At 37.4% G+C, this 72,089-nt stretch overlaps 1 protein-coding gene and 1 pseudogene across 3 annotated transcripts; one reads left to right on the top strand and one right to left on the bottom strand.

Moving 5' to 3' along the window:
- Nucleotides 1-18,347: 18,347 nt before the first annotated feature.
- Nucleotides 18,348-39,464, top strand: LOC127131091 (isoamylase 2, chloroplastic-like; annotated as a pseudogene).
- Nucleotides 38,123-71,075, bottom strand: LOC127127429 (mediator of RNA polymerase II transcription subunit 33A). Of its 3 annotated transcripts, XR_007805344.1 has the most exons (14): nt 70,690-71,075; nt 70,411-70,521; nt 69,038-69,385; nt 68,623-68,921; nt 58,174-58,265; nt 57,603-57,963; nt 56,963-57,173; nt 48,350-48,464; nt 45,458-45,619; nt 43,803-44,475; nt 41,869-42,075; nt 40,457-41,618; nt 40,003-40,114; nt 38,123-39,557 (listed from the first exon to the last, which is right to left on the bottom strand). XR_007805344.1 is itself a non-coding variant. In XM_051056612.1 (13 exons), exons 1-13 carry the CDS (start codon nt 70,983-70,985, stop codon nt 40,931-40,933), a joined length of 3,486 nt encoding a protein of 1,161 aa, XP_050912569.1. In that variant the 5' UTR covers nt 70,986-71,075; the 3' UTR covers nt 40,497-40,930. The 3 variants fall into 3 exon arrangements, 2 of the variants coding, with proteins under 2 accessions (XP_050912568.1, XP_050912569.1); XM_051056612.1 differs by lacking the exons at nt 38,123-39,557; nt 40,003-40,114 and having other exon boundaries at nt 40,497-41,053; nt 41,131-41,618; XM_051056611.1 differs by lacking the exons at nt 38,123-39,557; nt 40,003-40,114 and having other exon boundaries at nt 40,312-41,618.
- Nucleotides 71,076-72,089: the final 1,014 nt, after the last annotated feature.

Here is a 72,089-nt window from a genome sequence, read left to right as displayed (position 1 = left end):
AGGGTTGATTCCATGAAAGTGCAAGGACTTTGAGTTATGAGGCCATGAAGTTGGTGTCTCAAGTTGAAACACTTAGAAAATTTTCAAGTCAGCTTTGATCCCTAAAAAGTAATAAACTTTGGGCCAGTTTTCATTATGATCCACTTTGATTCAGCAAAAACACAATACATGAAAGTTATAGAGCATGTATGGCTTTCCAAAAAGTACAAGTACGTTTTTCCCATGCATGAGCTATGAGTTTAGAAAATGGGAAGTTAGGGTTCCAAACTTGAATTTCAAGTCACGTTCATGATGAATTCTTGGAGGAAAACCATTTCAAATGTGCAAATCCCTTGATTACAGGTCCTTTGTGTATAAATCTCTCCATAGTCAGATAAGTACACAAGTTTTTGGTATATTACACAAACAATTGAGCCTTTAATGCCATTTTTGGAACATCTTGCATAAAGTTTGATATCCATTTGCATAAAGCAAGCTTTTGCCAATCACTCTTGCATTGGGCCTATAAATTGTTTCCTCTGATCACACTTAACCTCTAAAGCCAAAAGCAACCTTCTAGACTTCAGAAAAGCATGGCCAAGATCCTTGATTCACTCCACCTTCTTCTCATGAAGCCTACTTGCATTTTTGTGCAAAATGAAACAAAACATTCAAACCAGCATTCAAATTGAACTAAGATCAATTTCTGAAAGTTACTTGATCCCTTTAGACCCTCTATAAATAGAGGTTCAAGCCTTAGAACTCAAAACACCAAGAATTGCATCCAAGACTCCATTGTTGCAACTTCCAAACCTCAAACTTCCAAATTCCATTTCTATTGAAAATCCTTCAAACCAACCATCCAAACACCTTCTAAACACCAAATAGAAGTTGTTCAAACCATTAAAACACAATTGTAACACCTTCATCATCATTTTCCAACTCTCACTTTGCACACTTGCAAGTTGAGTCGGTCAGAAGAATCCAGGGATTCTCTGTTGGTGTAAGCCCTAGAGGCCAATACTTTTAGTACTTGTATCGAATTATTTATTAATAATAAAAAGGTTTTTTCTTTATTATGTTTGTTTAATAAAGTCCCTAGAATAGCTAGTCCGTTTAATGTATCAAGTGTGACTTGATCATGAGATCACATTAAACATAAGGACACTATTCTTAAAGTATTCGTAGTCGAGCTTTATTGTGAAGTGGGATAACATTACAGAATTAAGACTATTATGTATATAGACTGATGATCACATCTCATGCATCATGGATAAGGAGTTATCAAGTCTTAAACATAGGTATGAATGTTAAGAGTAATATTTATACTGGATTGACCCGCTATGAGAATACTATATAGAATGTTATGCAAAGTGTCATAAGTTATTCTCATGGTGATAATGGTGTATACCACCCTTCGACCTGAAACAACTATGGACCCTAGATGTAGAGTCGAGTGCTTTATTGCTGATCAAACGTTATCCATAATTGGATGATCATAAAGACAGTTGATAGGTACTCCACGAAGCATGCTAAGGGACATGAGTGACCTAAATGGAATTTGCCCATCTTGCGTAACAGGATAAATGTCTATGCGCCCAATATTGAACTGGACAAGGATGACACGGTATATGCCTTGTGTTCAATATAGACATAAGGGCAAAAGGGTAATTATACACATAAGTATTATCACAGAAGGATTTGTCAGATCACATGACATTTTCGTGTCTTGGGTAGCAGTGATGTGTTGCTAGATACCGGTCACTGTTTATTATGTTAAATATGTGATTTAATATAATTGCCAATGTCGCGAAAACCTACAGGGTCACACACAAAGGACGGATTGATGAGAGATAGAGTAACTAAGGAACACCGTAAGGTATGGTGCACTTAAGTGAATTGTAGAACATCGTAAGGTACGGTGTACTTAAGTAGAATACGAAATATGGTAAGGTACCACGCGCTTAAGTGAATTTGGCATATTATAAGATATGGGCCACATACACTTAAGTGGGTTTTTTAGCTTGAAGCCCACACAAGTGGTTCTATAAATAGAACCCTTGTGCAGAAGCATTTAGAGCAGTTGCAATTTCATTTCTTTCTTTCTCTCACTCAAAGCCTTCATTCGTAGCAGCAAGCACTGAGATTGAAGGAATCCGTTCATGTGGACTGAGTAGAGGCGTTGTCGTTGTTCAACGTTCGTGATCGCTCCGTAGATCTGCATCAAAGGTTTCAATCGTCACAAGAGGTAATTATTCTATCACTGATCATGCCCATTCGTAAGGATCACTAAAGGAGAAAATTTTAATTTCCGCTGCGTTTTGGATCGCCAATCTCCTTCAGTGGTATCAGAGCCACTTACGAAACCATGCATCGGATAGCTGTTTATTTCCTGTATTAATATGATTAAAAGATAGAATGAATCAAAGAATAAACGAGTAATTAAATTTGGCATCATGTGTGTACGATTTGGATGATTGATGTTGACTATGCTTCGGAACCGACATTAGTATGGTGAAGCAGCGATACATCGATCGTCCATAGGTTACGCAATTGAGATCGATCAAGTTATATATATGATATAAATAATCCTAATGCAAAGTACGATATATATGATATACTATTTCTGTTTCGTTCATTCAAACACTTAATGGTTGTTTTCCTTTGAGCGATCAATGGTCATTTGCTTCGGAATCCGACATTAGTATGGTGAAGTATTAGAAAAAATTGGTAAAAGCTGTTATATTTTATTCATCAGCCTTAGCTGGTTTATATAGTGAAGATACAATAATTACAATTTATTTTATCCTTAATTAAGAATAAAGAAAAATAAAGGTAGTATTAAAGACAATAATAAAATCGGAAATAATATATTTTCCAACACCCCCCCTCAAGTTGGTGCATAGATATCTATCATGCCCAACTTGTCTATCAAATACTCAAAAGTAGGCCTTGCCAAACTTTTGGTCAGGATATCCGCAGTTTGTTGACTTGAAGTCACGAAGGGTAGACATATGATTCCCGCATCTAACTTCTCCTTTATGAAGTGTCGATCAATCTCGATATGCTTGGTTCTGTCATGTTGAACTGGATTATGAGCTATGCTAATAGCAGCTTTACTGTTAGAGTACAATTTCAATGGAAGCTCAATTTTCATCTTAAGTTCTTCTAGGACTCTAAGGATCCATAATCCTTCACAAATACCTTGAGACATAGCTCTAAACTCGGCCTCTGCACTACTCCTTGCTACAACTCCTTGTTTCTTGCTCCTCCATGTCACAAGATTACCACAAACATAGGTACAATATCCAGATGTTGATCTTCTATCTATGACTGAACCTGCCCAATCGGCATCGGTGAAGATAGACACATTTTTTTCACTAGTCTTCTTAAAAAATAATCCTTTTCCAGGATTTCCCTTCAAATATCTCAGTATCCTATATACTGCCTCAAGATGTTCCTCGAAAGGAGAATGCATAAACTGACTCACTACACTAACTGAGAAAGCAATATCAGGTCGGGTGTGTGACAAATAAATCAATTTCCCAACCAATCTCTGATATCTCCCAGTATCAACAGAAACATTACCCTGTCCCCAAAGTTTAGCATTAGGATCCATAGGGGTATCTGCAGGACGACATCCACTCATTCCTGTTTCTTTCAACAAGTCTATAATGTATTTCTGCTGTGAAACCACAATACCATTTTTTGATCGAGCAACCTCCATACCTAGAAAATATCTCATGAATCCCAGATCCTTGATTTCAAAGTCTACTGCCAATTTCTCTTTTACTCTTACCATTTCCACTGTATCGTCTCCAGTAAGGACAATATCATCAACATAAACAATCAGGACAACAACTTTCCCATCGTGGGAGAATTTTGTGAACAAGGTGTGGTCAGCCTGTCCTTGGATGTACCCTTGTTTCTTCATGGACTGAGTGAATTTTTCAAACCAAGCTCTAGGGGACTGCTTTAATCCATACAAAGACTTATTTAGTTTGCACACATTTGATCCAAATTTGTTTTCAAAGCCAGGAGGAATGTCCATATATATTTCTTCTTCTAGATCGCCATTAAGAAAGGCATTCTTAACATCTAACTGGTACAAAGGCCAATCCAGGTTAGCAGCAAGAGACAAAAGAATTCTGACAGTGTTCAATTTTGCAACAAGAGCAAATGTCTCTGAGTAATCTATACCATAGGTCTGAGTAAAGCCTTTAGCCACCAAGCGAGCCTTGTACCTTTCAATTGACCCATCTGAATTATACTTCACAGTAAACACCCATTTGCATCCAACTGTCTTCTTGCCATCTGGTAGTGGCGTAACACTCCAAGTTTTGTTCTTTTCTAGAGCTTTCATCTCCTCAAGTACAGCTTCCCTCCACTTTGGAATTTCTAGAGCAACCTGTACACTTTTTGGAATTTCTACACTAGACAATTTTGAAGTGAAGGCAGACATAGATGAAGACAAATTTGAATATGATATAAAATTGGACATGGGATGTTTAGTGCAAGATCTGACAGGTTTTCTAATGGCAACAGGATCATCTATATCAGGATACAAAATATGACTCTCAGAAACAGAGATAGACTTACCTTTTCTTTTGTTAGGAAATTGATCATTCCCCGATTCAGATTCCTGGCAGTGTTGAGATGTGGACTTGTCCTTTCCTTTATGGTGCTTTTTCACAAAAACCTTTCCTTTCCAAGTCCCGTTTCCTAATTCAAATTTGTTTTGTTGAAGTGACTCATTATTTTGTGGCATTTCAATTAGATCATCATTATCATCGTTTTCAGGATTCTCATTATTTTCTACAAGAGAAAATGTAGGCTCAGATTCACAAGGTTCCTTACTCATGACAGGAGTAGGATCAGATAAAGAATCGCGGCCATTTTCTGTTGGTGCAGGTGTAAAAAACTTAGAATTTTGTGATATTGGTAAAGATAAGTTATTTAAAAACCTCATGTCCTCAATTTGAAACGAGTCTTCGTTTATCTCCCCCCCTTGAAGATGAGTGTCATCAAAAAAAGGTTTATTTTCAAAGAATGTAATATCCATAGTGACAAACATTTTCTTATTTTTTGGATCAAAACATTTATATCCTTTTTGGGTTAGGGAGTATCCAACAAAGACACATTTTATAGCACGTGGCTCAAGTTTTCCAACATTTTTATGTTCATGAACAAAGGTTGTGCAACCAAAGATTTTTAAAGTCAAATCAGTTAAAACACGAGTACTAGGAAAACATTCTTTGAAGACGTTAATAGGAGTTTGAAAATTGAGAATTTTGGAGGGCATTCTGTTAATTAAATACGCAGCTGTTAAAACAGCTTCGCCCCACAAATAATTTGGTACTTTATTTGAAAAAAGTAGAGCTCTAGCAACCTCTAGTAAATGTCTATTTTTCCTTTCGGCCACTCCATTTTGTTGAGGAGTATTAGGACATGAACTTTGATGAACAATCCCATTTTTTAGAAAAAAATCACCCAGGATAGTGTTAAAATATTCTTTGCCATTATCACTTCTAAAGATTTGGATATTTGTTTGAAATTGGTTCTGCACCATTAAAACAAAATTCTTTACAGCCTGACAAACATCTGATTTTCCCTTTAACAAGTACACCCAACATACTCTTGTATGGTCGTCTATAAATGTGATAAACCATTTTTTGAGAGAGAGTGTACTTGTACGGTTAGGGCCCCAAACATCACTGTGTATAATAGAAAAAGGCTTTGATGGTTTATAAGGTTGTATTGAAAACTGGGAACGATGATGCTTTGCAAATTCACATGCTTCACATTTAAACGAAGAAAAGTTTTTATTGTGAAATATCTTAGGAAACAAGTGTTTTAAGTAACGAAAACTAGGATGACCTAATCTTAAATGCCATACCATAATGTTGTCATATTTATTATTCAAAACGGAAAAAGACTCAAAGCAGGAACTTATTGTTTTTGAAGGTAGTTGTGATGCAGATCCAATTTCAAGGTAGTAGAGTCCTCCACTCTCCTTAGCACTACCAATCATCTTCCCCGAGTTCAAATCCTGAAAGACACAGTGAGATCGGAAAAAATTAGTTTGACAAATTATATCTTGGGCTAATTTACTCACGAATATTAAATTACAAGATAAATTTGGAACATGAAGGACATTTTTAAGTGTTAACATTTGAGACAACACAACTGACCCTTTACCTACAATGGCTGAAAAAGAGCCATCTGCAATTTTTATTTTTTGATTACCTGCACATGGACTATATGAAGAGAACAAAGTAGATTCACCTGTCATGTGATCGGAGGCTCCTGAATCTACTATCCAAGTATGACTGGGACTGACACTAAGAAATGCAGAATTACCTTTTGTTGCTATAGAGCAAGAAGGGGTTGGAGACTCAAGGAGTTTGTACAGTCTGCCTAGTTGCTCCGTAGTGAATGGGAACTGAGACAGAAGAGATTGCTGCCCTTGATCAGAATTACTAGCCTGAAATGCACGACCACTTTTCTTCTTCCAGTTAGGAGGTTTGCCTTTGAGCTTCCAACAAGTTTCACGTGTATGCCATTCGCGCTTGCAGTGATCACACCAAGGAACTTTGTCTGACCTTCTTCCCTCGTCAAGGTTCCTAGTAGCCAGAGCTGAGCCTTCAGATTCAGAATTTTGTTGTGTCTTACCCATCATAATTCCTTGTCGTGCCTCTTCCCTTCTTATTTCTGCAAAAATTTCACGAAGAGTTGGCAATGGTACTTTTCCTAAAACTCTACCTCTTACCTCATCAAGGTCTTTATTGAGCCCAGCGAGAAACATGAATACACGATCATTTTCTTGCCTCTTGAGAAACAAAACACTGTCTTCTGTACACCTCCACTTGTCAACATAACAGAGATCTAACTCTTGCCACAGTGTTAACAGTTCATTGTAATAAGCAGCTAAACTCCTGTCACCTTGTTTCGTATGCCATAACTTTGATTTTAAACCAAAAATTTGAGAGGAGTTTTGAATATCAGAGTATGTTTCCTTAACAGCTTCCCAAACATCCTTTGCAGAAGGTAAAAACATGTAAGGCTTACCTATTCCAGTTTCCATAGAGCTTACCAGCCACGCAATAATCAAGGAGTTTTCCGACTTCCATTGTTTGTAACGAGGGTCTCCTGTTGCCGGTTCAGCTACTGCTCCGGTTAAGAAATCAATTTTCCCTTTGCTATCCAATACCAATCGAACGGCTTGAGCCCATTCATTGTAGTTATTCCCATTCATTTTAGGGATATTGACCTTGAGGGAGTATGAGGAACCCTCTCGATCATTACCGCCTATGTTGGAATAACCGTCACCAAAAACAATGTTGTTCCTGTTTCCATTGTTGCCGTCATTACTGCCACTGTTTATGACCACCGACGGTTCCTCATGTACACCGTTTCCACGGCCACCGCCGTTTCCATGGCTGAAGCCCGAATCAGATTGTTGTTGGTCGCCATTACTACTATTGTTTATGACCACCGACGGTTCCTCATGTACATCGTTTCCGCGGCCACCGACGTTTCCATGGCCACCGCCCGAATCAGATTGTGGTTGGTCGCCATGGTTGGATCCAGTGTAGGCTTGTGATAGGGGAGGCCACATGTTCTTGTCATTCGCCATAGGAGGTTAATAGAGTATGTGAATTGGGTCAAAAAATACGTACAGGGAAATTTTATGGTAACCCCTAACCCAACAAAAATAGGTTGAGGAAAGCTTTTACGGTAACCCCTAACCCAGTGCTCTTGATACCATATTAGAAAAAATTGGTAAAAGCTGTTATATTTTATTCATCATCCTTAGCTGGTTTATATAGTGAAGATACAATAATTACAATTTATTTTATCCTTAATTGAGAATAAAGAAAAATAAAGGTAGTATTAAAGACAATAATAAAATTGGAAATAATATATTTTCCAACATGAAGTAATGACCTGTTGATCAATCATACTGAATTAACAATCGAGGTGTTTTTGACGGTCTGAAATTGGTGCATTAGGATTAGTGAAGGCACAAGGGTTATGCCGTCAAGGAGTTGTGAATTGAGGGCTTGTTGGATCACGTATGTTGACTGATTCAAAAGCGCTGATTTTGGCCGCGTGACGTTCGTCATGGGCCTGTGACGATCGTAACAAGCTGGTTGTGACGGTCGTAACATGCTTTGTGACGGTCGTCACATTCACAGATCCAAAATTCTAGGTGTTTCTGTTATTTTGGCCGCGTGACGCTCGTCATGGGTCTGTGACGATCGTAACAAGCTGGACGTGACGGTCGTAACATGCTTTGTGACGGTCGTCACATTCACAGAGTTAGAATTCTTGGGGTTTCTATTTTGTGACTGCGCAAGAGTTGTGTTTATGCAAAACGATGTCGACTTCAAGTGAATTGTTCATTAAAAATTTCGGACAGGGGCGCTGCCCCCTTGACCCCTGTCCGTTGATCGGGCAGCGGAAACCCCGTTCCCGCTGACCGGGTAGCGGACCCCCGGCTAACTCTGCGTAGTGTGATCGATCGCCGAAATTTAATATATTTTTAATTAATTAAAAGAATTTAAATTAATAATAATGATGTGTTTATTATTATTATCTTGTGGTGATCAGTTATGGCTTTAGTTTTCCTTTATTTTGTTTTGGGTTTTAAAATACGACATGCGTATCATGCCTCTCCTTTTAATCTCTTAATGTAACTTCTTTTCTCATCTCAATACCTCGTATGTAAAAGAGTTTCTTTTATGTAATATAATGTTATGAAGAAAGAGAAGAATTCAATATCAAAGGAGGACAACCTTGAAGATCAAAGGAGGACAACCTTGAAGATCTTGCTTGGAGAAGCTTAGATCGTTATTAGGTTAGCTTAGGTTCTCTCATTGGCTTGGGAGAACAATTGCACTAGGGGCCATAACTGTTTCATAATGTATGTTGATGCATGTGAATGTATGTTGATGCATGTGAATGTATGTTGATGCATGTGAGAGACGATTTATATGATAAATAAGCCGGTGAGATCAGAATAATTGCAATTCCCTCAAATTAAATATTAAGTTTATGCTTTCCAAGTTTTAGCACTCATCAAGACTAGTATCGGATAATGTAGGTTTCGCCTACGCGAAGTGCATGTTCTATATTAGTAAGGTGCGATGGGATAATTGTAATACCCAATTGCTAAAACAAAGGGTCAAACTTAACTAAACAAATTATAATAAGATTATATATGTTTAGAAGCAAGAGTTGGAAATGATCCATGTGATGGATTGGAATAAGGAGTTATTCACCCAACTAAAATATTCGAGAGTTGTATTAGATACAATTGGAAGGAGTTCCTACCTAAATAACCTAGTTTTGTGTAATCCGCCTACGCGGACTTAGAACAAAGTGAAATATGGATCTCGACCCACTAGAAAATCTTCCAATGGGATTTTCCGAATCAAATGATGAGGGTCATTTGTTTTGAGTAAAATAGTGGGAGCATATTTAATTAAAGGCCTAATTAAATATGTTATTAATACTTATATTTTCATTAATTCTTATGTAGATTAACATGACAACAAACACCTCTAACAACATTTTACGATCAATCCTTGACAAGGAAAAATTGTTTGGGACAAATTTTCTGGATTGGCACCGAAATCTGAGGATTGTCCTCAAACATGATAGAAAGCTGTATGTCTTGGAGAAACCTGTTCCTGAAGAGGAACCTCCTAGTTCTGCACCTAAGGCAGAAAGAGATGCTTATAAAAAGCATGTAGATGATGCCAATGAAACTGCTTGTCTCATGCTGGCTACCATGAACTCAGAGTTGCAAAAGCAACATGAGAACATGGCAGAGTTCGATATGATCGAACACCTGAAGATGCTCTATCAAGAGCAAGCAAGGCATGAAAGGTTTGAAGTTTCAAAAGCCCTTTTCCAAGGCAAGTTAGCTGAGGGAGTCCCTGTAGGTCCCCATGTGCTCAAGATGATTGGGTATGTGGAAAACCTTGAAAGGTTGGGTTTTCCCCTCGGAAAGGAACTTGCGACTAATTGATCTTGCAATCGTTGCCAGATGGATTCAGTCAATTTGTCCTAAATTTCAATATGAATGATATGGACAAATCTCTTCCTGAACTGCTAGCCATGTTAAGAACTGCTGAGCAGAATCTGAAGACAAAAGGGAAGTCCATTCTGATGATCGGAAATGGAAAGAGACAAAAGAAAAGGCCCACCAAGCAGGGTGATAAAGGGAAAGGCAAGGAAGTTGCCAAACCCAGACCCACTATTGCTGCTTTGAAGCCTAGTGGAGGCATAGAAAAGGCAGGCACCTGCTTCCATTGCGGTAAGACCGGACACTATAAGAGAAACTGCCCAAAGTACCTGGAAGATACGAAGAATGGAGTAGAAACTTCAACTTCATGTATTTTTGTTATTGAAATAAATTTATCTACTTCTGCATCATGGGTATTAGATACTGGATGCGGTTCTCACATTTGTACAAATGTGCAGGGGCTAAAAGGAAGTAGAGATTTGGCAAAAGGTGAAGTTGACCTACGAGTTGGCAATGGAGCAAAGGTTGCTGCTTTAGCCGTAGGAACTTATGTATTGACTTTACCTAGTGGTTTAATAATTCAGTTAGAGAACTGTTATTATGTACCTGCAATTAGCAGGAATATTATTTCCATTTCTTGTTTGGACAAGTTTGGTTTTTCATTTATAATAAAGAACAATTGTTGCTCAATTTATTTGAATGATATATTCTATGCTACTGCACAAATGAGCAATGGACTATATGTCTTTGATCTTGAAATGCCTATTTATAACATTAATACTAAAAGGACGAAACCTAACTAGTTAAATCCAACTTACTTTTGGCATTGTCGATTAGGCCACATAAATGAGAAATGCATTTCCAAACTCCATAAAGATGGACTCTTGGACTCTTTTGATTATGAATCATATGAGACATGCAGATCTTGTATCTGAGAGAAGAAATTGAACCCTGTTAGACATGGTTCGATCCATGATGAGTCACGCCGATCTTCCAAACTCCTTTTGGGGACATGCACTATTGACAGTAGCTTACACGCTTAACCGTGTTCCATCCAAAAAGGTTGAGAAGACACCATATGAGATATGGAGTGGTAAGAAACCACATATGTTTTACATGAAGATTTGGGGTTGCGAAGTTTATATGAAACGACAAATTTCAACTAAGCTTGAGCCCAAATCTGACAAATGCTTATTTGTGGGGTATCCTAAAGAAACAAGAGGGTATTACTTCTACAATCCTTCTGAGGGCAAAATATTTGTCGCTCGAACTGGAGTTTTCCTAGAAAGGGATTTTATTTCCAAAGGAATCAGTGGGAGGAAAGTAGAGCTTGAAGAAATTCAAGAATCACAAAGCATTGATACACCTATGGAGGAATTAGAGCAGGAAACACAAGTAGTTGTGGAAGAGCAACCTGCTCAAGTAGAACAAGACCAGCGTAGGTCAGGCAGGATACGTCACCTACTTGAGAGATATGGATATCTCATAACTGATCAAGGTGATGTATTACTCATGGATCAAGATGAGCCTGTGACCTACCAAGAGGCCATAACTGATCCCGAGTCTGAGAAGTGGCTAGAAGCCATGAAATCTGAAATGGATTCCATGTACACAAACCAGGTTTGGACCTTGGTAGAGCCTCCTGTAGGAGTTAACCCTATAGGATGCAAGTGGGTCTTCAAAAAGAAGACTGACATGGATGGTAAGGTACATACCTATAAGGCAAGACTGGTTGCAAAAGGATATAAACAAATTCATGGGGTTGACTATGATGAAACCTTTTCACCAGTTGCAATGCTTAAATCTGTTCAAAATTTACTTGTTATCGCTGCATATCATGATTATGAAATATGGCAGATGGATGTCAAAACTGCTTTCCTTAATGGGAATCTTCTTGAGGATGTGTACATGACACAGCCTGAAGGATTTGACATACCTGAAGAAGCCCAAAAGATATGTAAGTTACAAAGATCAATCTATGGATTGAAGCAAGCTTCCAGAAGCTAGAATCTTTGTTTTGATGAAACAGTAAAACAATATGGATTCATCAAGAACGAAGATGAGCCTTGTGTCTACAAGAAGGTTAGTGGGAGCATGATCGTTTTCCTGGTATTATATGTAGATGACATATTACTCATTGGAAACGATATCATACCCTACAACAAGTAAAGTCTTGAATGGGGAAATGCTTTTCTATGAAGGACTTAGGTGAAGCATCCTATATATTAGGAATCAAAATCTATAGAGATAGATCACAAAAACTGCTTGGCCTAAGTCAGAGTACATACATAGACAAAGTGTTGAGACGCTTTAATATGCATGATTCCAAGAAAGGATTCATACCTATGCAACATGGCATGTGTCTATCAAAAACACAATCCCCTTCAACTAAGGAAGAAAGAGATCGCATGAATAAGATTCCATATGCATCTGCAATAGGATCTATCATGTATGCCATGTTATGTACTCTACCAGATGTCTCGTATGCTTTAAGTGCAACGAGTAGGTACCAATCTGATCCTGGTGATGCTCATTGGGTAGCTGTCAAGAATATCCTTAAGTATTTGAGAAGGACTAAGGACTCATTCTTGATATATGGAGGTCAGGAAGAGCTGGCTGTAATTGGATACACCGATGCTAGCTTCCAGATAGATAAGTATGACTTTAGATCGCAATCTGGTTATGTGTTTTGCTTAAACGGTGGCGCTGTGAGCTGGAAACGTTCAAAGCAAGATATAGTTGCTGATTCTACAACCGAGCCGAGTATATTGTTGCCTCAAGTGCAGCAAAGGAAGTTGTTTGGATCAAAAAGTTCATTAGTGAACTTGGCATAGTTCCTAGCATTGTGGATCCCATTGGTCTCTATTGTGATAACAATGGTGCTATCGCACAAGCTAAGGAGTCTAGATCTCACCAACGATCCAAACAAATACTTAGGCGTTATCACCTCATTCGAGAGATAATAGATAGAGGAGATTTGAAAATATGCATAGTACCTACACTTGATAATATTGCTGACCCACTGACAAAGCCTCTTGCGCAGCAGAAGCATGATGGCCATACTAGATCTATGGGCATTAGGGGTATGCCTGATTAGCTCTAGTGCTAGTGGGAGATTGTTGGTGTAAGCCCTAGAGGCCAATACTTTTGGTACTTGTATCGAATTATTTATTAATAATAAAAAGGCTTTTTCTTTATTATGTTTGTTTAATAAAATCCCTAGAATAGCTAGTCTGTTTAATGTATCAAGTGTGACTTGATCATGAGATCACATTAAACATAAGGACATTATTCTTAAAGTATTTGTAGTCGAGCTTTATTGTGAAGTGGGATAACATTAAAGCATTAGGACTATTATGTATATAGACTGATGATCACATCTCATGGATCATGGATAAGGAGTTATCAAGTCTAAAACATAGGTATGAATGTTAAGAGTAATATTTATACTGGATTGACCCGCTATGAGAATACTATATAGAATGTTATGCAAAGTGTCATAAGTTATTCTCATGGTGATAATGGTGTATACCACCCTTCGACCTGAAACCACTATGGACCCTAGATGTAGAGTCGAGTGCTTTATTGCTGATCAAACATTATCCATAACTGGATGACCATAAAGACAGTTGATAGGTACTCCACGAAGCATGCTAAGGGACATGAGTGACCTAGATGGAATTTTCCCATCCTGCATAACAGGATAAATGTCTATGGGCCCAATATTGAACTGGACAAGGATGACACGGTCTATGCCTTATGTTTAATATAGACATAAAGGCAAAAGGGTAATTATACACATAATATTATCACAGAAGAATTTGTCAGATCACATGACATTTTCGTGTCTTGGGTAGCAGTGATGTGTTGCTAGATACCGGTCACTGTTTATTATGTTAAATACGTGATTTAATATAATTGTCAATGTCGCGAAAACCTACAGGGTCACACACAAAGGACGGATTGATGAGAGATAGAGTAACTAAGGAACACCGTAAGGTACGGTGCACTTAAGTGAATTTTAGAACATCGTAAGGTACGGTGTACTTAAGTAGAATACGAAATATGGTAAGGTACCACGCGCTTAAGTGAATTTGGCATATTATAAGATATGGGCCACATGCACTTAAGTGGGCTTTTTAGCTTGAAGCCCACATAAGTGGTTCTATAAATAGAACCCTTGTGCAGAAGCATTTAGAGCAATTACAATTTTGTTTCTTTCTTTCTCTCACTAAAAGCCTTCATTCGTAACAGCTAGCACTGAGATTGAAGGAATCCGTTCGTGTGGACTGAGTAAAGGCGTTTTCGTCGTTCAGCGTTCATGATCGCTCCGTAGATTTGCATCAAAGGTTTCAATCGTCACAAGAGGTAACTATTCTATCACTGATCATGCCCATTCATAAGGATCACTAAATGAGAAAATTTTAATTTGCGTTGCGTTTTGGATCGCCAATCTCCTTCATTCTCAAGCACAAGTGAGCATTCAAATAGCTTCCCTAAGGTCCAAGCAAGTTCACCAGATCATCAGCTCTCATCTGTAACCAGTAGATGGGGCATTGGACTTTCTCCAATAGGTAAGTATTTTCTTGTTTTGGAAGTCTGTCATACACGCATCATTAATGTTTGGTTTATGAAGAAAAAATGTAGCATTTGACCTAGTTTTGGTTTTGACCTAATTTTGACTTACTTTAATATATGTTTACATATTTATGTGCTTTGAACTTTGTTACTATTCCATGAAACTTTGTGTGTTAGTTTGCCATTGATCCATAATTCACATGTCATTCTTTCATGTCTTATTGAACCTTTGTGTGCATGTGTGCCCTTGTGTTTGTATTTGTTTATGTGCTTGCAAATGCTTTAAACTTGTGATAACATGTCTTTGTATGACTTGTATGCTTACATGTTCAAACCTTTTGTATGATGTTGAACCTTTGATTGTGATCATATTGAACCTTAGAATGCATGTCTTGAATACCTTAACTTGTTTTCATGATTAAGTTGATGTTATGTCTAAACCATGTCTTACTTCATGCATATACATGTTCATTCATACTTATTATTACATTCATATACATGTTCATGCATTTTTATGTCATTTATCTTTGTTTCTTCATGATGATATATCCATGTCATTCATATTCATGTCAACTTTATGCATCTTTGATTGATGTTGTTGTATCTTTGTTTACATGTTGTACATGTGTGTTTAGATACCATGCCTGATATTGTTATGATCATGCTTCCATATCTTGTTATTGATGTCATGTATGAACATCTTCTTCACTTTCTTATCTTTGTAGATGTCATGCTTGGACATCTTCTTTATCATGTGTTTACCTTTGTGGATGTCATGCTTGAACATCTTCTTCATCCTTGTTTATCCTTGTTGATGTCATGCTTGAATATCTTCTTGACCATTTATTTATCTTTGTTGATGTCATGCTTGAACCTATTCTTCTTCATTTACTTATCTTTGTGGATGTCATGCTTGAACATATTTCTTTACCATTTGTTTACCTTTGATGTCATGCTTGAACATCTTTCTTTACCATTTGTTTACCTTTGATTTAATACTTACCTTTCTTCTTCATTTTCTTATCTTTGTGGATGTCATGCTTGAACATCTTTCTATACCATTTATTTACCTTTGATGTCATGCTTGAACATCTTTCTTTACCATTTGTCTACCTTTGATGTCATGCTTGAATATCTTTCTTTATCATTTGCTTATCTTTGTGGATGTCATGCTTGAACGTATTGCTTATCTTTTGTTTATCTTTTTGTCCAAATCCAAGGGAAAGAACTCTTTATTGACTCAATGTCATAGGTAGTTTAGCAATCCCTAGTTCCCCTTTGACCTTGTTAGAGTCATTTTCACTTTCAACTTAGACTTAAGTAAGAGTTTGTAACTCTTGTAAGTGTGTTTATTATGAACACTTACTTCCCCCTCTGGAACCTTGATCACTATCAAGTGTTCTTTCACCCTTAGTTAGATGAACTACGGTTGCTATGATTTCATCCTTATAAGGATACGTAGGCACGTGACCGAGAAGTTTTGGCGAGTAAACTTAATAAAATCTTTAGGTCCTTCCCAATAAAACATTTCCAAACAATAGCAAACAAACAAAAACATAACACAAATACTTTCAAAAGGTTCCTATAGGATAGTATAGATACTTAGGATGTTAATACCTTCCCTTAGTATAACCAACCCTCAAACCTTAGATCTCTCCTCATTGTTTTTAAATTGCATAATTAGGGTTTTATTCGATCTTTTCCCTTTTCCTTGGATAAATTAAAGTTCGGTGGTGAACATTAAATGTTTTGTGATTCAAGTTAATACAATAGCCTGATATCTTATTCTCACCGCGACACCGTGTGGCCCCATTTCTCACAATTAAAACATTGAAATGTCTTCTTATCAACCTTTGTTTTATTATGAGAAATACCTTCTTTTTTATAAGATTCAGTTTTATCATCATTTGATTGTTTTTGTTTGTGAGACCATGGACCCTTCTTGGTATTACTTTTTGTCAAAATGCCCTTTGAATTTCCACTTCCACCATGACTTTTTCAGGTCTGAGCTTGCAGAGTCTGAATGGCTTCTTGCACTCATTTTCTTTCTATAATTATCATCACACGTGCTTCTAAGGAACCTACGAGATCCCCCAACTTCATGATGGACAAATCACTAGTCTCTTGAATCGCCACAATAACATGATCAAAATGAGAAGTCAGAGTTCTCACCACCTTATCAATGATCGTTCTATCTATCATGGTTTCACCGCACCCTTTCATCAAGTGCACAAGATTTTGTACCTTGGACACACATGTTGCAACTTTCTTCGTCTCTTCCATATGCATTAATTCATATTATCTGCACACCAATTGTAGTTTCACACTTTTAACCTTCTCACCTCGTGTGTAATACTTGGCAAGAACATCTCATGCTTCTTTTGCAGATTCAGCATGAGCGATACGGTCAAAATTTGCACCATCAACTGCAGATTGAATGCAATAAAATGTCTTACAATCTTTCTTCTTGGCATCTTTGTAAGAAGTCCATTGAGCTTCAGTTACATTCACTGCAAGCTCCAACACGCCATTAGTGACTACCTCAAGGATTTCTTGAAAGCCAAATAAAAACTTCATTTGTTTACTCCAACGATCCAAGTTCTTGCCATCAAGAACATTAAGGGAGTGTGAAATGCCATTGCTTCCATCCTTCGTTGATAAACCAGCAGAAAAATCATTGCCCTAGAGATGCAAAATATCCTTCGAAATCAAGAGCTCAGGATACCAATTTGTTAGTGCAACTGCACTTAATGAAAGGAGTGAGAATATGCCAGATGTGAGAAAACATGTCTAGGACATGTGTGAGAAGAGTTTGTATTATTATTGGAGAAGATAGTTCAAAATGAAACTCAACACATCATTTAAATACAAATGTTTTGTGACTTGTAATTCAAGTAACCGATCCAAATAGCTACTAACTAACTAACCACCTTCTAACTACCTTAAATGCATTAACTAAGAACAATAATAAAGTTGCAAACTCTTTTTATCATGAACCTTGATATATAATCTGGTTGCTTCATAATTTATGTTACATAATAAAGTTGTCAACTCTTTTTATCATGAACCTTCGATATATAATCTGGTTGCTTCATACTTTATGTTATAGAATTTCATGTCATGTTGTTTAGGTTTTGGACACATATTGGTATGTCATATGTCTTCTTAGCTTAACATGTTATAGTCTTTACGAAGAATATAGGATAGTTGGAGTTAGGGCTGTTAAAAAAAAATAAAAATTGAATCGAATTGTCGAATTGAATCGAACTGAAGTTAAAATAACTGAACTGTTTAGTTAGTGAACTAAAGCATATTACTCAATCAGTTCTAGAACCGAACCGAAATTGAAACCAAACTAAACCGAAACAGAAACCGAATCGAACTAAAACTGAAAATAAAAAATCCTAAAAACAAGTTTATATAATCTTTTTTTAAAATTAAAAATAATTTAATGGTTAGTTTTTTTTAATAAATGATTTGGTTGGAAAAAAAAAAACTTTTAACGGTTTAGTACGGTTTCTGCTATACCAAACCAATAATTTTGATTCGGTATGGTTTTGAGTAAATTAAAACACTTCGGTTCAGTTGAGTGCATTTTATTATAGTTCGGTTCGGTTCGATCCGGTTTGACATCTAATCGTTGTCCCAATCAGTTTTTGCTACGAATCTCGAACTAGCACTATTTTTTGTGATTTCTTGTGGTCTAACATGTGATTAATTTCTTCTGAATTACTGATAGGTTGTTTATAATGCAAACATGTTTGCATCAATAGTTGAAAACAAGAAGAAATTGCAAAACTGGTATGTTTACTATCATAACAAATATGAAAGTTATTGCAGGCCTATTCAAGGGTTTCTTCCAGAGTTAGCATTAAAGTTATTTCTCATAATGCTTCCAAAATTTCTCATGACAATGTCCAAACTAGAAGGCTTCTCATCGTTTGCCGGTTTGGAACGGAGATCAGCTTCCAAATATTATTTGTTTATTCTCGTGAACATGTTCCTTGGGAGCATTATAACAGGAACGGCATTTAGCAACTTCGGCATCTTATTGATGAGCCTTCTTTAGAGTAGGTTCAGAGTTTGATGAGTTTAGACAGCTTTCATTTGGGCACTGAGATTGACAACAATTGACATGATATTTCTGTTAATGATATCTGCAGGTTCACAAATGGTACCTTGTATTTTTGAGAAAGGAACCTGCTTATAATTGGGGTGATGATTATCATCTGGATTTGGACATGGAGAAACTAGTGGTGTATAAGTTGAATTTTCCGGTGATTTAGCTGGGATATTTTTTGGTTGGGCTAAAAAGTTGCAGCAATTTAATGATCTGGGTGTGAATGTTGTTCTGTTGGAGCCAGTTTTCATGTTTGATGAGGAAAAGGGGCCTTATTTTCCTTGTCCCTTTTTCTCTCGAATGAACCTTCATGGACCTTCTGGTGACCAAACTCTGAAAGAGATGGTGAAAACTATGCATGCCAATGGGATAGAAGTTACAATGGAAGTTGTTTTGTCCAATACTGCCGAGTTGAGGTTGGTGTCTACAAGGTATTGGTGACTTATCTTACTATTATCCAAATGGTGTTTGTGGTTTAAAGGTACATAGTGCTTTGAATTGTAACTATTGTATAGTGCAAAATTTGATTTTGGATAGCCTAGGCATTGGTTAACTGAGTTTCACATTCATGGTTTCTCATTTTCACATTTGTTGAGGGATATTATGGAAGTTGAATTGATGTCGTCAAGAATAAATCAAATTATGAGAAAAAGATTGAGTTTTTCGGACAAATGCAAGAAACCCTATTAGGTTTTACCAAGGGAGAGAAGAGGGAAGAAGAAGAAGAAGAATTGGTTAAAATTATTTTACTATTCACTTTCTTAACAAGAGTTCAAAGATTACAAGTGAATAACAACAATTAACCTCTCTCAACAACATGAGAGAACTAGTCTATTTATAGACTACTAAACTAACTTAGGCTACAAGCTAACTTAACAAATGAGCTTTACAAGCATGCTCCAATTCGACATGTTTTTAAACAAAACATATTTCGACAACACGCTTGAACAGACTTAGACTACAGCATGCACAACTCTTGTCAAACCATGAAGTTATCCTTGTCGACACCAGAGTTCGATACAAAATACCACAAATCTCCATCTTTGAACAAACTCTAAACTAACAAGGGAACAAACTAGCTTTCATCATGGAGCTTTATCAACTGCATCCATTGGAAAAAATTGCTACGTGGCAATGTCTTGGTGATCATATCAGCAACATTGTCATAGGTCGAAACCTTCAGCATTTGGACTTCTCCACGCTCAATTATCTCTCTGACAAAGTGGAGCCTCACATCAATGTGTTTGGTTCGCTCATGATAGACTGAATTCTTCGACAAGTGTATTGCATTTTGATTATTACATTTAACAGTGGTAACTCAACCTTGAAGTTTCAGCTCCTTAGCAAAACATTCAAGCCACAGTGCTTATTTCACAGCTTCAGTGAGGGATATATACTCTGCTTCAGTTGTTGATAAGGAAATAACCTTTTGAAGTGTTGCTTTCTGTTGATATTTGTAAATATAGTATTAAGAATATTTGTATATAGAATAGTCTCACATCGACTATATCATGTAATTAGTTATAATCTCTCTATATATAATAAAGTCTCCGTAGTACTTTTCAAAACACACGGTTTATTCAAATGACTCTTAGTCTCTTGTATTTCAACATGGTATCAGAGCCTTTAGTTTCAGAAAGGGACCGACTTACTTGTATCGAAAGTCAACGGCGCTAGAGTGGTGAATAAGAAACATTTCGTTGAGGAGTGTCAATGGTACCAGTGTGGTGAATAAGAAACGTTTCGTGCGGTATAAAAGTTTGTGGAAGTAAGAAGAGCTTTCACTTGAGAGGGAGCATTATGGACTCACACTTGAGGGAGAGTGTTGAGAATGTATTAAGTGTGACTAGTGTGGATAATACTCCCATATTGGTTGGAAATATGGAGACTTGAGCACTTATAAGTGAGAGAGCCCACTCACCTATCACCTTAAGTTTTTGGATGAATATGTGGTGTGTCTCTCACAAATATGTTGCTCCAAAAGAAGAAGTCCCATAATCTTGACTGCTTTCTATCTCTTCGGATGTCAATCCCAAGAATTCTAGAGGAAGCTCCCAAATCCTTCATGTCAAACTCCTTATAGAGTTCAACTTTCACCTTCATAACATCCTCGACATTATTGCTATGAGGATGTCATCCACATAAAGCAACAAAATAACAAGTGAATTTCCATGTCGAAATCTAAAGTAAACACAGTGGTCGAACTGGCTCCTAGTGAAACCAATGTGTGTCATGAACCTGTCGATTCTCTTATTCAATTGTCGAGGAGATTGTTTCAGGCCACACAAAGACATATTCAATTTGCACATATAATCTTCTTTTCCCTTTTCTGCATACCCTTCAGATTGCCTCATCAGGATTGTTTCATCTAGATCACCATACAAGAAGGTCGTCTTCACATCCATCTTTTCAAGTTCTAGGTCAAACTTCTCCACCATGGTTAACAACATTCTAATGGATATATGCTTTACAATAGGTGAGAACACATCATTGAAGTCGACACCTTCTTTCTGAGTGAACCCCTTAGCAACCAACCTTGCATTAAATCGCTTTGACATCACTCCTCTGATTCCTTCCCTAACCTTGAAAATCCACTTATAACTGACTAACCTGCCTCTAACAAGTTTCTCGATCAACTCCCAAGTGTTATTATCATGAAGAGATTATATCTCATCATCCATGGTTTTCAACCATCCAGTCTTGTCTCGACTCCTCATAACTTCCCTATAGTCTCTAGGTTCTTCATCCATAACCTCATTTGTAGAGATTAAGGCATAAGCTATGAGATCTGCACAACCAAGTCTCTGAGGTGGATTGATGACTCTTCTTGACCTGTCTCTTATCATCAGGTAGTCATTATCAGTCTCCTCATCTTCAACACTAACTTCTACTTCTTCTTCGACTTTTGAGTTGTGCAATTCAGCATCATTATGCTCCACCTCAACAGGAATCTCTCCCTAGTCCATCTCTTCTTCAGAGATCTTGGTACTTCGACCAACGTCATCAATTTTCTTGAACACCATTTTTGCTTCATTGAAAACTACATCTCGACTTGTGATACACCTCCTGTGATTTGACTCTAGGCACCACAACCTATAAGATTTGACTCCTTCATGGTATCCAAGGAACATACATTTCAGAGCTCTAGGTTCAACCTTGTCTTGTCTAATGTGAGCATAGGCTAAGTAACCAAATACTTTAAGTCTGTCGAGATTAGGTGGAGGTTTCGACCAGACTTCTTCAGGTGTTTTCATCCCTAAAGTTGTCAAGGGACACCTATTTATCAGGTAAGTTGCAGTCATGATTGCCTCAACCCAAAACACCTTCTTCAATCCTACACTAACTAACATGCACCTCACTCGTTCCAAAATATTAAACCTTTCAGTCAAACCATTTTATTGGGGAGTACCTGAATTAGTTTTATGCCTTGCAATACCAGACGCAACACAATAGTTGTCGAAAGCCTCATTGCAAAATTCAAGACCATTATTGATCCCCAATGTAGCGGGAAATTCATGATCATCAAGCTATTGACAAGCTAGAGATCAATTAACAAGAGTCGCCATCGCGCTTTTATTATTTCCAAGGGAAAAGGGAAAAACTACGAACAAAACCCAAATAGTAAGAAGTTTTCAAATAAAAACTAATAAAAGTCAGAGATCACAGGTAAGGGGGTTGGTTACACAGAGGGAAGGTGATAGCACCCAAAGTGTCTTAGGTACTCCTAGGGAGCCCTTTTTGTGTGCATATGTATTTTGTACAAAGTGATGTTTACAAACAAATAGAATGAGAGGATGAGAAAAGAATTCATTAATTATATTTTTGTGTTTGACAAGACCTTCGGTCTTGTGCCTACGTACCAACATATAAATGAGGGATCAAAACCTCGTAGTTCGTGCTATAAATTTCAAAATGAGTGTGTTGGTTTTGTTAAACAAAATTTAAGTTTGAAAGGCACAAGGGCCTAAAAATGGTTTGAATGAGTTAGTTCTTTTTTGGCTTTTTGAAAGTTTAAGTCAAGTATAGTTAAGTTCATTTACAAATTTGATTTAAGAAAAGAAGTTTGAAAATGCAATGGCATAAAGCCAAAGTTTCTATCTTTTTTGCAAAAGTGGTCAAAGTTTAGAACAAAAGTAGTTCACACAAAGAAGGCTTTTGAAAATAGAGGGAGAGATTTTGAAATTAAATAAATGGAGAGAAGATGAAGAGACTACCCTATGCACAAAAATTTAAAAGTTTAAAGTTGAAAAGATCTGAGATGGGAGCAATCCAAAAGACAAGTATGTCAATAGAAACCCAGAATTCCCTTGGACTTTTTAGAATCAAGCAACACACAAATGCACAATTATATCAATCTTGAAGAGCAAAGGCATCAAATAAAGATGGCCTCATCCAAGCTTATCCACTTCATGATCTTCTTCAAAATAGCCCATGTAGCAGATGAATTCCACAAGTCACAGGTTCAACATAACAGCTTAACAATGATCAATGTTGCAGATGAACTGGAGAGATCTTGAATGTAAGAACAAAAATTGTTCTACAACAGATTCCATGATTTTGATGATAACAAAGGATGAAACCAAAAATGGCACCCTAACGAAAAGTTTCTAAGTGTGCAGGGTTCTAAAGAAAGAAGAAATAAATCTGATGATGTCATCAGATGCAAAACAAGATCAGATGCAAAATCTCAAGTATCAGAAGCATCTAAAGAGGAATCTCATTCAAGAAGCTCTGAATCTGGACAAAACTACAAAGTATCAGAAGCATCTGAACATGAAGTAAAGTCTAGAAGCTCTGACTCTGAACAAATGCCTTCTGTAAAGTCTGAAGTTATCAGCGTCATCTGAACTTTCAAGAGATAACATCAGAAGCTAGTTTCTCCAGATACACGAAGACTCTAATCAGAATTGTTAATCATGATGAAGTAACGTTTAAGCCAAGTTAAAGTTCTGCAAATGGATTTCCTCAATTAGAAAGAGACGTTAATCTCCACTTCCAAGAGAGAAGATACTAATTGTGGTAAGTAGTCACTTCTAAGAGAAAAAGTCTACTGCAGAAGCTATTAATGGAATGGCGTAACTACATCTCAATATCCAACAGATTCAACGCTACTTCAACTCTACTTCAACTCCTATAAATAGAGAAGAAATCTCATTCAGTAAATATAAGAAATCACTAGCCAAAACTATACTGAAATTATATTACGCTCAAGAAAAACATCTTTGTTCTTCAAAGAATTTCACTAAGCTTTTGCTTATCAAGTGAAAAATTTGTTCTTAAGTTTGTAATATTTGCTTTCTTAGAAGCACTCTAGATTACACATCTTGTATCTAATTTTTATTTGATTTCCTCAAGTGACTCTTTGTAGTCTGTAGACTTGAGAGGACTAAGAGATTTTCTTCTCTCTTAGGGGTTGTTTGTAATCTTTCAAGATTAGTGGATTAAGTCCTTGTTGAAGGCGAAATCACCTTGGCCGGGTGGACTGGAGTAGCTTTGTGTTATAAGCGAACCAGTATAAAATCATTGTGTGATTTCATTTTGCAAAAGCGCTTATTTTTCAAACAATTCAAACCCCCCTTTCTTGTTTTTCTCACCTTCAATTGGTATCAGAGCTCCGGCTCTGTTATTGATTTTCAAATCAAACACTTAACCGTGTAGAGAGATCCAGTGCGAGAAAAACAAATGGCCCACTCAAATGAGAAAGATTCTTACAATGCCAAGCCTCCTGTTTTTGATGGAGAAAAGTTTGATTACTGGAAAGACAGAATCGAAAGTTTCTTTCTGGGTTATGATGCTGACCTCTGGGACATTGTCACAGATGGATACAAACCTCCAGTCTCAAATGGAGCTGAAGTTCCCAGAAGCAAAATGTCAGAAGATCAGAAACGTGAGTTCAAAAATCATCACAAGGCCAGAACAATACTTCTAAATGCTATATCATACAACGAATACGAAAAGATCACCAACAGAGAAACGGCTAAAGATATACTTGACTCTCTGAAGATGACCCATGAAGGAAACTCCCAAGTCAAGGAGACGAAGGCTCTGGCGCTGATCCAGAAATATGAAGCCTTCAAGATGGAAGATGACGAAGCTATAGAAGCTATGTTTTCCAGATTCCAAACTCTTATTGCAGGTCTTAAAGTGCTAGACAAGGGATACACGACTGCAGATCATGTTAAGAAGATTGTCAGAAGTCTGCCAAAGAAATGGAGACCAATGGTTACTGCTCTGAAGTTATCAAAGGATCTGAACAACATCAGCCTTGAAGAACTTGTTAGTTCTCTCAGAAGCCATGAGATAGAACTGGAGGAGGATGAGCCTCAGAAAAGGAACAAGTCAGTGGCGCTGAAGTCCAGACCTGAAAGACGGAAGTCAGACAGAACCAAAGCTCTCCAGGCAGAAACTGCAGACACTGATGACTCTGAACCTGAAGACTCTGATGACGAAGAAGAGCTGTCCCTACTAACCAGAAGAGTTAAGCAACTCTGGAGAAAGAGGAACAACAACAACTTCAGAAGATCAAGACCCAGAGGGGATCGATCAGAGTCAACTTCAAAAGGTAAACCTAACAAAGATATTACCTGTTTTGAATGTAAAGAAACAGGTCATTACAGAAATGAATGCCCCAAGCTGAAGAAAGACAACTCTAAGAAAGAAAGCTTCAAGAAGAATACCTTCAGAACAAAGAAAGGATTAATGGCCACCTGGGACGATAGTGAATCAGGATCATCAGAATCTGACTCTGATGAACAAGCCAACGTAGCATTTATGGCTACCACATCCAGCAGCTCAGATGAAGAATCTGAAGAGGTATTTTCTGAACTTTCTAGATCTGACTTAGAATCATGTTTATCAGAAACTCTTACCTCTCTTCAGAAATTAAAACAAAAAATTAAAGACATTAAAGGTCTTCTTAAAGCAAAATCTGAAGTATGTAGTAGACTTGAGACAACAATTCTAGCAAGAGATGATACTATCAGATCTCTAGTGATAGAAAGAGATGGAGCTAAAACAAAAAGCTTAGAATTGGAAGAAACGTTGTCTCAAGCACCACAAACTTCAAATGAAATTATTTATAAATATGAAGAAGCCTTTCAAAAATTTCTGAAGAACGGGATAGATAGGAGTATTATGGCATCCATGATTTATGGAGTAAGTCAGAATAATAAAAGGGGAATTGGTTATGATTCTGAGAAAGATAAACCCTCTACAAGTGATCAAATTAAATCTCCTTTTTCATACCACTACACACACACACAAGAACACAAATTTAAAAATGCTAGAAGACCCAAAGTTGTGAGAAACTCTGGGAAAACTAATCTAAAAGGACCCAAGAGATTCTGGGTACCGAAAGATAAGATTATCTATGTTGCAGATATCCTATGCAGCAAAGTTCAGACACCAGTCATGGTACCTGGACTCTGGATGCTCGCGACATATGACGGGAAGAAAGTCTATGTTCCAAAGCCTGGAACTTAAAGACGCTGGATTTGTAGGCTTCGGAGGAGATCAGAAAGGAAGGATCAGAGGCTCCGGAACTATTGGTAACGGTACTCTTCCCTCTATATCTGATGTTCTTTATGTAGAAGGATTAATGCATAACTTGTTATCCATAAGTCAATTAAGTGATAACGGTTATGATGTAATCTTTAATCAAAAAACGTGTAAAGCCATTAGTCAGAACGATGGCTCTGTCCTTTTCACAGGCAAGAGGAAAAACAACATTTATAAAATAAATCCTTCTGATTTAAAAGATCAAAATGTTAAATGTTTAATGTCAGTTCACGAAGAGCAATGGGTATGGCATAGACGCTTAGGCCACATTAGCATGAGGAAACTTTCTCAGCTAACTAAACTTGAGTTAGTCAGAGGCCTACCTAAACTGAAGTTTTCTTCAGATGCTCTGTGTGAAGCTTGTCAGAAAGGAAAGTTTTCAAAAACATCTTTTAAAAAGAAAAATGTTGTTTCTACCTCCAAGCCTCTGGAGCTTCTTCACATTGACTTATTTGGTCCTGTGAAAACAGCATCAGTCAATGGAAAGAAGTATGGACTAGTAATCGTTGATGATTACAGCCGCTGGACATGGGTAAAATTCCTAAGGCACAAGAGTGAGTCTCACTCTGTATTCACCAGTTTCTGTTCTAAAGTGCAAAAAGAATTTGACTCTAAAATTGTTAGAGTCAGAAGTGATCATGGTGGAGAATTTGAAAATAAAGATTTTGAAGAATTATTTGATTCTAATGGAATATCCCATGATTTCTCCTGCCCTAGAACTCCACAACAAAATGGAGTTGTAGAGAGGAAGAATAGGACACTCCAAGAAATGGCCAGAACCATGATCAATGAAACAAATGTAGCAAAGCACTTTTGGGCAGAAGCTGTAAATACAGCGTGTTACATTCAGAATAGAATCTCTATTAGACCTATTCTGGATAAGACTCCCTATGAACTGTGTAAGGGAAGAAAACCCAACATTTCATATTTTCATCCTTTTGGATGCATTTGCTTTATATTAAATACTAAAGAACATCTGAACAAGTTTGATTCCAAAGCACAGAAAGGTATTATGTTAGGATACTCAGAACGCTCTAAAGGCTACAGAGTATACAACACAGAAACCAAAATTGTGGAGGAATCAATTCATGTTAGATTTGATGATAAGCTTGACCCTGAAAAGTCAAAGCTAGTTGAAAAGTTTGCAGATTTAGAGATCACTCTGGTAGAATCTGAGAAAACTCCAGAAGCAACTGTCACTCCAGACTCTGAAGAAATTAAATCTCCAGAAATTCCAAGGAAAGTCAAGAGTCGTAGCAACGTATCTGAAGACTTGATTTTGGGAAACAAAGATGAACCTGTTAGAACCAGATCTACCTTCAGAACTTCTGAAGATATTCCTCTGGGACTAGTGTCTCTGATTGAGCCTACGTCCTGTGATGAAGCTCTTCAAGATAATGATTGGGTGGCAGCTATGCAAGAAGAGTTAGATCAATTCTCCAAGAATGATGTCTGGGATCTCGTTCCTAAACCCAGAGGCACTCATGTCATTGGAACCAGATGGGTTTTCAGAAACAAACTGAACGAGAAAGGAGAAGTTGTCAGAAACAAAGCACGACTGGTAGCTCAAGGTTATAGTCAACAAGAAGGTATTGATTATAATGAAACTTTTGCTCCAGTCGCGAGGTTAGAATCTATTCGTCTTCTTGTATCTTTTGCTATTAATCATTCTATCAAATTATACCAAATGGATGTCAAGAGTGCATTTCTTAATGGTTATATCTCAGAAGAAGTGTATGTCAATCAACCTCCTGGCTTTGAAAACTCAAACTTTCCAGAACATGTTTTCAAACTTAAGAAGTCTTTATATGGACTTAAACAAGCTCCCAGAGCTTGGTATGAACGTCTGAGCAATTTTCTTCTAGAACAAAATTTTATCAGAGGGAAAGTTGATTCTACACTCTTCTGTAAAAATCATGAAAATGATCTCATGATATGCCAAATTTATGTTGATGACATTATTTTTGGTTCTGCTAATATCTCTGTTTGCCAAGAATTTTCTAAGTTAATGCAGGCAGAATTTGAAATGAGTCTAATGCAAGAACTAAAGTTCTTTCTGGGAATTCAAATCAATCAAACTCCAGAAGTCACGTACATTCATCAAAGCAAGTACATTAAAGATGTTCTGAAGAAGTTTGATATGTCTGAATGCAAATCTGCAAAAACTCCTATGCATCCAACTTGCATTCTGGAGAAGGAAGAGGTAAGCAACAAGGTTTGTCAGAAGCTCTATCGAGGTATGATAGGCTCTCTTCTCTATCTGACTGCTACTCGTCCTGATATTCTCTTTAGCGTCTGTCTTTGTGCCAGATTCCAATCAGATCCTAGAGAATCTCATTTAACAGCTGTTAAGAGAATTCTTAAGTATCTGAAAGGAACTCCTAACCTGGGCCTGATGTATGAGAAAACATCAGAGTATAGGCTTTCTGGTTATTGTGATGCAGATTATGCAGGAGATAAAATAGAACGAAAAAGTACATCTGGAAATTGCCAGCTTCTGGGAAACAATCTAATCTCCTGGGCTAGCAAAAGACAGTCAACTATCGCTCTATCAACTGCAGAAGCAGAATATATCTCAGCGTCACTATGCACAACTCAGATGCTCTGGATGAAGCATCAGCTAGAAGATCTTCAGATATTTGAGAGTAACATTCCTATCTTTTGTGATAATACTGCTGCTATTTGTTTAAGTAAGAATCCCATTCTACATTCCAGAGCCAAACACATAGAAATTAAACATCATTTTATTAGAGACTATGTTCAGAAAGGAATAGTAACGCTGAAGTTCATTGATACAGAACATCAATGGGCAGATATCTTTACTAAGCCTCTGGCTGAAGATAGATTTCTTTTCATCTTAGAAAATCTGAACATTAAAAACTGCCCTGAGTAAAATTTGGCTCTGAACATGTAAAGTGAGACTCTGATAAAAACAAATACACTTCTGCCTCTGACTCTGATACTTCTACCAAGTTAAGAAGATATCTGAGTTAGAAATCTTCAGAAATCCTTTGGTATTCCTGAAGATCAGATACATCAACACGTGGGGAACATGCGTCTAACCCTAGAACTTCTAGACAGCTGTCAAAAGAAATCAAAGGTCAGAACGCTTGAAATCTCCTCGAGCAGTGTGCTTACTGTTGGGATTAGACATTCATTTATTAGCTATAATCATTTTTCCCCCCTAGCGTGCAAATCTTGTGTTCTGTTCCAACGCAATTAAATGTGTCGTTTTGCATGTGTTTTTACCCTTAGGTATATAAACACTTTTCTCACATTTCACACACTTATCACTCTTCACTCACTCTTAAACCCTAAACCCTCTCTCGAAGTTTTCTCTGCAACCTTCTCAGTTCTTCATCTTCTTCATCAATCTTAGTCATGAATCCTCAAGAGCAAGAAGTTTTTAACTTCTCCCAACAAATGGAAGCCGCTTCTAATCCCCAAACCTCAAACACTCAAACACCCATGGTTGTAGACGTTACCACAACCCCAGTCTACAAAGAACCTCACATTCTTGAAAGAGAACAACACATAAACCTTTCAACTCCCTTTGAAGATTTAGATGTACTGTGTGAATCGCTGGTAGATTTTGAGAATTTAAGAAGAAATGGCGTTGATCTCACTGAAGATCTTCGCAAGCAAGGTTGGGAAAACTACTTCAACAGATTGTATGGTCCAATCTATCCTCTTCTGGTGAAGGAGTTCTGGAGATGTGCAGATGCTGATGACCAGTTCATTGTCTCGTTTGTTCTGGGTGTGAAGATTGTCATCACTGAAGCATCAATTGCTTCCTTGCTAAACATGGAGAAAGCTGGAGGTAAAAGGATTTACAACATTCCTCCAAGGTCCAAGCGCATCACAGAAGTCATTAACCCTACAATCTTCAAAGCAAATGTTGAAGGAAACCCCTCTAAGAACAAGGAGCTTCATCAGAACCTCCGAGTTTGGCTGAAGATTATTCTGGGAACAATCCATCATCGTCCAGCCTCCAACTCTTCAGATTATATCAATGTTGATCAGAAATGCATCTTATATTGCATTCAGAAGGGTATTCCGATCAACCTCCCTGTTCTCCTCTTCAGATATCTAAGGGATTCAGTCAGAGAAACGAGGAATAATATGAAGCCCAGATCCTACATTCCTCTGGGAAGATTGCTCTCTGATGTCTTCATTGAGCATGGCTTGGTAGATGCTCTGGAGAAGACCAGATGTATGGATGATCTGGCAATTGACGTTGGAAAGCCTCTAAATGCCAAAAATCTGAGGAGTATGGGAATCATCAAAGACATCAGAGTCAAGCCCACTATGGAGGTGACCTGGGAAGCTCTGAAGGATCAGAGGAAGATGCCTCATGGCCTTGAAAGGTTCTTCAAAAATGAACCCAGAGATGCCATTGCTATCTACCTTCAGGATCGTCTGGATGAAGGCATTGATATTTCTGATTTCCGCCTTGAAGACTGTCTGGACTCCGTAGAAGATTTGGTCAGATACAAAAGAGGTCTTTCTGAGAAGAAGATAGCTGAGGAAGCAAGGAAGGCAAAGAAAGCCAGACTTGGAGAAACCTCTGGCACCAAAGCTTCAGCACCTCTGAATGTCTCTTCTGGTAAGTCTATTCCTCCTGTCTCTTCTGAATCTATAATGGCTTCCTCTAACCCTCTCTCCTCTCAACCAATATATACCACCTCTGAAATACCACCCTCAATCACCAGAACCTCTCAACCTCCACCTGTTCTAAAAATTGCTCGTAATTTCACAACAACCTCTGACCCTAATCAACTATATCACCACAGCTCTTCCTCATCCTCTGAATATGAATCACCCCCTTACCTTTCCCCTTCTTCTGACCAAGAGTTATCTGATCATGAGTCCTCTGATCAAGAACACTCTGACCCAAACTCCCCAACAATAGCTGAAATTTATGCTAAAAATTTCGCTCCACAACCCTCAACACAATCTGAAGTAACCTCACCCCTCCAAACTTCACTTCCACCACAACAAACAACAACCTTACCCTCTGAAACTCAACCATCTGATCCCTTCACCTCTAATATCACTCCACCAATCCTTCCCGCTGTCCCAGAACCAGACTCTGACCCTTTAGACCTAAATCCACTATATGCTTCATCCCCTAGTCTTCAACCAGACGCAGATTCTGAACTTCAAGCAGAATCTGAACCTCAACAATCTGAACCTCAACAAACTGAACCTCAACCTCTAAATCTCAGCCCTCAAAACTCTCCACCTCATTCACCTGAACCTGAACCTGAACTTACCATACCTACCCTTGAGGAGGCCATTATACAGGTTGCAGAAGCTTCAGTCCAGAAGATCAAGTCTCTGGCTAAAAACTCTGAAGTTAGTGATGATCCTAAATCTGTTAGGACACACTGGAACAGAGTCATTAGTTGGATGACCTCTGAGTCTTATAGGCTGAAGAGTATCTCTGAACAAGTCAGAAATGGCTACATCAGAGACTCTGAGGAAAGACTCCAAGAAAGACTGGCTAGAGAAGCTGAGGCCAGAAGGTTAGAGGAGGAAAGATTGGCTAGGGAAGCTGAAGAAGAAGCAAAGAGGTTGGAAGAAGAACGCCTGGCAAAGGAAGCAGAACTTCTAAGAATTCAGGAAGCTGAAGCCAAGGCTAAGGCAGATGCAGAAGCCCAAGCTGCTGCTGAAGCTGAAGCTCAGCAGGCTCTGATTCAGGGGGAGTCTTCCTCTGCGATCCCTCTGATTCTTAACACTCTGAAGGAGATCAAGCAAGATCAGCAAGAGATCAAGAAAGATCAGAATGAGCTTCGTGCCAGGATGGACAAGCAAGATGCTCTGAACGAAAACATCCAGAACATGTTTGCCATGTTGCTTCAGAGACTTCCTCAACCTCCAAACCCTTAGGCACTTAGGATTTATTTTTTGTTTGTTTGCTTGCTAAGTGTTTTTTGCTTCTGTCTTCTTTTTTAGCTCTGATATTCTGTTGAATCTGATGTTTTGACTGCTGTTTGCCTTTGTGCTTTTTAATGAAGTGTTTTTCTCTTTATTATTCCTTTTATTTTTTATGCCTTTTTGATTATGCCAAAAAGGGGGAGAAATTATTAAATAGCTCTGATGAAAATTATGTCTAAAACCTTAAGCACTCTGCAACAATTATAGAAATAGTTCTGATATAAATAGCTCTGATTAAATAATAGCTCTGATTAAATAACTCTAACATTAAAATTAAGAAATTGCAGAAAGTTTCAGAAATCTCATTGCTTGGAAAGCTCTGGTAAGAACTTCTGAACTCCCTAGTACTAACTCAGGGGGAGCTTTTGTCTATCTGATCTAATATTTTTCATGTTTCATCTGATAATTTTATTTGTTTTGTCATCATCAAAAAGGGGGAGATTGTAAGAACAAAAATTGTTCTACAACAGATTCCATGATTTTGATGATAACAAAGGATGAAACCAAAAATGGCACCCTAACGAAAAGTTTCTAAGTGTGCAGGGTTCTAAAGAAAGAAGAAATAAATCTGATGATGTCATCAGATGCAAAACAAGATCAGATGCAAAATCTCAAGTATCAGAAGCATCTAAAGAGGAATCTCATTCAAGAAGCTCTGAATCTGGACAAAACTACAAAGTATCAGAAGCATCTGAACATGAAGTAAAGTCTAGAAGCTCTGACTCTGAACAAATGCCTTCTGTAAAGTCTGAAGTTATCAGCGTCATCTGAACTTTCAAGAGATAACATCAGAAGCTAGTTTCTCCAGATACACGAAGACTCTAATCAGAATTGTTAATCATGATGAAGTAACGTTTAAGCCAAGTTAAAGTTCTGCAAATGGATTTCCTCAATTAGAAAGAGACGTTAATCTCCACTTCCAAGAGAGAAGATACTAATTGTGGTAAGTAGTCACTTCTAAGAGAAAAAGTCTACTGCAGAAGCTATTAATGGAATGGCGTAACTACATCTCAATATCCAACAGATTCAACGCTACTTCAACTCTACTTCAACTCCTATAAATAGAGAAGAAATCTCATTCAGTAAATATAAGAAATCACTAGCCAAAACTATACTGAAATTATATTACGCTCAAGAAAAACATCTTTGTTCTTCAAAGAATTTCACTAAGCTTTTGCTTATCAAGTGAAAATTTTGTTCTTAAGTTTGTAATATTTGCTTTCTTAGAAGCACTCTAGATTACACATCTTGTATCTAATTTTTATTTGATTTCCTCAAGTGACTCTTTGTAGTCTGTAGACTTGAGAGGACTAAGAGATTTTCTTCTCTCTTAGGGGTTGTTTGTAATCTTTCAAGATTAGTGGATTAAGTCCTTGTTGAAGGCGAAATCACCTTGGTCGGGTGGACTGGAGTAGCTTTGTGTTATAAGCGAACCAGTATAAAATCATTGTGTGATTTCATTTTGCAAAAGCGCTTATTTTTCAAACAATTCAAACCCCCCTTTCTTGTTTTTCTCACCTTCATTGAATAATGTATCAGATGAATTTCAAATTGCAAGTACTTAGTTCTTCAACAAATTGGCATTGGCCAAGTCCATTAGCAAAGGAAGGTTTCCTAGATTCTAAGTCCATTTGGGCAAGATCAAACCAACAGTCCACTGAAAAGTCTTTTAGGGTTTTTGTTATTATTATGTACATTAATGGTCAAAGACCACACAAGCAAACAAGGTATACACAAACAAAATAATATCACACAATATGGTCCAAGTGGACAAAGTGAAAATTACATTAACATAAACAATTAAAATGATATGTATAATGACAAATGATAATAGAATACTAAAAGTAAATTGCATTAAAAGTAAAAGCTTGAAAGTAAAAGTTAATAGTTAGTAAGTTAGTAGTTAGTTTTGTTTTGCTTTTTGATTTCAAGACATTCTTTGGAGAACACTCAACCCACTTGCCACAAGCATGGATCCTTGAACCAAAACATCTTCCAAAGGAAGGAAAGAAGGCCAAGTTTTCACACAATACCATGGAAGGGGGGAGACTTACAATCTCACTAACTAGAATGCTTATGCCTTTTATGTCACAAATTTAGCGCTATGTTAAGCAATTGTAATTGGACTTATGTAGAAGTCACAATTATTTGAGGCCGGGCAATAGACTTTTGGTGTTAATGCATGTTGGAGACATAGTATTATGAACTATACTCATTAAACATACCACACACAAAAAATATGCAAAAGGTGTGGCCTAATCTCATCCATACTCATGTTAATCTTTCAATCAACTAGCATTAGGACTTTGAGATGTCATTGGCCAAATGAAAATGAATGGATGAAGAAGGGGAATTAGATGAAGAGGGAAAGGGCTGAATGAGATCACAAATTGGTCAAAGGAGGATTTTTACCAAATTAATATTATTCATTCATTTTGGGAGATGGAATGTACATTCCATCAATCCCCTAAATCCAATAATATTAATTTGACAAAGTCAAATCAACCTTGACCAAGGCCCAACAACAAATAAGAAACTTAATTAAGTCAATACAAATGGTCATCACAATTAAAATGACATTTATTCAATTAAAAATAGTAAAATAGTGCATTAAATTCAAATATATTTTGTCCAAATCCTAAAATCTCATCAAAACACCAAATAAATGGTCATGAGATTTATCATAGGTCAAACAAGGTCAAAGGACCTTGGAGAAAAAAATTCATAATTTTTGGACATTTAAAAATATTTTTAAACAATTAAAAACAAATGCAAAATCAATTAATTCATGAAAAATATTAATAATTATCCAAAAAATAATTTTAATACAGAATATGAAAGAGAAAAATATTTGAAATTTTGTGGTGAAAGTCCCATATTTTTTGGATCAATATTAAATTTATTATGAATTATTGAAGAAAATGGAATTAAAATGAAATTCAGAAAATTCAAAAATACATGGACCATCAGATCTCCCTCATTAATTAAGGTGGCAAATCTGATGATCCAAAACGCGCATTCCATGTGTTCCTTAGTCAAACGCGTGGCAAAAGGAGTAATCAAAACCAACGCTCCAGATTAGAACGTGGAACTTGGATCAAGTGATTTTTCCAAACTTTAAAAATGCATAACTCTATCATTTCAAATCCAAATGACATGAAATTGGTGACCATTTTGAAGGAGTTGAAATGCATAACTTTATCATTTCAAATACAAATGACATGAAATGCATAACTCTATAATGTAGCCTCATATCACATGTTCAAAGAAGTTGAATTAGCTCCCACTCCAAACATCAAAGTTGAAGTAGACACATCGAATTTGATTGTGCAACTTGGAAATCTTTCATATCATAAAAATTGAGCAAGTTATGGCCTTGGGAAGTTGACTTTCAAATTAGGGTTTAGACAAAATGACCTATAATGTTTCAACATAGAAAATAATTTTCCAAGCAAAACTAGCTTTAGGTCTCAACATGAAAATTGTTTGGAATGTAATTTAGAGAAAGTTTGATCTTGGAATCATTTTCATATGGTGAAAATTGTAGGAGATAGGGTCTAGGGAGACCCAGTTTTGATCAGATGAATCCATCTGGCCAACCACCATCAACCAACTTGCTAATTTCCAATTCTCTTGACTTTCTTGGCTCATGGTAGATCATATATGCATAAGATGATGAAATTTGAAGTGTCCCTTAAGGAATTTGATCAATTAGTGAGATAGCTTGTTGGAGAAGTTACTCAAGATACTCAGTCAAACTAGGGTTTCCAAGGCAAATCACCCTCAAACTCTTGAAGCAAACTTGATCAATACAACGTGTAGAGGACATTGGGACTCATATATGATGTTCACAACCATTCTTGAATCAATTTTGGTTGTGTTCTTTGTTCATGAGGGTCTCAAACCCTAGATGTGATATTAATGAATCAAGGAGATCATGCCCTACCTACAAAAGAGTTAGGCAAATACAAAGACATATTTTTGGTATTTTGGTTAATGAAATGATAAAATACAAGTATGATATAATCACAAAGTGCTTGGTGATCTCTCCCAAAACAAATCCAATGAAAAGGGGTAAGGAGGGTGCCAAGGTATGATCCCAATGCTTATGCTTATGATGGAATTGCATGAGGGATCTTAGGGTCAAAATTGGGGTCTTACACCCAACTACTTGACCTTCCTGCCAGTTTTATTTTCTACCAGAGTCTTTTAACTTTTGAAATATTTTAAGGTTTCATCCTTAGTTTTCTGGATGATTACACATAACTTTCTGGAGTAATCATCAACTATGGATAGAAAATACTTTGCACCTGAGTGTGAAGGATTCCTTGCAGGTCCCCAAAGATCAGCATGAATGTAATCAAGGGATCCATATGTTCTTTGTTCACCTTTGTTAAACTTCATTCTGCAAGATTTACCAAATACATAAGGTTCACAGAACTACAGTTTTTTGACCTTGTCACCACTCAACAAATATTGTTTCGACAATTCGAATAGACATCTTTCACTGATATGGCCAAGTCTCTTGTGCCATAGCTCAGTCTTCGACACAGGTTTCGTGGATGCCACATCTGTTGAACCACTTACAACCTCAGCCTCAAGGGTATACAAGCCTTATTTCTTCACGCTGTCAAGGTTTCCTTCGACCCATTCATTACCGTTATGATGTTTTGCTCTCCTTTGAAAACATATCATTTATTGTTGAATTCACCAAGAGAAATCAGATTCCTCTTAAGATCAGGTACATACCTTACATCAGTCAATAACCTTATTGACTCATCATGGAGCTTGAATCTGACAGATCAAATTCCTGCAATCTTGCAGGCCTTATTATTTCCCAGCAACATTGATCCACCATCTTGATCACATAATTCCTCAAACATGTCCTTGTTTGGAGTCACGTGCCAAGTACACCCTGAATCTATAATCCACTCCTTGCTAGAGTCATTGCTTGAAACCACCAAGATATCAGGTGATTCATAGCTATCTTGCACAATGATTGCATTAGCACTATCCTTTCCACCGTAATTGTTCAGACGATCAGGGCATACTTTTCTTATATGACACTCCTTCTTACAATGATAACACTTAATAGTATGAGCATTACCACCATACAAATTTTGTAGAACTTTATCCTTCTTCTCAAACCTACCACCTTTCTTCAAGAATTTCCCCTTAATGGACAAACCTCTACCAACTGTCGATGGCTTGTGCTCCTTTCGTTCGTTCAAATCCTTAGAATACAAGGAAGATTGAACATCTTCAAAGGTCAACGAATCTCTTCCATACAAGAGAGTTTCTTTGAAATGAGCATGAGACTTAAGTAAAGAATACAACAACAGCAACACTTGATTTTCATCATCAATCTTGACCTAGATATTGTCAAGATTAAGAATCAACTTGTTGAACATATCCAGCTGCTCAGCCAAGGTTTTGTCTTCACTCTTCTTGAATGAATACAAAGCTTGCTTCAAGTATAGACGATTAACCAACGATTTCGTCATGTACAAACCTTCAAGTTTCGTCCACACACCAGCTGTAGTTTTCTCCTTTGAAACCTGCCTGAGAACTTTATCATCAAGGCTTAATACAATGGCATTGTGGGCTTTTTTTGCCATCATTGTCTTCTCCTTCTCCAATAGGACATCGTCCATCTTCTTTGATCCTTTCAACGCTTCTAACAAACCATGCTGAATAAGAAGTGTTTGCATCTTCAAGCGCCACAAATTGAAATCATTCACACCGGTGAATTTCTCAGTCTCATACTTTGTTGACGACATCTTCTCCTCCACCCTCACCACACCAGTTTGTTGTGAATTGATGTCGTCAAGAATAAACCAAACTATGAGAAAAAGGACCGAGTTTCTTGAACAAACACAAGAAATCCTATTAGGTTTTACCAAGGAAGAGAAGAGTGAAGAAGAAGAAGAAGAATTGGTTAAAACTATTTAACTATTCACTTTCTTAATAAGAGTTCAAAGATTAGAAGTGAATAACAACAATTAACCTCTCTCAACAACCTGAGAGAACCAGTCTATTTATAGACTACTAAGCTAACTTAGGTTACAAACTAACTTAACAATTGGGCTTTACAAGTAAGGTCCAATTTAACATTTGTTTTTAAACAAAACATATTTCGACAACATGCTTGAATAGACTTCGACTACAGCATGCACAACTCCTGTCGAACCATGAAGCTACCCTTGTCAACACCTGAGTTCGATCCAAAATACCACAATGGAGAATACTTGTCTCGATCTCCCTTGATCGAAGCAATTGCTTTCGATCCGGTACTCTGAAAAACTAAAAACATTGCAGATTGTTGTGATCCAAATGACACATAACCGAAAGAGATTCACTTTCCTCTTTGGATGAGATGGGCTGAAGTTAATACAAATTTCTGCAGCAATGTGAAGAACTTTCCAAGAGATGAAAGTCTTCTTATCAACCTCGCAACAAGACTTTGTGGGAGCGGGGACATGTATTCTGATGGAAGAGGCCCTGCATTCTCTTTTAATTACATTCCAGATAATTTTGGACTTACACTTGTGGACTTAGTCAGCTTCAGCAGTGATGATCTAGAGCCTGGGTTGAGTTGGAATTGCGGAGAAGAAGGACCTACTAATAGTACTGTTGTCCTTGAAAAACGGCTCAAACAAATCCCCAAGTTCCTATTCATCTTGTTTGTGTCATTAGGAGTGCCTATTTTGAACATGGGAGATGAGTGTGGCCACTCCTCTAGTGGTTCTCCTGCATATGGTAACACAAAACCCTTCAATTAGGATGCTTTAAAAACAGGTTTTGGTAAACAAACCACACAATTCATTTCCTTTTTGACTTGGTTGAGAACAAGGCGGAGTGATCTTCTTCAAAGTAGGCACTTCTTAAAAGAAGAAAACATTGAATGGTGAAAATTGATGAGGCCCCGCCAAGATGGGAAGATCCATCCTGCAGGTTCCTAGCCATGACTTTGAAAACTGAAAGAAATGCGCTTCAAGAGAGGTCTGTATCATCTGATATATTAGGGGATTTATTTGTTGCTTTCAATGCATTGATCCTCCAGAAACTGTAGTTTTACCCTTGCCTCCAGAGGGGACGTCACGGTACCGCTTAGTTGATACTGCTCTTTCATTTCCTGGGTTTTCCTTTGAACAAGGTGATTTTGATTTTGTCCTAGAGCAAACGTGAGGTTTGTCTACTTATGAAATGAAGTCTTACAGCTGCACTTTGTTTGAGGCAAAGATTAGTACTAATTAGAACACTTTGGAACACAATAAGCTGCAGATAAAATCTTTCCCTCCCAATCCTTTGTAAATTTTGTCATTACTTGAATTTCCCTCAGTTGTGGATCTGCAAACCAATAACTATGACATATTAAAACAAAATAATGAGAATAAATACTAGGTTGGTGTCTTGTGTAAACATACTCAGTAGCTTTTTAGTGATGGTTTCTCATGCTTGGTGATTAAAATTCAATTAGCCCCATGCACTTGATATCGTGTAAACAGTAAGCTATTCTTTGACTCACTAAATGTGACAAGCCTACCATTGTCATCGTTATTGTTATGGCAATTCCTCTAAAGTAGAGTTGCCTTGAATGAGAATGAATGAAGTTTCTGTTTTCTTAATAATTGAGATCGCAAGATAAGAATAAATTAAGGACAAAAGTTTCCTCGTTTAATTTAGACAGTCTCTTATCTATTTTCCTTGTAAAACCAGGCTGGTAATTGTGTGATAAAATATTTAAGTAAGAAATACTTTAGAACAATCCAGAATATCATGGACCATTCTTTACCATTCACTGTTCTGAACAAATTCTGTTGCAAGAATGCATTCACCTCCCATGCAAAGTCCATCCATAACAGGGTACCATAAATTTCACTTGGTGCTCACTATGGTCCCTGATGCTGTCAAATGACACCATACAAGATTGTAAAGAAAAAATAATGAAAGGAGATTCAACCATATAGCTTCATGGATTTAAGCATCCCTATATTCATATATTTTTTGTTTGCATATAGTATAAATCACACTCCAAATAAGTACAGTAAAAGATATTGATAGACACAAATTACCAAAAAACACACTGCCGGAATAAAAGCCATTTGATCACAAGTTTACTGAAATAGGCAGAAGAGTACTTCACTGTGCCAACTTGAAAATAAAATCTTTATAATTGATTCATGTAACTAGGAATTTATTGCAAGTTGTATAAACCACTGATGTTTCTAAAAGTAAAGATTACTAACATCCGTCTAAAAGGTATTACTCTGAATAGTGTTTCCCAGTTCTGATAGATTTACAACCTACGTACAATTATCATTTCAGCTGCTGCACCCATGACGCCTATCCCTCCAACTTCCAAGAGGCTAAGAGCCAACTCATCTTCATTCAATCCTCTTAATCCCTTGCTCAGTCTCTTCAACAATTCCACATCAACTTCTTGGACCCACCTTGGAGTGCAACCCAGCATCAACTTCAAAAAACCTGACACATAGGCTTGCCAAGTAGCACGATGGCAACATAGTGATGCTTTCTTCTCCAGGATAGTTGCAAGGAATTCTAAATGCATCCCAATAACCAACGCCCGTTGGTTTGGTGGAACTGAGTAATGGTCAATACCCCAGGCAAATGCCGCACTAAGCATAACAAAATACGCCAGTGCATGGCCGCTAAGCTTAGCAACCAGAGCTCCAGGTTGTTCCCCGTTATGCTTCCACTTATTAGCTGATAAAAACCAGGAAGTAACGGTATCTATTATCAATGATTGAACCAATTTTTGACCACCTGATATCCAAATCAAAGAAGCCCCGAGTAATGCAGCATGCTTGGCACATGCCATGTATCTGAAAAAAGAAAACTGTCCACATTTCATTCCATTTTTGGTTTTCTTTATAGTGCCTTTAGATAACTCACTACGTACCAAGTCTCTAACTGAAAGCATTAGAATGGACATGATTTCTTTGTTCAAAAATGTGATATCTCCAATAGACCGGTACACTTTTAAGTAAAGAATCCCTGGAGCAACTGGAGAAACCCCACTGGCAACTTGGAAAGGAAGGCCATGACCAAGAAGAGCACCAACACCTCCATCATTACTCATAGATGTAGTGCCAAATCCAAGAGTGGATGTGAAGCAACTTTTTAGCAGTTGAACTACAGCATCTCTATTGTGGTGGAAGACAGTTCCGGAAGCACGGAGCACAAAGTAATCACTCCAACGCCTCACCTTTTGGATCCACAGAGAAGTTAATACGGGCATGCAGGGCCAGGGGCAACCAGAAGCAACGGCAGTAAGAACTGGGGCAATCAGGACAAGGAATCTCCCTCTGCCTTTGTCAAATTTGTATGTTATTGACAGGCTTACGAGAGCTGCCAAAGGCAAAGGAAGTTTAGCTGGAGAGTCTCCATCTGTTTACAGGGAATTTAGAATACTGTCAATATAACGGAGACCTACCCTTTAAACATACAATAACAATAACAATAACAACAACAACAAAAAAAAACTTAGTCCAACACAAGCATAATTGCCTGCATGAGTGCATAAAAATACAGCTAGTTGATTTATTTGTCAAAGACGAACCTCTTTAAGCGTATGGATCTTTGTAACAATGTCATTGAAGTTATTTTTAAAAAAAAATGTAATACTGAGATCAATTACCAACATCAAGGCTTGGTACATTAACACCTGTGTCTGCTAAAGTTTTCTTTATCTGTTGCTCAACAATGGATAAATTTGCAGCAGGGTTAGGCCAATCAACTCCATTCATGAAAGCTGGCTCCCATATGCCCCTTGTAACTTCGGCAGAAAAGTAGCTTGCAATGGCAACTAAAGATGCTGGTATAAAATCGGCTAGATCTTTGATGCCTTAGACAAAAAAATACATAAGTCAAATTACACAGCTAACCCAAACAAGTATAAGAAGAATCAGTATTAATAGTCCAGTATAGGTTTGACAAACATGTGGATTCAATATCAAGACAAATTTTAAGGAAAAAAATATTCCATCAGTAATAAAGAAGCATCATGGTTATCTATGACCAAATTTGTAATCGTGTGAATTATACTCAAAATTCAACTCATTACAACAGCAGTTTTGAAGATTTGCTAGCTTGTGAGACATATTAGATTCCCTGCATTCTCCTCTCTCTTTCCAGCTAGCATTTTTTATATAAACATACCAAAATAAATCAAAGGTATGAATTAAAGAAAGCACATCCAATGGCTTATAGACAACCACACCATGCAGTAACAACAGTAAATCCTGGTCAGCAAAAAGCCTGCATTTCATTGTTGGTCAATTATAGTGGGCAACGCCTCAATGTAGTGACATAACTTAAACCATGAAAGAGTAGTTAATAATTGAATACTATTTAAATAATGCAGATATAGTTTGTAAATATACTCTTAACATCTTCTAGAATATTTGTGTATTCATTTCTCAAGTATACTAATAATTGCATAGAATTTCCGTGATGCAAGGGTTCAGCATATCTCCTATGCCGTTACCTATCCTAACACTCATTTCTATTGTTTTCCGGCCACATCCACCACTGCTGCCGCCCAATCACTATCTCTTTCGAGCTTCCCAACGAGTGACCACCACCATCAGTCTTGTCTCCTTCCAATCGGCCCGTCCCTAGAAACTCGTTGTCATTCGCCTCCACACACACCGCCCTTATCTCTGCGCATTGATCTCACTTTCAAGTTTTGATGCACGGAAATAGTGTTCCAGTTCAATCAGCCCCTTTTTTCATCCGTTTGCACATTTTCTCTCCTTGGCAGCAATGGCATGCTCAGAGCCTCAGACAGTTATGATACTTTCAAACTTATCTGTCACTTGTCTCTTTGACTGTTGGACTTCTAAAGTCAAAGTATGGATGCTTAATCAAGAATATGAGGAGCATCTCACTACAAAAGCTGAAAGTGGCTAAACAATCAAAATGGATGAAGATTGATACTCAATTATGCAGTGTCATTAAGTACTTCCCTTCATAGTAAAATCAAACCGAACTTCATACTCATCTCACAAGTGAGTCGGTTTGGAGTCAGACTTAGAAACTTTACACTAATGACACAAGGTCTCTATGAAGTTTGTTACTGATTGATGACCATCATCAATTCGAAGATACGTGGCTTTATTTCTACTATAATGGTACGGTTCATAATACACTTCATGATTTTAATGACTACTCCTTCATGCCGTAAGTAATCCAGCTGAACAACAGTTAGTGTTCAACCCAAAGATAGAAAAAGGCGAAGCAACACTGTTGAATAAAACCCATTGGGTAGTGAATTGAACTTTGAAACTGATTAAAAGACACTGCTCCCAACACATTTTTGGTTTTATTATTCTGTAAAACTGGTTTGGCAATTTTATGTTTAAAATAAGCCAAGTAGAGAGTGAAGGAGAACAGGAACAAAATGCCTCCCTTTTCTACCTACAAATTCATTTGGAGCTTTGCATCTGTACTCCAATCTAGACGTCCTCACACCACATTTTGTGATAATCGTACATTTCAAAGCATCAATCCCTCATTATAATCCTAACTAACTCAATATAATTCAAGTTAAAAACAGGTAACAAGGCAAACCTGTTGACAATTCACGGGTAGAGATTCTTCCGTGCGCACAAGCATTAAGAGAAGCATCCAGCACATAGGGAACGGCTTCCAGGATATCCCAGGCAGGCACTGATAGTTTCATTAAAGCATCATCCAATGCAGACCCAGATCCAGACGAACCGTTGTTTCCTAAGGTCACCGGTATCAAAGGTTCGGAACCATCATCTAGCTTCCAAAACATCATACTTAGTAAAGCGTCAACAATCTGATAAACAGGCCCTCCTGGCAAAAGACCAGAGCGAATAGAAGCAATGCATTCTTGGTGTTGCTTATACCAAAAGTATAGTTTTGGAAAGGAATTCATAAATACAGATTTCTTAGGATAGTTTATAATTTTTGACAGTCTTTTGAGCTTTAGAATATCCTTTGTTGATCTTCCAAATGATGTTACTCTACAGTTTCGAACCAATAAAAGGTATTCAGGACTAAATAGAGATCCAAGTGGTGGATCTGCTGCATTGTTCCTTACTTGTTCAATGGGTAAAATATCAAACCGCCAGAATCTAAGCAAAAGAGTAAATGCATTAGAGAACACCTCATGAGGAGAGAGTTCTTCTGAGATTGCGATAGTCTGTGAGACATCAGGAACACATGAGCCAAAAACCTCACATATTAGCATTAGCCCTGCTGCAAGTAATGGAACCTGAAATGAAAAAAAAGTAGCAATATCAGCATCAGGAAATAAGGTACAAGCACCATCAGTTAGTTTTCTGCTGTGAAGCACCGATACATTAAAATCCCTACCGAATCGTATCCGACGATATGCCGATACGCTCCGATATGCCACCGATATGTATCGGAGGAGTATCCGAATTTATTTATTTAAAAAATCAAAATAAAAAACTCCGATACGGCGGCGATACTTCCAGATACTTGACTTATTAATTTTAGCAGATTTCTTTTAATAACTCTTTATTTCTTTATACTACTTTTCTAAAGGTCATTATTTAACAGCTATGTTTAATTCTTTCCTAATGCTTTACACTTTTCCAAAAAATAGTTTCAATTCCCATTATTTCTTGTAAATTCTCAATATTTGAAATTTATTCATATTAATAATAACTTTTATTAATGATAACTTTTATTTCGTTTTAATTTCCATGATGCATATTATTTATACAGTAACATTTTATTCTCAATATCGCAACATCCTTTTCTCTGTGCAACTCTTGAAGTTGCACCGCTGTGTCTTAACAAACCAAATTTGGAAGCCACTATATTTAGTGATGATGGCGAAGGAGGAGAAGACATTGATACTATTCCAATATCTTAGATTTAATATTTTTCAGTAATATAGTAATGTATTAAAGTTCTGTTATGAGTATCTATGATTTAATTAAATATTTAATCTTAATTTTTATATACGTATCTTAAACGTATCGTATCTCTTGTATTATTTAATTAGTAACGTATCGTCGTGTCGAATACGTATCTTGTCCGTGCTTCATAGGTTTTCTGGCACAACACCCCTTCCTCCATCATTTTTTTTAAAAAATTCTCCAAACTTAAAAACTTAATTAATTGAAGAGCCTTCCTAGACTGCAAAACAAACACCTTAAAAATTGAAGAAAAGAAGGTAGTTGGCAATTACATGTTTAAGTCAGGGACTGATAAATAGAACATACCAAACCATGCAGGGAGAATATATGAACACAGTCTATAGATGAAATTCCAACAAGAAGGACATTTAAAAGTGGAGCTTGGCTGATCAAATGGCTTTCAGTCCCAGTGTGATTAGGCAGATCAACAGGTGAGAGCAACATTGTGATAAAAATAATAGTGTGTTCCTGTAAACAAAGATAACAACATAAACCTTAAAGCAAATAACAGGCAATTTAAAGAAAGGGGCCAGGACTTAGGAGCCACCAAAGAAGCTAAAGAAGTTGCTAGGTCAAACTGGCAGTCTGCTGAACCGAATAATTTCTCTAAGCCTTTCTGTTTAAGTTTGTTACATTTTGTGTTATACTTAGCATTTAGTTGTACTGTTTTAGAACTTGGATTGGGCCATATTCAACCATTACAAAACCTGCCTGTATGGTGTTGACTGCCCCCACTTATAAATTTATGTTGAGGCCTTATCCCATCCAACGTAGGACTCTTAACATTAACTAAAGCTCATGTCTCAAGAAAAAGGAATTTCCACGCCTATAACAAGAGTATCCAAATGTTAGGAGTATAGAATAGAGGGAAATTCAAGTAGTTATGAGTTGTTAGAGTCGCTAGTGGTCAGTTAGTTGAGTTGTTATAGAGAGTATGTGGATAAATAAGAAAACACTAAGGGTGGAGAGCATCTTTGAATATTGTCACTGTGAATAGAGTATTCTCAATTGTGAAAGGGAAACTATTGTTGAGGAGAGATTATCTCCAATTTCTCAATAAAATTGTTATTTCTTTGGAATCCAATTCTTGGGTTCCTAACAGCAAACCTTCAAGGATGAGGCTGATCATGCAGATAATCCTACTTTCTATATGATTAGGTGTATGCAACAATGACTAGGCCATGGGCTAAAAACTCCTATTTTATGAACAAGGCTTATCAATTCCTCTCTCAACCTTTAGAAGAGGACATGAGAATGGTTAAGAGAACTCTTAAGTACATTAAAGGTACAACAATTCATGGCCTTTTGCTCAAATCAACATTACTAGGACAGTCTTTTCCTCTAACATGCAGATTGAGCATCTGATCTAGATGACAGACTATCTACTATTGGAAACTGTGTCTTTGGGAGCTAAATCAAATTTAATGTTTGGGGGCTAGACACCGACATGGACTCGTTAACACCACTGATGTAAAAAACACATGACTGACCCATAGTATAAGTAAATAAAACATGAGCATCAATCATGAAGATCTAAATTGTGAACCAAACCTTATATATGCATCTAAATATGTTTCATTATAAAAAAAGTCTAATACAAGATACACTAATCACCATCATTCATTTACTACCAAAAAGGTAAAAATGATGCATTCAAATTTAAGGTCTTTAACTCCCTCATTGATCATCATTGTTAAGAATGTGGTTGGGCCTAACTCAACCCTACAAAACCGGTTGGTAGAGTGAGGACTCTTAACACACACCCTCACGCCCAAGACTGAACATCTAGAGCGTGGAAATAAATTGTGGGTGGCCTGATAGCGGAAACCATAGTAGGTGGTCCACCGGATCTTAAACGAGACTCTGATACCATGTTAAGAATGTGTGATTGGGCCTAACTCAACCCTACAAAACCGGTTGGTAGAGTGAGGGCTGCCCCCACTTATAAAGTCATGTTCAGGCCATATATTGTCCGATGTGGGACTCTTAACACACCCCCTCACGCCCAGGACTGGACATCTGGAGCGTGGAAATAAATGGTGGGTGGTCCGATAGCGAAAACCATAGTAGGTGGCCCATCGGATATTAAACGAGAGTCTGATACCATGTTAAGAAGTGTGGTTGGGCCTAACTCAACCCTACAAAACCGGTTGGTAGAGTGAGGGTTGCCCCCACTTATAAAGTCATGTTCAGGCCATATATTGTCCGATGTGGGACTCTTAACACCCCCCTCACGCCCAGGACTGGACATCTAGAGCGTGGAAATAAAGGCGAGAGTCTGATACCATGTTAAGAAGTGTGGTTGGGCCTAACTCAACCCTACAAAACCGGTTGGTAGAGTGAGGGTTGCCCCCACTTATAAAGTCATGTTCAGGCCATATATTATCCGATGTGGGACTCTTAACACCCCCCTCACGCCCAGGACTGGACATCTAGAGCGTGGAAATAAATAGTGGATGGTCCGATAGCGGAAACAATAGTAGGTGGCCCACCGGATATTAAACGAGGTTCTGATACCATGTTAAGAAGTGTGGTTGGGTCTAACTCAACCCTACAAAACCGGTTTAAACCGGTTGGTAGAGTGAGGGCTGCCCCCACTTATAAACTCATGTTCAGGCCATATATTGTCCGATGTGGGACTCTTAACAATCATAATTGAATATTGCAGAAGATAAAATAAATTGTGTATATGTGAAAAGACATGTGCATGTGAAAATATTTTAAATGCCTAATTAAAAGTTGGAGCAAGTGTCAATTGTTATTGTAGATGTGTCTGAGGAGTGTCCAAGGTGTATTGAAGCAAACAGAAAAAGATTTTTTGGAGACACTTGTCTCAGTTGTCATACAAATATTGCACGGGTATTGGACATCAAAGTATATTGGACACAGAGACTAGTCAAATCCCTGAAGTGTATGTCCTTCATTGAATGTAACAGAATACTAGCCTCACTTGTATAAGGACATCTACAAATGTAAAGGCACAGCTTCGTTATTGTTAATATTCAGAAAGATAGTCTCTTTTTTTTGTTATGGTTCAAAAAGATAGTTAAGATTAAACCTAAGTTTCTCTTAAATTCTCTCTGTACGTTTTCTGTCCTTTTGTCATCCTTTCTCACACTTTCCCTCTAATTTACAATTATAATAGAACTAAGCAAAAAAACAGTTATAGTCTTTCTGTAGCCAAAGTATTAGGATTACCTGTATATTCCATCCACGTACTAGAGATGCCCCGCACAGAATGGTAGCAGCAGATATCTTCTCTTCGTCTGAACCACTGATTGCAATTTCATATATCTTTTCAATCTCCGCTAAGCTTCAATCAAATTCATAAACTTAAATTAAGTTGCCTTACCTTCTAAATTTTCGATTAAGAAAATCTAATATATCCAGCTTCAAAAAAGAAGAGTGTATATGTTGTCACTGGGCAATACTATCATTAATCAGACAGCTGCCCAGTTCAAATACCAGAAGTCTATGTCATGTGTGTATCTCGTATCTAAATTATAAATCTACATTTTGTCCATAAAACAAGAATCTCATATCTTTTCTAGATGAATTGTCTTTTGATCCAGGAACTATGGGTAGGGACTAACTTAGCCTAGTTTTATTAAGAAAAAGGTACAGCGGCCTTTCATATTATATCGAATACATTTGTTATTTTCATATTTATTGTGGATTATATATTTTACATACCACAACTATTACCTTCACACAGCTTACATATTCTTTTAAGTATTACTATAATATAGTGTTTTTTATATACTTTATATTTAATTCACATTGAAAGCAGAAAATACATTTATATGCTTGCCAATGAGTGCATGTCAAAAGAGATGATAAAATTGATTTAAGAATTAATATATTTAATGCTATGTAAGTATTCTATAGACTATTTAAAATGAATTAAAAGAAACGGTACGACAGCCACTGGGGCAACACTAAGATTAGGTTTCCGCCATAAATTTCGCCAATGGATTAACATAATTCTCTCTTCTGCTCATCTTTCTATGGCCATTAATGGTTTTTCTTATGGTTATTTCACCTGCACCATGAGAGTTAGACAAGGTAACCCCTTGTCTACCCTTCTTTTCTGCTTAGCTGAGGAAGTTCTAAGTAGAAGTATCTCTAAGTTGGGTTTGTATGGCACTCTAGAGCTAATGTCTCGCAATAGAGAAGTCTCAGTTCCTTTTCATACTCTCTATGCAGATGACATTCTTATTTTTTGTAAAGGGAAACTCTCAAAACATCACTACTCTCAATCAGTTGTTCACTTGCTATTCTCAAGCTTCTGGGCAAAGTTTTAGCTCATCAAAATCTACCATCTACTTTGGGACCATTTCCAATAGAAGGCTCAATCATATTGTTGAGCTAACCGGTTTCACCAAAGGCAGTATTTCTTTTCAATACTTAGGTGTCCCAAATTTTAAGGGGAAGGTTAAGCCTTGCCATCTTCAACCTATTGTTGACACAATGATCTCTAAAATGTCTTCTTGAAAAGAGTCTCTGTTGTCCACGGTAGGCAGAACTCTTGGTCAAAATAGTGATTCAAAGCATGATCACTCACACTATGGTTGTCTACTCTTGGCCAATATCTCTAATCAAATCTATTGAAAAGGCCTTTAGAAATTTCAATTGGAGTGAAGATGTTAGCAGAAAGAAGCTAGTAACTGTGGTTTGGAAAAAGGTTTGTAAGCCTAAACTCATGGTGGCTTGGGCCTAAGATCCCTGATTTGACTTAATGAAACCTATTGTTTAAAGTTTAGTTGGGAAATGATGACTATTAAGAATCCTAGGTTGTTACTCTGAAGGCTGGAGTTCTCAGATCTTATGGAACTATTAAACACCCACCTTTTCTTCCCTTTGGTATAGCATTAAACCTGAGTTCGCTCTACTCATGTTCCACTCCATTTGGTTGCCTGAGAATGGTAAATCTATAAAATTTTGGAGAGACTTTTGATGTGGACCTCCTCTTCTCCAAGAAATCTGCATCTCAGCCCTGGAAGATTTTTCCGTTAATGTTGAATCTTCTGTTTCAGATTACTTGCATAATGGTCAGTGGTGATAGAGTTTGATAAGATGGAGAGAGATTAAGTAGATTGTAAATCCCATATTGTATTCACCAATGAAAAGATACAAGTGACTCTCTATTTATAGAGAGAGTAAGTAATAGTCTAACAAACTAACAGAGTGCTGTAACAGAATCAAAGACAGCTCAGCCAGACCTAACTAACTGATACTAACTACTCTGTTAGTCCCCCTTAGAAGCTGATGGCGATTTGAACAAGTCAGTCTTGTTGAACACCTTCAGTTTTGCTCTGAGAGGAACAAATTTTGCAGCAGAAAGAGGTTTTGTTAGAATGTCTGCCCACTAGTCTTGAGTTGGGACATGAACCACAGACAAACTTTTGCTGAGAACTTTTTCACGCACAAAGAAGATATCAAGCTCCATATGTTTAGTTCTATTGTGAAGAACAGGATTATGGGCAAGAGTAACAGTGCTTAAGTTGTCACACAGTATTTTAGGCACTTGGAAAGAACAGTGGAGTTCCTTAAGTAAGGACTGTATCCATATTAATTCAGCAGCTAACTGAGCCATACTTCGGTACTCTGCCTCAGCACTTGATCTTGCTACAAGTTGCTGCTTCTTGGACCACCAAGAGACAACATTTGATCCAAGGAACACACATGCCCCTGAAGTTGACCTTCTGTCATCTGGGTCTGTAGCCCAGTCAGCATCACAAAATCCTAGCAACTGCATAAGTTGCTGAATAGCAGCAGGTTGCAGAAACAAACCATGCTGAAGAGTGTCACTCAAATACCGTGATATTCGCTTGACTGCCTTCCAATATTCTTCTAAGGGATTAGACAAAAACTGACACACTTTATTAACAGAGAATGATATTTCATGCCTGGTCAGTGTGGCATACTGCAAGGCACCAACAACTTATCTAAACTGAGTTGGATCATCAACAGTGTTAGAACCAACCTTTGACAATTTGCTGCTAGACACCATTGGAGTGGGCATACCATTGGCATTTAGCATATTCACCTTTGAGAGCAGATCAGTAAGATATTTGGTTTGAGATAACATCAATGATCCATTAGACAAATGAGACACTTCAATACCCAGAAAATAATCCAGCTTTCCCAACTGTTTGAGTGAAAACTTGTCATTGAGTTGCTTGATCAAGGAGTTAATGAATGAGGCAGAATTCCCTGTGATGATGATATCATCAACATACACAAGAATCATGATCTGAAGTTTTCCTTGATGCAACAGAAACAGGCTGGGATCACATCTACTAGCCTGAAACCCATGCTGAATTAGAGCACTTTTGAGTTTGTCAAACCAAGCCCTAAGAGCCTGTTTTAAGCCATAAATGGCTTTGTTTAACTTGCAAACAAGAGATTTATCAGTTGATTCAAACCCAGGAGGTTGTTGCATAAAGACCTCCTCCTCAAGAGTACCATTTAAAAAAGCATTATTCACATCAATTTGCTGAATTGCCCAATTATTTGTGACAGCAATAGTTAACACAACTCTGACTGTGACAGGCTTGATAACTGGGGAGAATGTCTCCTGAAAATCACTTCTAGCCCTTTGATGGAACCCTTTTGCAACTAACCTGGCCTTGTATTTATTTATGGATCCATCAGGATTTTCTTTGGTCCTGAAAACCCATTTAAAGCCTATAGGCTTTCTAGAATCAGATGCTTTCACCAATGTCCTGGTCTGATTTTTCACCAATGTCTGATATTCATCTTTCATTGCCTGATGCCAATGGGGAGCAGCCAAGGCTTGATCAACTGATGTTGGTTCCAGGTGGGTCAAAAGAAGTGTGGGATGACGTTTAGGTTGAACGATACCTCTTTTGGCTCTAGTTTGCATGGAATGCACATTATGAGGATTAACAAAAGGCTGATTTTGATGAGGAGGACCGGGAGAAATTGTTTGAGAGGAAGAAGGAGAAATAGTGCTAACTTCAGCAATATCAGACAGAATTAGGACAGGAGAACATGGAGGTGAAGTTGAGGCTGAAGTAGAAGGTTGGTCATGGACAGACTGCTCATTTAAAATAGGAGCAGAACCAGAACTTGGAGTAACAGCAGGGGAAGAAGAAGATGCTACAGAAGGAGAAGACATGGCAGCACCACTGGAAGTATGATTGGCTGCCTAAACGAAACTGGGATTAGTAGAGGAGGAAGGAGTGTCCACAGGACTGGATGCAAGGGAAAGAGGTAAAGAAGGGGCAGACCAAGAAGGAGTAATGGGAGATGAGGAGGAAGGGCCAGAATGGGAGGATTGAGCAGGAAACAAAGTTGAATAAGGGAAGTGAGATTCATGGAACACAACATCTTTAGAGATGTAAATATGTCCATCTGCAGCAAGGCACTTGTAACCCTTATGAGCTGTAGAGTATCCAAGGAAGAGACATTCTTTGGACCTATAAGCTAACTTGTGTGAATTGTAGGGACGAAGAAAGGGATAACAAGAGCAGCCAAAGACTTTAAGAGTAGAGTAATCAGGAGGTTTATTAAGAAGTTTAGAATAAGAGGAACAATTATCAAGCGTGGGACTGGGAAGTCTATTAATCAAGTAGGCTGCTGTGACAAAGGCATGATCCCAAAATTTCAAAGGAAGGGTGGATTGAGCAAGAAGAGTTAGGCCAGTTTCAACAATATGCCTATGTTTGTGTTCAACTAGACCATTTTGATGATGTGTGTGAGGACAAGTAAACCTATAAACAATACCCAATTCTGTAAGATACTTGGTAAATGGCCTGAATTCTCCACCCCCATCACTTTGAACACATTTAATGAGACAATTAAACTGCAGTTCCACCATTTTCTTAAACTGAAGAACTGAGTTAAAGTATCAGACTTGAGTCTTAGAGGGAAGACCCAAACAAACCTAGAAAAGGCATTTACACAAGTTAAAAAATATGTGTATCCTCCTGTAGACTTCACAGGGGTAGGACCCCAAAGATCACAAACAACAAGTTCAAAGGGATGAGTATACACAGTGGTAGATAAGGTAGAGGGTAACCTATGTGATTTTCCTAGACAGCAAGCATGACACAACTCAGTAGATGGTTTAGGCGGGATAGGGAGATTGCATAGTTTAAAAACCTCTACAAGAGCATGGTGATTAGGATGCCCTAACCTAGTGTGCCATAAAACATATTTATCATTGGATATAGATGATGAACTATTAGAATGAGAAGAAGTTAACTCAGTGCTATATGTAGTAGAATTAAGGGAAGGAGAATTGGAAAAACTGCTCATAGTATTATTATTGTATTGATCAAAATTACAAGGAGTAATACATTGAGGAATACAATTTGACAAACAGTTGGAAACATGATTAGTGGGTGCTACAGAAGAACATGAGACATTACAGCTAGCACTACACTTAGTCTTAGAGATAGATTGAGCAGAACTGGAATTTGAACTTGAAGAGAGCTTTGATAGTTGAGTGGCTGGATTTGGAAATTTGTAAAGGCCATCACTTCCAACAGACCCACGCAGTAATACTTCAGATGAAGCCTGAGATTTTACAACACAGAATTTTGGGTGAAATTCAAAGAAAACATTGTTATCCTGAGCAAACTTGCTCACACTCATCAGGTTTTTAGTAATATGAGGAACAAGTAAAAGATTGTTAAGAGTAAGGGATAGGGTAGGATTATTTGGTAAGGGAAAGAACATGGAACCAACAGAATTGATTGACAAACCTTGGCCATTTCCCATGAAGACTTGCTCGGTACCAGACAATGAAACAGAATCAGTCAAATTAGAAGCCTCGGGAGTAACATGATGAGATGCACCTGAATCCGGATACCACCATTGATTACTGAAATTAGCTTCAGTACCTACATAGAAGGTTTGAGGTGCTGAAGGTCTAGGAGGTGCACCTCTGGGAGCAGGATAGCCAAACGGAGATGAATACATGGAGCAAGGTGGCATGAGAAAAGGATTGTACGGAGCCCTCTGAGATGTGTACGCAGCTCCACTAGTGTTAGAGTAGCGATAATAACAAACAGAGGCATCATGTCCAGATTTGTGGCAGATCTGACACTGCGTTTTGCCAAAGCGTCCTCCACCACGACCATAACGGCCACCTCCACGATCGAAACTCCACGTGAGCTATAACCATGGTGCTCAGCATGCGCAGTAACATGACTCGTTCCTTGAGGAAATGCATCAGTGGTGGTTTGATCAATGGGAACGGACGCAGACGGTGACGCTGCCTGAGTGAGATTCGCTGTCGCAGGCTCCGTAATCACGGCTTTGCGATGCTTTTCCAGTCGCGACTCATGTGCAAGCAAAGACGACTCCAATTCTTCTAACGAACTGACCTCTTCTTTACTGTTAACAGCCGCAACAATAGAATCGTACTCTTCAGGAAGAGAATCAAGTACGTTCTCAATTAGGTTACGAAGAGGAACAGGATCCCCAATCGATGTCAACGATTCACTAATTTCACGCACACGAACCATGGGTTCGTTGATCGTGAGTGATCCTTTTGTGAGACGACGAAGATCCGAGCGCAACTGACGCGCTTTGGTGGAGAGAAGAGTGTTGAAGTACCGATGAACCTCCGTCCAAACTTGCCACGAATGCGTACAATCCACAAGCTTCGGAAGAAGCGAATCGGAGATGGTGGATAGCAGCCAGGTACAGATGAGTGTGTCTTGTTGTTCCCATTCCAGATACGCTGAATTCGCACTGTCAGATGCTGAATCGGAATCAAACGGTGATCGCTGTGGAATCACCGCAACTGTAACAAATCGCTGCAAGCGATGACCGCGAACAACGCCGTTGATCTGTTGCTTCCATTGCTTGAAGTTTTTATCATCAAGCTTCACAGAGATCAAGTGAGAGAGCTTCACTTGCGAAGACGGAAACAACGACTCCATGGATCGAAAAAAAATTAAGCTCTAGATACCATGATAGAGTTTGATAAGATGGAGAGAGATTGAGTAGATTGTAAATCCCATATTGTATTCACCAATGAAAAGATACAAGTGACTCTCTATTTATAGAGAGAGTAAGCAATAGTCTAACAAACTAACAGAGTGCTGTAACAGAATCAAAGACAGCTCAGCCAGACCTAACTAACTGATACTAACTACTCTATTAAGTGGTCCCTTACTAGTGAATGGCTTAATAACTTTCCAGTTTTGTCTAGCAGAGTGTTAAACCAGTTGGCTTCCTGTCATGACCATGATAGGTTGATCTGGCCAAATTCAAGGTTTGGGGATTTAACCCTCAAAGATGCTTTTGTTTTTAAGTCCCCTCTGTCTATTGCTATTGTCTGGGCTAAGCACATCTGGTGCACTGATATTCCCCATCCAAGTCTTGCATGGTTTGGAGAGTAATTCAAGATAAAATGCCAACGGATGCTATGCTCCAACTTAGAGGTTGTTCAACGGCCTCAGCTGTCTTTATAAATGCCACAATGAATCCACTAAACAAATTTTCTTCGACTGCAACTTTGCTAAGCAGTTATGGTTGTGGCTCAAGAAAACTGTGGCTGCTAGAATAAATTTCAACACCTTTGATGACCTTTGGCAAAGTTGTTCCTAAGGGAGGTCTCCGCAAAGTTACTTGGTGGTCAAGTCAGCTATTATTTTTCTCTTGAATTCTAGTTGGGGTGCTAGAAACATGGCAATATTTAACAGCGGGACTCCAAGTCTTCACTTCACAATCTCCAAAATCATGTCTCAAGTGGCAATGTCGGGCAATCATTCACTTCTACCCTCTTCTTCCTCCATGCATGATTTCAAGATCATTAAAGACTTTAAAGTTAATATCCACCCTCCAAGGGCTCCCTTAATCAAGGAGGTTATTTGGAATCCTCCAATTCTTGATTGTCTTAAGTGCAATTGTGATGGTGCTTTCACTCAAGACCCTCCCACATTCGGTTGTGGTGGGATTTTCAGGAACAGCAAAAGTGATTTCTTATTTGCATTTCCTGAACCTACACTTGGAAATCTTCCTTTCTTGCTGGATTTAGTGCATTCCTTAGAGCTATAAAGATAGCTAGGGATAGATCATGGCCTAAACTTTGGGTTGAAACTGAATCTCTTTTGGTTGTTCAAGTCTTTTCGAAATCTAATATGATGCATTGGCAACTAAGAAACCATTGGAGCTCTTGCACTTCAGCCATTGAACATATGTCCTATTTTATTTCACACATATATAAAGAAGAAAATAGTTGTGCGGATTACTTTGCAAATATAGGTCTCACCTCTAATTCTCTCACACTTTTTTACTTCATTCCTTTGGATATTGGGAATGACTTTGTAAAAAATAGGCTTGGTTTGCTCTTTTTTAGGTTCATTTCAGTTTGAGTGGGTCTTGGCCTAATCCCCTCTTTTTGTAGTTCCTTCTCTTTAATACATTTTGGAGCCTTATTTTAAAAAGAAATGTAACAGCCTTAAAGAATTATAATATCAAGAAGTCAATTGTTAGATCCTAAACCACCAAAATAATTAAAGAAAAATTACAAATAAAACTACATGAAATACTCCTACTGCTGAACTATGTATTAACAGTATTTAGGTCAGCAGCACGAATGGCAAAAAACAAGGTTTTTTCATGATTTGCTGGCAGAATAACGAAATTCAAAGTCAATGATTCAAAGCCATATATGAACTTGTGAGTAGTAATAGAAAAAAAATCAAGTTATAAAGAGAACAATGGAGCAGATGAAGTAGTTAGCAATAGGGAGCTAATATCCTAGGTCACTGCCACTTTGACAATATTGAAAAAAGAGCATTTGGGAGATACGAGTCATCGGCCTACCTGGAAGCAGGAGTTGCAGTTAAGGCATCAACTAATCCAGGAGTTAACTTTGATCCGTTCATCAATGAAGACCAGCCATCCACATGGTTAGAAATGCTGGAAGGAATTTGATTTCTGCGGGCATTCACATAGCCAGGCCAAAAATATGCTGATGTGTCGAGTATATTTCTTGCAATACAGGCCTCAACAATTAGATGCAGTAAGTTGCCAGCTGCAAGAGAAAAAATGGACAGTGTCACTTGTACACCAAAGAGGCTTTAAACAAACATGCAGAGTTTTATGAAATGGTAGATTTATAATTTGAAGCAGTTGGACAAAAAGGAAAAAAGAGCATCGCTTGAAAATAAAAATGTGATTTAATTTCATAGTAGTAAGGGTAAAAGTGCAGCGAGCAAAGTTATTTACAACTAAAATTGTGAGAAGAGCAGATGTGAGAGTTTAGAAAAGCAAAATATGTCTGCCCTTCATTCCAAAAATTTGTAAACAGTTCATTAACTCATCATATTTTCTGTTTTTCCATAGATCCCTTTTATTATTTTAACTTTGATTCACTCTGATATCCTAGCACTGCCTCAGTTAAAACCTACTGATAAAAAGGTAACATACTGCAGATTATTAGCGCAGTAAAGAAACTACTCACAACAGTTTGTAAGCAAGTCATCCATGGTCAACGATTCTAAGTGCCCACTACCCATGGGGTTTTGTGATACAAACTTAGTAGCCTTTGCAGCAGCTTGATTGGCTTCCATGAGAACAGTTTGAGGTGGAGTAAGCAAACACTGAGAATTACCCAATAACTGTAAACTAGTAATCAATTCCCCACGACGCTTCCCCCGAATCTGTTTAATTTTTCCTTGATTTGTAGGGCCACGTTCAGCTTCTTCAATCAATTCACTTTCTTCTTCTTCAATAATATTTGCGACCACATGTGTTGTAATGCTTAATAACAAACACATGCAAGTATCAAGACGAGGTATAGGGCTTGGTTTTGAATCCCTTTCCTAAAATAACACGGATAATAAAGAATTAGTGGATCAATTAAATGTAAAACTACATGTGGCTACACAGACAAAGTAATTTGTAAATGACATGCAACAGGGTCTTTCCTCATTGATGCTTGACTATATATCATAGACAAGGATAAATCAATCAAGTAATTTTTCTTAGAGAATTCATTAGCTCTCCCTTCCCTTTTGTTGAACAATACCTACCCTTTGAACCAACCGCAGCGCTGCATTCCATAAACCCAAAAATGTATTGTGCCACATAGAGCCATTAACTGCGTGTAAAATCTTTACCAAACCTGCAATAACAATATCAAATAAATACTATTGATTCGTAAATAAACAAAGAAAATAAAAGGAAAAAGAAGGTTATCTATTTTGAAGTATTATTTACTACTCCCCCTCAAAAGATGCCATTTGAATTTTTTTTCCAAGTGAGCATGTCGTACACTTGGAATAAATTGATATCGCTATTCACATTTACTTCTCACCATTTTTTAACTGAAAGTAATAAAAGCGCTTCTATTTGTTATTAGGTATTTGATTACGTAATTTCCACTATCGCTTTATATCTTTTCCATGTCTCAAACCCATTTATGGTCTAATTTGTTTTCTTCTTTTTCACCTTCCAGAGCAGAGAAAACTGTTGCTGCTTGAGCAGTTTGGCATGATTTAGGAATCTATTATATGAAAATAGAAAGAGAGAGTGTTATTAGGCAGGGGAATATCAGTTTTAACTCTCCACGTGACTCCATCAGAAATTTAGTAAGCTTTGTAAATTGTTTTTATTTAATGTGTAAATTATGTCTTTATAGTGAAGATATAGAGTCTACATGTATCATTAACATCTTAGCATATAGAATCAGAGGAAAGGAAAAAAAAGCAGATATTAAAAAAAACTAGAAGAAAAGGAAGGCAAGAAATTAATTAAAAGAAGTTAAAGTTCAGGACATTTCTGCTGAGTGCAAAAGCTAGTCTTAATCCTAAACTCAAATCACAAGGATAAGTATTGTTCAAGTTACTTCACGGTGCATAGTCTACCATCTCTCTCCATGACAACCAAAGGATGGCATCTTGGGCAGAAGGAAAAAAATGTGATGAGACAGTATGTTTGCCATGTCAGACTTGGTGGAAGAAAATTCCATGTGCAATCCTTTGAGTGGGAATAGCATCAAGTAATCTGATTTAGTGCTAGAGTTGGTCAAGAAATTGCCCTCATTCCAAATGCAGTAACATCTAAAATCTGGAATATTTGCTCGTAAAGATTTCTGACATTTATAAATTAAAAAGAGTTTGTTCGTGTATATAAAAAATCATTTTATAAATGAGTAGTAATTAGTGTGAAAAAACATTAGTGGACTGGTGAGTTTAAAGAGATAACATGAAGTCAAATAAAAGAAATGAGGTGATCTGACATGTTCTTAAAGTTTGAGATGCGAAGAATATATAAAAGCTAATCAGTGAGATTGAGCATGCATGTGGAAGCTAATAGCTATCTTCCTCCACCACTTAAAATAAAATTTGGAGAGATTTATATGTGAAAGCTGTCAGCTAGAAAAACAGAGATGGTATACTACAATATTTGTGTATATGATGTGATATTTGGGTATGGGTTGGGGTTTGTTTAGGAAGTTGATTGACTATGATCTGTGGGATTTTAACAACGGATATTTGTAAAGAAGTAGGCAACTTAGAAAACATTGTTGTATTTATTGAATTCTAATTTTACGGGCTTTTATTCTTGTGTTTAACCTCAAGACTGACACTTATCAGCTTGATAGTATGAACTACATGCTATAGCAGGTCACCTGTTTTGCTAAGTATAAAAGCAAAACAGTTCTCAATTGTAACTAACTAATTTTTAGAAATCCAAAAGTTAGTTATAACTCAAAAATGAGTTTAATGGTTCTACAGTTCAGTGTCAAGTTTGTTTCAAGTTTGGTCACACTGCACTCTCCTGCTGGTATAGGTTCAATCAGAATTATGCTTCTCAGGCCTCTACTGGACATCCTTACTCTCATGGACCCTGGACTTCACCTCCCACTGTTGGTTATGGTCCTTCTCCTTCTAATAATTGGATAAGACCTCCCTCTCCATGGCCTATAACAAGCTTCTCTGAGCCTCCTAGTGCTTTCATTGCACACTCTGCACCAACTGCCTCTGCATCTTGGCATCCTGACTCAGGGGCCTCATTTCATGTTACTAATGATGCTAAAAACCTTCAACAGAACACTCTTTTTGAAGGTCCTGATCAAATCTTCATGGGGAATGGCCAAGGTTTGCAAATACATTCTTCGGGGCTCTAGTGTTTTCACCTCACACACTCATCCTCACACACCTCTTACCTTTCACAATTTGTTACTTATCCCTACCATTACCAAGAACCTATAAGTGTTCGCCAATTTGGTCGTGACAACCATGTGTATTTTCTTTTCACTGCTGACCCTTGTCATGTCCATTCTCAGGTCATCAATGATGAGCTTCTTAGAGGTCAGGTTGGCAAAGATGGACTCAATGAGTTTCCTTCTCTCACTTTGGCCAATAATGGGATCCAGACTCAACTCTTGTCTGTCTCAGTGTGTTCTAATCCGCTTAATGCTAGTATTAATTCTGTTTCTATGTCTATTAGTACTCCTCACTTGTGGCATTTGAGGTTAGGGCATCCTAATCCTCAATCCCTTAAGCGTGTTTTACATGATTGTAATGTTTCTTTCATTAATAAAGATGTTCATGTGTTTTGTTCAGCATGTTATATGGGTAAAGCTCATAGGTTACATTCACCTCCCTCACAACCACCTATACTTCTCCTTTAGAATTGATTTATAGTGACCTTTGGGGGCCCTCTCCTTATGTCTCTATCCTAGGGTTTAAATATATTACATGTCCTTTGTTGATGTTTTTTTCAAGTTTACTTGGATTTATTTACTTAAAAACAAGTTTGAAGCACTTAACATTTTTAAACAGTTTAAAACCATGGTTGAATTACAACATGGTCTTCCTATCAAGGTTGTTCAATCTGACTAGGGTGGTGCATTCAAGCCTTTCACCAGTTTCCTTACTGAATATGGCATACTCCACAGAGTCATTTATCCTCACACCCACCATCAAAATGGGGTGGTTGAGAGGAAGCATAGGCACATAGTTGAAATAGGGCTTACCTTGTTCAGTTAGGCATCCCTTCCTCTTACCTATTGGGATTATGCCTTCTCCCCTACCGTCTATCTTATCAATAGACTCCCTTCTGCCTCCCTTAAATTCCAGGTCCCTTTTCAGGTTCTCTTTAAGTCTAAACCTGTCTATCTTATCAATAGACTCCTTTCTGCCTCCCTTAAATTCCAGGTCCTTTTCAGGTTCTCTTTAAGTCTAAACCTGATTATAACTTTCTTAGGATGTTTGGATGTGCATGCTTCCCTCTTTTAAGACCCTATCACTCTCACAAACTAAATTTCAGGTCTCAAGAGTGTGTGTTTTTGGGATATTCCACTTCTCATAAGGGTATAGGTGTCTCTCAACTAGTGGTAGGTTCTACATCTCTAAAGATGTACCGTTTAATGAGATTAGGTTTTCCTATTCAAAACTTTTCTTTAAGTCTACTTCTCTACCCTCACCTCACCTCTTCAGTTTCAGTTTGGATCCTTCTCTTCCTTACCTACCACAAATACTACTCCTCTACATGATGTCTCCGTGACTCCTGAGCCTACCTCAGCCCCTTCCACTTATGTTTCTGCTAATGTCAACTCCCCCCAATCTCCATCATCTCAAGAGTCATCTTCTTCATTGTCTCCTTCTTCATCTGCCAATCTAGTCTCTGCAACCAGTCATCATTCTTCTACTCAATCAAGCAAGAGTCAATCCTCATTTCTATCATAATTGATCTCTCTCAAACTTCCTCTTCATCATCTCCCTCTATCTCTCTTCCTCCTCATGTTGTTCCTCTCAGTCAAGTCCCTGTTAATGACCACCCTATGACTACTAGAGCTATGTCAAGTTTCACTAAACCTAGACTGGAACCTAGATTGTTGCTCACATCCAAGCCCTGGATGACTTGCATTGGAAGACAGCTATTAAGAAATGTGGTTGGACCTAACTCAACCCTACAAAACCGATTGGTAGAGTGAGGACTGTCCCCACTTATAAACACATGTTCAGGCCATATATTATCCGATGTGGGACTCTTAACACACACACTCACGCCCAGGACTGAACATCTGGAGCATGGAAATAAATGGCGGGTGGTCCGATAGCAGAAACCATGGTAGGTGGCCCACCGAATCTTAAACGAGGCTCTGATACCATGTTAAGAATGTGCAGTTTGGCCTAACTCAACCCTACAAAACCGGTTGGTAGAGTGAGGACTGCCCCCACTTATAAACACATGTTCAGGCCATATATTATCCGATGTGGGACTCTTAACAACAGCTATTCAGGTAGAATTTGATGCTCTCGTTCACAATAACACCTGGATTCTTGTGTCATTGCCTCCTCAAAGACAAGTCATTAGGTGTAAATGGGTCTTCAGACTTAAGGAGACTCCTTATGGTACCATTAACAAATACAAGGCCATGCTTGTAGCTAAAGGCTTCCATCAAAGATTTAGGTTTTGACTTGATAGAATATTAGAAATCTGTTAGGAATTCTATTAGAATTTCATATTGTATTTTCTTAATAGAATGAGATACAATTGACTCTACTTATATAGAGTGAATGCTATAACTAACTGTCACAGCTCAACACTAACAGATACAACTCAGCAAATGACTGCAATACAATAATACAAAAAACTAACTAATACACTACTTTATCATTCCCCCTTAGAAGTGGAGGGTGTGCCAATCAAGCTTTGTTTGTTGAACACCCTGAGCTAATCACGAAGAGGAAGAAATTTCACTGCAGACAATGGTTTAGTGAGACCATTTGTCCACTGGTCCTGCGTAGGAACATGAGTCATAACTAGACTCTTAATGAGCACATTTTCTCTCACAAAGAAGATATCCAACTCCATATATTTAGTCCTGTTATGCAAAATAGGATTATGATCAAGAGTGACTGTACTAAGATTGTCACACAAAATCTTTGGAGTTTGAAACTTGCAGTGAAGTTCCTTAAGAGACTGCACCCAAAGTATTTATGTAGCAAGTTGAGTCATACTTCTATATTCTGCCTCTACACTTGACCTGGTCACCAACTGTTGCTTTTTAGACCACCAAGACACAATATTAGGACCAAGGAACACACAAGCCCCAGAAGTGGACCTTCTATCATCAGGATTTGATGCCCAATCAGCATCATAGAATCCAAGCAAAGACAACAGTTGCTGAACTGATGCAGGCTGAATGAGAAGACCATGATGAAGGGTGTCACTTAGATACTTCAATATCCTCTTTACAGCCTTCCAATGATCCTCCAATGGATTTGACAGAAACTGACAAACTTTATTCACAGAAAATGAGATTGCAAAACACCAACAACAGACCTAAACAGAGGAGGGTCAGAAACTACATCAGACCCAACTTTGGAGAGTTTACTGCTAGAAACCATTGGGGTAGGCATTCCATTGGCATTAGACATATTTAATTTTGCTAGCAAATCACTTACATATTTGGTTTGTGAGAGAAGCAAGGAGCCATTTGGTAAGTGAGTGACCTCAATTCCTAAGAAATAGTCTAACTTGAACAGTTGTTTAAGAGAGAAGGCAACATTAAGATTCTTGATCAATGAAGCAATGAAAGTTGCAGAATTCCCAGTGATGATTATATCATCAACATAGACCAAGATTATAATATTGAGGCTGCTAGTGTGAAGAAGAAACACACTGGGATCACATTTGTTGGCCTGAAACCCATGCTGCTGTAAGGCACTTTTAAGTTTATCAAACCAGGCCATGGGTTTCCGTTTAAGCCCATAGATAGCCTTGTTTAACTTACACACAAGTGTTTTATTAGAGACCTCAAATCCAGGAGACTGCTGCATGTAAACTTCCTCCTCAAGAGTACCATTGAGGAAAATATTATTCACATCAATCTGCTAAATTGGCCATCTTTGTGTGACTACAAGAGTCAAAACAGTTATGATTGTAACAGGCTTCACAACTGGTGAAAAAGTTTCAGTAAAATCACTATCAGCCTGTTGATGAAATCATTTGGCCACAAGTCTGGCCTTAAATTTATTGATGGATCCATCAGGATTTTCCTTTACCCGAAAAATCCATTTACAACCAATGGATTTTCTAGAAACAGATGGTGACACCAAAGTCCAGGTCTGATTTTTCAAAAGAGTCTAGTACTCTTCTTTCATGGCCTGAAACCAATGGGGAGCAGACAAGGTCTGACCAACTGAAGTAGACTCCATGTGTGTGAGCAAAAGTGTAGGGTTAAGTCTAGGTTGAGTGATACCACTCTTAGCTCTAGTTTGCATGGCATGAACATTGAGGGGATTAATTAAATATTGGGATGGGTTGGAAGGAACTGAAACAGGCCTAGCAGTAGGTATGGTGTCAGGTGAGAATGTAGGTGATATAGTACTAGCTTCGGCTAAATCTGAAAGGATAAGATCAGGGGAAGAAGTTGAAGTTAAAGAGGTGTTGTAGGGGAGCTAGATAAGTCAGGATTCACAAGAGGACTTCGTGGACTATGAGAAGAAATAGGGTCAGCAGTGGAATTAACAGAGGGTATAGGAGCAAGAGATGGAAAGGGAGTAGGGCTGACATAGTGAAGAGGAAGAGGAGATGATGAAACTGTTGGCATAAACCAGGAGGAAGTAGTGTGAGAGGAAGATTGAGCACCATTGGAAGAAGAAGAGGGAAACAATGTAGAATAAGGAAATTTAAATTCATGAAAAAGAACATCCTTTGAGATGTATATATGACCATTAGAAGCAAGGCATTTATACCCTTTATGAATAGTGGAGTATCCTAGAAAGATGCATTCCTGAGACCTATAGTCAAGTTTATGAGAATTATAAGGACGAAGGAAGAGAAAACATGTGCAGCCAAACACTCTAAGACATGTATAATCCGGGGTTTTGTTTAGTAGTTTGGAATAAGGAGAGTGGCTATGAAGAGTAAGACTAGGAAGCTTATTAATAAGAAAGGCCGCAGTAACAAAGGCGTGATCCCAAAATTTTAAGGGCGGTGTGGAAGTAAAGCTAAACCAGCTTCCACAATGTGACGATGTTTGAGTCAACTATACCATTTTGATGATGGCTATGTGGACACGTAAACCTATGAATGATTCCTAACTCAGTGAGATATTTCGTGAAAAGGCTGAACTCACCCCTCCATCACTCTGAACACCTTTAATTTTACAATTAAACTGAAGTTCAACCATGATTTTAAACTGAATGAACTAGATGAGAGTGTCAGATTTTAGCCTAAGAGGAAAGACCCAAACAAACCTAGAATAAGCATAACACATGTCAGAAATAGGTGTAGCCACCTGAGGATTGAACAGGAGTTGGACCCCATAAGTCACAAATGGATGGTTATACACAGTGGTGGATAATGAGGTAGGAAACATGTGAGACTTTCCTAAATAACAGGTAGCACAGCACACAATTCAGCTGGTGGTTTTGAAGGAATAGGTATGTGACAGAGTTTTAGCACTTCTGCAAGAGCATGATGGTGAGGGTGTCCTAAGCATGTATGCCATAGTACATACTTATTATTGGATATGGAAGAAGGGATATTAACATGCTGATATGAGTTAGGAATATTATGAGTAGCAACATTAACATTAGGAGAAATTTGACAAGCTGAACCAATTCTATTAATAGAGGAATCATCAATACATAGAGAAATACAAGTTCACTTAGCATTCAAATTCAGTACATGATTACAAGAGTTGCTAAGATTACAATTTTTAGAAGAGGAAGATACACATGTATTAAGACTAGGAAAGGACTTGGACAGTTGTGAAGTAGGGTCGGGAAATTTGTATAAACCATCAACTCCAACAAAGTCACGAAGAAGGATTTCAGACGAAGCCTGTGATTTGACAAGACAAAATTGAGGGTGAAACTTAAAGAAAACATGATTATCCTGAACAAATTTACTAATCCTGATAAGGTTTTTGGTGATGTGAGGCACGAGCAATAAATTGTGTAGGGTGAGAGACATGTTAGGATTGTTTGGTAACGGAAATTTCATAGAGACTACAAAATTGATAGACAAACCTTGACCATTTCCCATAAACACTTACTCAGATCCAGGTAATGAAATAGAGTTAGACAGATTTGAAGCATCAAGTGTAACATGGTGAGACGCACCTGATTCCGAATACCACCATTGATTGTTGAAATTAGCATCTGAATCAGTGAGAAAAGCTTGAGGTAGAGGAGCTGACCTTGGAGCAGCATATCCAAATGAAGGTTGATACATAGGGCATGCAGTCATCATGAAAGGATTGAAGGAAGCTCTCTGAGAGAACGAAGCAGCATTGGAATTCGAATATCTGTGATAACAGATAGAGGCATCATGTCTAGATTTGTGATAAATTTGACATTGAGTTTTGCCAAAACGACCTCCTCCACAGCCAAATCGGCCACCGCCATAGCCAAAACAACCACCTCTTGAGTTATAACCATGATTCTCAGCGTGTGCAATAACATGACTAGTTCCAAGAGGAAACGACTCCATACCAGTGGCGGACTGTTCAGTTGTGACCGGCGATGATGACGGCGGAGCATACGTCAAATTCACCGACACCGGTTCAGTGAGAACAGCTTTCCGATGCTTCTCAAGCCGTGATTCATACGCAAGGACACACGATTCCAGCTCATCAAGAGAACCTAGATCCTCTTTACTGGCCACAGCTGCAACAATCGGATCGTACTCCTCATGAAGCGCATCAAGCACGATTTCGATTAGGTTTCGAAGAGGAACGGGATCTCCAACCGAAATCAGTGATTCACTGGTTTCACGAACACGAACCATAAATTCCTCTATCATAAGCGATCCTTTCGTGAGGCGACACAATTCCGATTGGAGTTGACGCGCCTTGGTGGTAAGTAAGGTGGTGAAGTAACAATGAACTTCAGTCCAGACCTACCATGAATGTCGGCAATCAACGAGCTTCGGAAGTAGGGAATCATAAATGGTTGATAGAAGCCAGGTACAGATAAGCGCATCTTGTTGCTCCCAATCAAGATACGCGGAATTAGCATCGTTGAGGACAGAATCCGAACTGGACGGAAACTGCTGAGGAATCGCCGGTGCGGTGACAAATCGTTGAAGCTTGTGACCGCGAATAACGCCATCAATTTGTTGCTTCCACTGCTTGAAGTTCTTGCCATCAAGCTTAACCGAGATGAGATGCGAAAGCTTGACATGCAAAGACGGAACCACAACTTCATTGTGAAACGGAGAAGCCATGGAAGAGTTCTACAGGATCGAAATAGAAGCTCTAGATACCATGATAGAATATTAGAAATCTGTTAGGAATTCTGTTAGAATTTCATATTATATTTTCATAATAGAATGAGATACAATTGACTCTACTTATATAGAGTGAATGTTGTAACTAACTGTTACGGCTCAGCACTAACAGATACAGCTCAACAGATGACTGCAATACAATAATACAAAAAGCTAACTAATACACTACTCTATCATGACTCCACTAAGCCTTTCTCACCTGTGGTTAAACCAGTCACAATCAGACTCATTTTATCCATAGCCATCACATATAAGTGGTCTATTCAACAATTGGATGTTAACAATGCTTTCCTCAATGGTCATCTCCATGAGGAAGTCTATATGGAGCAGCCTAAGGGGTTTGAGAGTTCTGATCCTTCTCTGGTTTGCAAACTTAACAAGGCCTTCTATGGCCTTAAACAAGCCCCTAGACAGTGGTTTGAGAGACTTCAAACTGCACTCCTTCAACTTGGGTTCAAGGCTAGCAAGTGTGACCCCTCACTCTTCACTTATGTCTCTCAAGGCAACACCATCTATATCCTAGTTTATGTGGATGATATTATCATCCCAGGCAATTCCTCTTCACTGTTGCACACTATTATTACCAAACTCAGTCTCATTTTCTCTCAAACAACTTGGTGACTTGGATAATTTTCTAGGTATTGAGGTTTAAAGGTCTGCTCCCACAGGTCTGCTCTTTACTTAAACTAAATATATCAGAGATCTTCTCCACATAACCAACATGTTGGAAGCCAGCTCTGTTGCCACTCCAATGCAGACCTCTTGCAAATTGACCAAAACGGGGTCTGCTGCCATGACTGACTCCTTTCTGTACAAGTCTGTGTGGTTAGGGCTCTCTCTAATATGCCACCATCACTAGACCTGATATCTCTTATTCAACAATAAAGTATGCCAGTTCATGGCTCATCCACTTGAGGCACACTTGTCATAATAGAAAATCTTAGTTCATTCGAAACATAATAGAAAATGCATTAACCTCAAGACTGACACTTGTCAGCTTGAAGGTATGAACTACCTGCTATAGCAGGTCACCTGTTTTGCTAAGTATAAAAGCAAAACAGTTCTCAATTGTAACTAACTAATTTTCAGAAGTCCAAAAGTTAGTTATAACTCAAAAATGAGTTTCTCTATTCTACCTATTCACTCTAACAAATTTGATTCTATGATTTGTGGAGGAACTTCACCGACATTATGATTTAAAATAAAAAACCAACCATATATCATACCAGTAATAATTTCAATAGCACTAAAAGCTGCTACTTGCCCTCCATCCAAAGCATCTTCAAGTATAAGATCAATAGAAAGCCAGAATGAAGACCAACTACTACCATAAGATTGACCAGCAAAAGATATTTGAGAACCAGAAGGTATGCCTACATTAGACTCCAGCTTAAATTTTGTATTGCTGCGGATATTTTCCATCAAAGATAGAAGGGTGTCTGCATTATGTTTCGAATTCCTCAAAATTGAAGAGTTTGATGCAAGTAGCTGCATTTGGTAATTGAAAGATCCCCAGTGTAATGGCCTACAAAAGATAACATTCTTCATTGAAGGTTCCAAAATCTAAATTGAGGTTGGCTCAAATAAGTATTCAGACAGTTTACATCTTTGAAGCAAAGTATATCTGAATTAGGTTCTTACATGTTTCGAAGAACTAAGGAAAGAAGCCTTGATGTCATTTTATTCTGCAAAAATTCTACAATGATCTCAATAGCCAAAGTTGTATTTCCCCTCTGCAACATCTCCTTCTGCTCAGTACTAAGTTTATTGTTGCTTTCAGGCTCATCAGTATCCATATCATGTGATTTGCTTAGCCATCTTGGCTTAATCTCTGGAATATGATCTAATAACCTTTCATCATCTAAAGATGCTTCAAGTAACTGCCATAAAATTGAGAAGACAAATTCGACAAGAACAACTCCTGGTTCAGACACCTTTTGGTTGTATACTTGAGAAAGCTTAAGAACATCATCAATTGATTCCATAATCCTGTGAAACCATTGGATTAGTCGCATATACAAAACACACAAGGAACCCTCCCCAGACCTAAAAATAGAGAGAAACAAAGAAAAATACAAACTAAAAAATGGAGAAGTCAGTTGAGCCGGTTTATGTTCTCTTTATGGTAAAATTTCAGATTTTGTCTTTTAAGAGTGCAACAAGAATGAGATTTAATAATGACGAGCACCAAAGCAAGTAACTGTCATCAAGTATGAATATATATACTGTAGTAAATAAAATGTAGCTATAGGAGATAACAGTGAAATCTAAAGAAAATTCAAAGTTACTTTTGCCAACAATGCACTAGATGCATTTTTTTAAATAAACTAAGAAAATATACTTCCTAATATATAAATCTCTAAAACCTTATCCCAGTTCATGAGATTGAAGGATTTGAGCCATTTAGGAAGAGACAGTGGTAGCATTTGGTAGAAAATTTATTCAAGAGCTAATACAATTAACAAAATCGATGGAATTATTGATGTTGTTGAATATAACACTATAGCATAGCGGAATTTGGACAAACTATTATTGTTCTGCGATATGCTATCTAGTACAAAATATTGTCAAATAGTCGCGGTGCTATAGCATTACATAGAAATATTTTTACAATTTGCTATCCACAATTCACAGCACTAATTATTATAAATCAACTATCCCAAACATTCTGGAGCTAATAAATTTGTTCTCTCTATCGAATTTCTTTGTAATGACTATAAACCAACTAAGCTAGGTGAACAGACATGATCAAATCTAACAATGACCAGAAATTCAACTTTTTTTTTCAGAAGCTATGAAGCACGGACGCCTCAAACACGACATCGACACTTGAAACGATAACATTGATAATAATTTGAAAAAATTAATTAATTAATTAAACATAATCACAATCATAAGTGTTGGTGTCTAGTATAAAGAATGAGAATAATAAAGATTAAACATTAGAGTTTACCGAACTTGATCACATAAAAAGAACGTGAATAATTTCATATCTAACCAGAGTTGGACCTCACTTTTCATTGTTGGGAGAATTGAAATGAGCTTCAAGCGTGAAAGCATGTAGCTTAACGAGTTCCAAGTAAAGTCTGTAAGCTATCGGTTGAAGTATCCTACAATGAACAATCCTGCAATCATACAACAACAAAAAATCATATTAATAATAAGAAAAATAAAAGTTGATTACAAATTTACAATGTGATTCAAGAACGGAAGTAAGAAGAAAAACCTAATTAGATTTAGAGTAACGTACAGATTACGAAAAAAAGGAAAAAGAAACGGAAATGTGGAAGGACCTAGTGGAGAGAAGAGCAAGGAGGAGTAAAGGAGGGATGATATTGCGGGAGGCAGCAGCGTCTAGAATCTTCCAAGCGGTAGGACAGTGATTGTTCCAAAAGAAATGAGAAACTAGACGGCGAGCAAGCTCGACGGAGGGGAGAGTGACGGCGGAGGAGTGAAGCATGGAGGTGATTTCAATCGCCCATACGTTAGGATCGGTGTTTCTCTGCAAAGCATAGTCGGTTTTGCAGAGAATCCAGCATAAGAGACGTTCATCGGCGTCGATGGTTTGGGCGGGAACTGCCGTGGCCATCAAACAAGAATGAGAAAGAAAAGTGTGAGAGAGATATTAGTTAACGAGTGAGAGTGTTCAGAGCCAAATGAAAATGCATGCGTTTTTGTGTTTATGTTAGACACTATTTTTATTATTTTTGTTGACAAACTAATAATTTATCTTTTTTTTATTTGTTTTTAAAAACTATATTTTATAATCTTTAATAATAAAGAATAATAAATACATTGGAAGAAAAAAGTCATTAAAGTAGTACACAAGATATGCATGAGATAAACTAAATCTATTAAAGATTTAATTTATATATACAATGAATCTTACATCAATTTGATGTAAATTACAATGATATATTTTATAATCTTTAAGGTTTTCATACAGATTTATAGGGTGTTACACTTTTATTAAATTAATTCTATTGATATATTGAAAATGATATAAAAAATAATAATTTAATGACATAATTAAAAAAGTAACAATCATTTTTATATTTAAAAGTGAAAAAAATAAAAGTTGAAAGTGAATGGTTGATTTATTTATAAAAAATGAATTTGAAAAATAGTATTAAGAATAAATAGTTTTATTTTATTAAAAAAAGTAGTATTTATGGTTTTAAAAAAATAAAAGTAATTAATTAATTAATTTTTATAATGACTTAATACTTTACAAAATACAATTTAAATATAAATAATCCATATTCAATAATATATTTATTAAAAATTTATTTAATATTATTTTAAAAGCAAAAATTAATAATAAAAATCATGTACGTTTATTTGAAAAAGATTATATATTATAATTTTTTTGTTGGGTTTTATTTATATATATTAAATTTTATGATTAATTTTTTATTATTTTATATTGTATATAATTCATGTTTATCTATAGATTAAGTATGTATAAAAAGTGAAGAAAAATGTATAGGCTTAAAAAAATAGATGTAAAGACTTTACAAATTAGTTTGCTTTAAATTTAAAAAAATGAATTTTTTCTTGGTATTTTTGAAAATGAATTTTATAAAAATGTTTTTTAAAATATTACAAATTATTTTAAATTTTATTTTTATAAATTAAAAGACTAGTTTTGATATACTATAATATAAATCTACATTATTGAAGATCAAAGTAT

This window comes from Lathyrus oleraceus, chromosome 3 (genome assembly GCF_024323335.1).
Source record: "Lathyrus oleraceus cultivar Zhongwan6 chromosome 3, CAAS_Psat_ZW6_1.0, whole genome shotgun sequence".
Classification (NCBI taxonomy): Eukaryota; Viridiplantae; Streptophyta; class Magnoliopsida; order Fabales; family Fabaceae; genus Lathyrus; species Lathyrus oleraceus.
The sequence above is the reverse complement of the archived record's forward strand: the minus strand, read 5'-3'. Positions and strand labels throughout refer to the sequence as shown.

Coding starts and splice junctions, on each gene's coding strand:
- LOC127127429 (XM_051056611.1), bottom strand. CDS start 70,985: ATGGCCACGGCAGTTCCCGCCCAAACCATCGACGCCGATGAACGTCTC. Junction 68,922..69,037: donor TCCTTAGTTCTTCGAAACAT/GTAAGAACCTAA, acceptor TATCTTTTGTAG/GCCATTACACTGGGGATCTT. Junction 45,620..48,349: donor TACGTGGATGGAATATACAG/GTAATCCTAATA, acceptor CTTTGTTTACAG/GAACACACTATTATTTTTAT.